Source organism: Lissotriton vulgaris, unplaced genomic scaffold (assembly GCF_964263255.1).
Source record: "Lissotriton vulgaris unplaced genomic scaffold, aLisVul1.2 SCAFFOLD_6502, whole genome shotgun sequence".
Classification (NCBI taxonomy): domain Eukaryota; kingdom Metazoa; phylum Chordata; class Amphibia; order Caudata; family Salamandridae; genus Lissotriton; species Lissotriton vulgaris.
The window spans coordinates 27350-98589 of NW_028254710.1; the positions used below are offsets into that span (position 1 = coordinate 27350).

Here is a 71240-nt window from a genome sequence, read left to right on the forward strand (position 1 = left end):
GAGTTTTAAACAGACTATATAATGGGGTGATTGATGTAAGAGATGGTGTATCAGGTGGAAGATCATAAGTGGCTAATTGAGTATTGTAAGGCAGTTGAGATTGCGGAATATTCAGTAAGACAAGAGTTAGGTAACTGAAATTGTATTTGTAAATCAGGAAAGGAAATAATGGAGTTGTGGTGAATCAATCGGTATACAAAAATTATTCCCTTCTCCTTCCAGTATTTGTAGTAGAATGATTTACCTTTATATTTGAGATATTTATTATACCATATCCGGGTGCTGCATCGTACGACCTCAAGGAGGTCTGCCTGAGCAAACTCGGAGAAAAAGGGCCATCGGCAAGGGGCAGAGAGGCAGGTGCGTACCCAGGCCCCTGGGGGCCCCGGCGGGCAGGCCCGGGTTCTGCCTTCCCCTGTTTCAGAATCGCTGGACCTCATGGAGGTCTGACTGACACTCTCCCTAGTAATCTGGGCACACAAAGTAACAGAGGGGACTCAAGGCGTGAAAGTACCTGACCTCCTGGAGCCCTCGCTGGGATCGGTAAGGCAAATGGACCCTCATCGGGGTCCGTTAAACTTTGGAACACCCTCCCCCTCTCACTCCGTTCCAACCCGGACCTGCTGTCATTCCGCAAAAAGCTGAAGACTTTACTATTCACCCAAGCCTCCGAGCTCTAATGTGTCACGTCACCTGTCCCTTCGATTCTTACCCCCAGTGCTTGGACGCCCCCGGGCAGCAATCGCGCTCAATAAATCTATTTCCAATCCAATTCCAATCCAATCGGGACTTCCAGGGAAGCTCGGCCAACCGGTCACCCCATAGGAAAGCATTGGGTGCGACCAGATGGCCAAGGGGATCGGTGCGACCAGATGGCCGAGGGGAAAGGTGAGACCAGATGGACGGGCACAAAAGGGAAGCCATTTCGTCACTCTGTGCCCCAACAAAAGAGTGAGCGGGTGCTGGGGCATGGGAGACCGGAGGCCCAAGGCCCCAGCTGGACCCAGCCATGGAGGCTGTGAGGGGGGACCCGACGGCGCCTCCGACCTGGGGCCTGCGGACACCTTCACAAGCAGGGGAGGCCGGCACAAGACTGATGGACCCCTGTCCAGGGCCCTTGGTGGAGCAGCAGGCCAGGGGACGGGGCCCAGGGCCGGAGCACCTGACCCGGGGCCCGACGGAGCCCCTAGACACAGCTGGGTCTCGCAACCCAGGAGGTGCAAAGGATGCCTCCCCAGGCTCTGCGGACCCCGTACCGGGCACCTCGCCATGCCGCAGGACGAGTACGGAGCCCGGGTGGGAAGGTCACACTCCCCGGGGTCCTCAGGGCCCCGGCTGTAGCGCCTGAAACCAGCAAAGCAAGGGGAGGCTCCCCGGGCACAAAGGAACCCCCGTCCTGGGCCTTTAGCAGTACAGCAGGCTGGGGGACGGGGCCAGGGTCGGAGCACCCGATCCAGCTCCCAGGCCCAGAGGTGCAGGGGAAGCATTCCTGGGCCTGACGGACACCATCCCGGGCACCCTGCCATGCGGCAGGACCAAGGACAGAGACCGGGGTGGGGAGGCCACCCTCCCCGAGCTCCTGAACCCAGCCAAGCAAGGGGGGGGCTCCCCGGGCACAACAAAACACCATTGTGGGCCTTTGGCTGTGTGGCAGACTGGGGGATGGGGCCCATGGCCGGAGCACCTGACCTGGAGCCCGGCGGGGCCCTTGGACCCAGCCGGGGCTCACAGGCCCTGGGGTGCAGGGGAAGCCTTTCCAGGCCCCGACGGAACCATCCTGTGCACCCTGCCACGCGGCAGGTCCGAGGACGGAGCCCGGGTGTGGAGGTCACCCTCCCCGGAACCCTTGGAGATCCTGAATCCATCCAAGCAAGGGGAGGCTCCCCTGGCACAATGGAACCAACCCGTCCCAGGCCTTTGGCAGGGCGGCAGACTGGGAGATGGGGCCCAGGGCCAGAGCACCCGACCTGGGGCCCTGTGGGACCCTTGGACCCAGCCGAGGCTCCCAGGCCCAAAGGCGCAGGGGAAGCCTTCCCGGACCCCGACGGACACCATCCCCTGCACCCTGCCACGCAGCAGGTCCGAGGACGGAACCCGGGTGTGGAAGCCACCCTCCCAGGAGCCCCTGGAGCTCAAGGGGAAGCTCCCCAGGCACAACTGAACCCCGTCCCGGGCCTTTGGCAGTGCGGCAGACTGGGGGACGGGCCCAGGCTCGGAACCCCCTATCCGGGGCCCGGCAAAACCCCTGGACCCAGCCACGGGACCTTGTTCGGGCACCCTGCCACACAGCAGGACCGAGGACAGAGCCTGGGTTGGGAAGGCCCCCCTCTCTGGGACCCCTGGACCCAGCTGAACAGGGGGAGGCTCCCCGGGCACGCCGGACCCCATCCAGAGCAGCCTGCCACATGGCAGGCCCCGGTATGGGCCCAAACCTGGGGCGGCATCCTGGCCAGTCCAGGTGCCGGCTGAGGACTGCTTGGTCGAGAGGGGTCCTGAGTACCTTGTCCCTAGTAATCCTGAGTAAGGCTACCCCCCTTTCTGGTAACCTGTGCACACTCAAGACAGAGGGGACATTAGGCGTGAACGCCTCCGACCTCCTGGAGCCCTGGCTGGGGTCCGGGAGGCAAATGGCCCCTCCTTAGGACTTCCAGGGAAGCCCGGCCATCTGGTCGCCTCATTGGAAAGCATTGCGTGCGACCAGATGGCTGAAGGGAAAGGTGCGACCAGATGGCCGGGACCAAAAGGACTCCCTTCGCGGTAGGGTTCCTGCCTGCCCACGCACTTCTCGGGGGGGCTATGCTTCCTGGGGACACGGGGACCCTGACTGGGCCTCAGGCATGGGGAAACCACCAGAGCTCTCGGGCCCCGGGGGCTGCAGGGCTCTGGTGCTGCAGGGCCACGGGCTGCAGGGCTTAGGGGGGCTCTGTAACCCCATCCTGGGACTCAGGCATGGGGAGGCTCGAAGGCGCTCCTGCTCCCAGCCGCCCGGGGAGGACTGCCCGGGATGCATGGAGCCTTGCAGGTCTCCAGGGCTCTGCACCAGGGACCCTTGTCCCGGGCAGAGGGACTCTTGGCCGGCCGCAGGACGGGGGCTCCCAAACCCCAAGCCCTGACCGAAACCCAGGCCCAGGCCCCGGCCTGTCCCTGCTTCCCAACCCAGCCAGGCCGGGGAGATCGGGGAGCCTGGACCCCTGTCCGGGGCACACGGACCCTCAGGACGTGCACTTGTTTTCCACACATTTTAATCCAAAATTCTGCGTAGTGTGCGTAGTGGCGCTACACAAACTACGCCCAGCCCTAGCCATAGTTAGAACTAAACTGTTCTATGCAACAATCTTTGACAACTTATATGTGACATGAATGGTTGATTGTATTCATTATGCCTGAGTTTAATTGCATATTTGTTTATGAATTAAGCTGCATTGCCTTTATATGCATTAAGTGGCCTTTTCCTTAGACTTGCACTTTTTTTATGGACTGGTGAAAAGAAATATTGCTACACTTCCCACTTGTGTATCTTTTTTGTGCTTTCCCGTAGACATTCCTGAATAAAAACAAAACTTTCTTGCAATCTCTAATGGACACTACAGTGTTGGACTTTTTTACATTAACACACGGAAAGCAACTTTTTGAATCTATCTTTGTGGTCTTATCTTTATGTCCGGAACAGAAAATCGATTCCCATTACCTCTTTGGGGAAAATATTCCAAAGTATTGACTATTGCACCTTGTGAGAGAATGATGTTCGGATGACAGTGGTGTGATCATATTGTGTGACATGATGGTTGTTACATCTGGAATAATGAACTACATATTACATTACAGCGCTTAGATGCCTCAGGGAAATAATGTGCTATACAAATACAGTTAACATAACATAACTAAAACTCCTTTTGGTAAAATAGCTGTTAGCTGTAAGCTGTGTGCTGACATCGCAGTTGCTCATTTTCCTGGCGGCTGAACAGACCCTATCATTCTTTCAGAGACTGGTCCTATCCCTGTTTGCAGACTTGATCAGAGTCCTTTCAGTCCTTTACCGTACACTAAGTAAATGGACTTCCTTTTGGCAGACTCTGTCTAGGCTATATGCCTATGCTGAGAGAACTTTCTTGAACTGTCTCTAACTTTAATGGTGGTAGTAACCCTTTGCTTGGAGAAGTTCCCAAGGACCTTATGGATGAACAATAATTGTTTCCGTCTGATTTTCTGCTAAGTCTGTGGTTTCATAGTACATTTTGTAACTGCTTATTGAGACTCATGGCCTCTTGCCTAAATGCTGATTATTGATATACAATCACATTTTCTTTAAAACAAATGACTATATTTACCCTCATTTGTCTGAGTCACCTTTAAATTGTATTTTGAAACGTTCTTTCTACAGAGACTGTAAATCAAATGTGTATTCTAATGCATAACGGAGATAGACACATGTTATTTTAAGAACAGACAATTCTTCTGTTATTGTCCTTCACAGCAACAGCGGAGTTATTGGTTTGTATGATCTTAGCCCAATTGAACTATTTCTGGTTTGGTCTTCCTGTTGTTATCCTATACATGTACTGTATGGTGTTGAGTAGTATCTTTGAATTTGAAGTCCAATTTATGAGTTGGTTACCATTTACTGGTCCTCATTGTGTGGCCAATGAGAGACATCCTAGTTCCTCAACCCCCAGTGTGATGAGCAAGGTTCATTGGAGAACCAAGGCATCAGTGGTCTAGAGAAGAGTTAGGTTGGTGTGGTTACTTTTCGTTGGCCCAGGTAATTTCCACTGCATCAGAACTTGGTAGCACATCGGATGGTTTTGTCCACTGACATGAGGTATTTAGGGTGCCCAAGACAGAGATTTCCCCTGTTCAGTCCAAAGTCCAAAATCCCATGAGTTGGCAGAAGGATTTACTGAGTATCGGAGGAGTGGAGATGACTTGTAACAGCAAAGGAGTGTGAGTAGTAATAGGGATGCACATTAATATTGCTTTTGCTGAAGGTTGCGGGTGGTTTGAAAATAGCTGCGTGATGTAATGCTAAGTTGAAAAGGTTAAAGTCTAAGAGTGAATGTGGCACTTAATGCAAATAAATTGTTGTAGTTATCAGGTCCATTGTTGGCCTAAGATCCTGGGATAAACAGAATAGACCCAAGTGGTGGTCTCAGTGTAGAAGAGTGTAATTGTCTGCTGTGTTCTGGTGTTAATTGAAAGACATCGCCGACAACATCTTATGGATAAAGACATTTTCTTTGTGTAATTGTGAGACGTGGATGGTATGGTTAGTCTCATGTGCATAGTGAGTTCCTGTATCAATCCAGGTTAAATCCTGCTGCTCAAGTTTTAATTTAGTTTAATTACCTTGTGAGTGAGATGAATCTATTTCTTTCTTTAATGGAGCAGACAAACTTAGTTGTTGAAATAGCTCACATTGGATTGTGTATGTGCTTAATAGAAAATGCAGAAGAAAAATTGTGGTGGGTGTGGTGCCTCAAGGAGTGAGGTTGATGTCACAGTGTGCGGTGCTGATGTTGGTCGGTTGGTGTAAAGTCGTGCTGGTATTGTTTAAATACGTCATGAGAGTCGCACTGGTGTTGGTTGAGATTCCCAAACAGGAAGATTTCCTGGTTTTACGGAAGGTAACTTGTGAAAACAAATTGTAACGGAAAATGCAATTTTTCAAAGCAATATGGAGATTAGTACAGGGAGATGTAACAATATCTGTTAGAGTAGGAGTGCCAACAGAGGGTACTCCAGGCTAAAGTGTAATAATGGATATGTGATTACATCCATGTACATAGCTAGCACAATTACTTAAATTTACAGAAAATGATGGCGCTTAACAATTTTCTCCTTATGGGACATTTACTTGAAGGATTATTTAACATTTCAGGAGGAAATTATATGAAAAGAGACAACCTCCTAGACCTGCTCAATTCGCAGCACTTAACATATGGGAATAAAAAGCCCACCAAACCGAGAAGGAAAAATACCAACTGAAATGTTGGGAGCCATAAGTACATATGCGAATGCTAAATGGGATGCAGAAAGCATGGAGAGCTGATATTATTGCCTGAATAAGAATGTAGCCAGTTATAGTAGTTGGGGAAAATGTTAGGGGGAAAAGAAAAGAAGAATTTAGAGAGAGACAAGAGTGAGGTTGTAGCTTAAGCTGAAGATAGTGACATAGACGTTTTTGAGTGATTTATTGATGAATTTCCACCACAATAAAATGAGTCACAACCCGAAGAACCAACATATGTAGATTCTGAGAAAATTCCAAATGCACCTACTGTACCTGTGATTCCAAATGAAAAAAACACTTGTTTCACCCGTAGCAGCAGATAACAGAATGAAACTGCCTCGAACCCAAGTGTTTTAAATGCTCCAGATGCGTTAAATGTTCCAGTTACTATTGGTCCTGTTGTACCTCTTTACAAACCTCTGTTATAGGGTAACCTTGGTTGTTCCTACTGGGCTATACCCTTTGTCTGGTGCTCCTATGCAAATGCTAATTTAAATCAGATGCACTTTAATCCGACTAGTAGAATGGCCCAGAGTTCACCACCATTTTACATATCTAGCATGAGTGAAACTCTGCGGCTAATTATTTGCTTCTGAGATAAAAGTACCAATGAGGATCTCAGATTTTGATGTGAAATTAGCAAATTCCTCATCTGAAGTAAATACAAATTTGAATGAAAGGGAAATGCATGCCAAAACTCCAATGGGGAAATTAGGTCCTACTGCTCAAAAATTCAACGATTGGCCTAAAGATTTGAATACTTCAGCTACAAATAAAAATCCAGTGGCTGCTCAAGTCCCAGAGAAAGAAAAGGAATTGGACGTGGCCAAGTTAAAGGTAGAATTAGCAGAAATGATAATTGGAACTCTCAGCTCATCTAAATTAAATACATGTGAGGATGAGGAACTATTGTTCTCTGCAAAATATTACAAGGCATGCTAGACAAACTCATGAAAGATTAACTGATATTGCTAGACAAACTCATGAAATATTAACTGATATTGCACAGAAATATGGAATTGATGTACAAAAGTGATACTGAGACTTAACCATTAGTCTTTAGTGATAAGGATTGCTAATATGAGATCGTCAGGAATTAAGTTGCAGATTAAAGAAACAATGCCATTCCTTAGAATATGGAGTACATTTGACAAATAGGAACATAAATGCTCAAAGAAGATAAAGAAAGTTGGGGTACATGCATCTTCTCTTGTGATTGATGAAGGCGAAGAATAAACATTAATGTTTCCTATGAGGGAAGACCTGAAGGAGGATAAGTACATGTGCCTTGGTCTAAACTGATATTTTATCTTTCACAAATGAATTCTTGAAAATGAGAGAAAATCCAGAAAAATGGTACACACAAATTGAGCGATTTGTGAAAATTTGGAAAGTCTTGTGGACAGATTTGAATACCCTGATTGGCATTGTAGTGTTTGGCGATATATGGAGAGATTGTAAAGTGCCGGTGGATTGCTCTGATGCAGAACGAGATAGGCTTCCTAAAACAGGTGCCACATCTCCAGTGGTACAGAAGAAATAGCAACAAATGATTAATTTCCAGAAAAATAAAACCTCTTTTAAAGAGATCAATTGGCTGAAAATAGATGGAACAACACAGGAACTCAAGGAAACAGTTCATGCATATTGTAAAATGTTGATACAGGTTTTTGGACATACAGTCGAATGGAACATGTGGCTGAGAAAGATATGATACATTTTGTTTAAATTACAATTATTTTTTTTTTTTTATATGGAACTCCAAGGGAGGTCCACCAAATGCACAAATAGATTACAAAGGAATACTTTATGTACAATACAAAAATTCTTCTGTATTCAACCAGTAGATATTACAGTGTACAAAATTAGTATTAGAAAAGTCCTAATAGGGGGCGTGGCCTGCGTCCGAAGAAGATGGTGGCGTAGTGCAAGAACTGTGCTAATGGCCTAAGTAAAACCCCACACATCCGGCATCATCCGTGCACCTGTGAGGCCGCGACGGAAACCCACCGTTGTGGGAGAGTGGCGGTGGCTCGAGGGGGTGACAAACAGAGACCTCGAGCGCCTGCTGGGAAAGCCTGGGGGTTGGCGGCTCCCGACCCGATCTGATAAAAATGTCAACCGCCCGTGTGCGGTGAGCGGTGACTCCCTGTGTCGGCGGGGCTTCCCTGGCCAGATCGGAGAGGAGGAGCGGATCCCTGATGTGCGCCCGGACCCGCCTTTAAAGTGTTGGTGGCCCGGGCGGTAATTGAGGAGTACTGCACGCGGTGGCTGCCGCGCGGGAGCAACCGCTGTCAGCATCGAGATGGTGAGCCGCTGCCGGGGGTCTACCGGCGCGCGGCGCCCTGCAGTCCGGTGTTCTGAGAATGGCTGCTCCCCCGTGAGCGGCTGCTGCCCCTACGTCACAGGGTGCAATGATTCTCAGAACCAAGCTATTATGCGTCGCTCCCCCGTGAGCGGCTGCTGCCCCCTACGTCACGGGGGAGGAGCTGTTCAGGTGCTTTAGTGTACAGTGCTCGCGGGCGCTATTGGTTTTTATGATTAATTAGGGCGGAGCGGCCCCCGCGCGGTGTAGTCCGCAGAGCGTTGCCTACATTGACAGTGCGGCCCCTTCGACCAGGTTTAACTCCCCCCATGGCCTGCTTGCGTGGTGGAGTGCTCCGGGGAAGCGGCGTACTGGTGTTGCGCCTTCTCCCGCTGCAGAGTCTGTGGAAGGCTCGGTGCGCGAGGCTTCATGGCGGAGCCAGACAAGGGCAGGCGTGCGTCGTCATAATTCAAGCACGCTTCAATAGCCCAGTTGGGAGAAGCGTTTGACTGCAGAGCTGGAGGACCCGGGTTCAATCCCGGTTTCGGCATAGTTGCAATTTCGGCATTTATTTTTATTTTATTTATGTATTTATTTATTTATGCGATTTTATATAGCGCGGACTGAAGGACTGGGTTCTCTAAGACCCAGCGGTGCCAGGGCACAACACCTGAAACCTTCGTGGGTAACCTGCTCCGGCGTACGAATCACAGAGACACGGGACACTTCCTTCGACGTCAAAGATTCAAGGTTTATTTGCTGCAGGGAACACAGAGATCACGGCAAGTACACCACGTGCAACTTGGGGAGACTGCTTCACATTGGTTCTGTGGATCGCTCCTTTTATACAGTTTTTACCCATAGAGTTACATTGAACACAACGGTTTACAACCCGGTTCCCATCATTATCCCCCAGAGGGGTCGCTTTGGTCACTTTGAAACACATGAGGTCCGGAACATAAGTGCGGAAACATTTGGCGGTTCCCAACTGTAAAAACCCATCTTCCCAACATTAGCAAATTCCAATCAGCAGTAAAACAGATCGAAATAGGAACAAAGACAGGTGCAGAGGAAGACGGAGACAGTGGGAAGATCGGAAAGGGTGTAAAAGGGGAGGTATCGGGAAACACGAGATACAGGCATCAAAGGGACGTGCCTAATGAGATGCACGGCTGAGACAATAAGCCCGTGCGGCAAGATGAGCCTCGAGCGGCGCCATCTGCCTTACAGTAGCAACCCCCTCGTCATAAAGACATTCACAAAGAACATGTGTCTTCCGCAAATATCTTGGGAGTCCCAGGGTCGCGAAGCGGACAACGTCCGTTCGCTGGCTACTTGAGGGCAAGAGACAAAATGGATGCCGTATCTAAGATGGAACCCGTGGGTACAGATGAAAAACCCATATAACAAACGAACGGTTTAAGTTAGCACAGCGAAACTGCGCATACTTACTAAACTCGTCATTTACGGTTCATAGATACCAGACTCGACCATATGCGTGCGAGTTAGAAACACCACTTATAATTGTCACAGAACCTCAGACGCTCCTTTTGCCCTCATGTAGGCAAGCACTAGTCAGAATCATATTCGATATTCATCAGACCATCGAGATGTTGCTGTAGCATAGCTCTGTCCAACCGAGTCCCCTTGGTAACAGGTGGTTGTCTCATACACGTTGCAGCACAGAGGCCACATAAGGCAGGACCACACTGCACACAAAGGCAACACGTGAACAGGAACACTACAACGACTCCGATGATCATCAGAATCTTCCAACCCCAAGTCGACATCAGGCCCCAAAACCACCCAAGTAGCGTCCAATCCCCTACATCCACGTGTATGGATTCGGAGATCTTATGCAACCTCGAGATGGCTTGATAGACAGTAGGAGCATTATCTGGAATGAAAATGCAGCAGCTCGAATGGATCACCTTACATACCCCACCTCGATCTGCTAAGATGACATCTAAAACCATACGGTTTTGTAACGTCATAAGTCTCTCCGCCTGAAGTTCTGTAGTGATATTACCAAGGGCACTGGCAGTAATATTAGCTGTCGATTCTACCACCCGAGTCAACTGTCTCAGGTTCCTACTATTAACCATAGGTCCCCAAAACGGGAGGAAACCCTTGAAAAAGTCTCCTGCCTCTTGACCGGCAGTATCCTCTTCGCTAATTACACCTCGTATAACTCTAGTCTTATGATAATCGGCATCTACAGTAAACGTCGGAGGCAACAGATTTGCAATGAAACATGAGCCCATGAAGTCAGCGGGCAACCATGTGTATGCACGATCATAGCAGATGAAGTATGTACCCTTGGCAGCCAGAAACACAGGGGACGAGAACATCGGCAGAATGTAATTTTCAGTGCAAGCACTTGCTCCAAGTCGGGCTTGCGATCTTCGGCCACGACCCATGAGACAAAAATTACCAGTGTGGGGTACGACCCATATCGGAGGCGAGCTTTTAAGCTGCTTTTCACTAGTGAACGCACTATATTCACCTCTACTTAGGACTCTATAGGCTTGTACCTCTTCTTCGGGAATAAGCGAGGGATCATAGATATCACTATCTAAATCCTCTATTGCTATCGACAAAGGTTTTTGATACGAGGTAGGACCAGAGTAGGGGGAACGTGGTTCTCGAATGGGGTGGAAACCCAGTGCGCTTCGAAACATTGTTTGAAATGCTCGAGCTGACCCTTGGGAACTATACGGTAACACCAGATATGGAATTCCCTTATCCGTAGTATGTGGCATCAACCCACACACCCAACAATTAGTAGTGTTAACCACTAACTGATGCTGATGGAGGAGCTGAATAAAGGAATTGTTGCGGAATTCTACACGTCTAGCCTGCTCGTGTTCCGGTAACATATGAAAGGAATGAGGAGAAACAGTAGAGGTAAGATTAGGGTAAGAAGTAGGAGTAGGTGTAGCAGGTAAGAAGTAAAACATCGTGTAATACACCCCACCCGCCAATAATGCAGAAGCAGTCAAGAACAATACAAACAGTTGGAATATGAAACATTTGGTACGACTGAGTTGCTGCAGCTTGAATCTGTGGACTTGAGCTCCCTCCAAATCATTCAGCTTCGAGAATGCCATTCCCTACGACCGTCCGCAACGTTTCTTGACGCACTTCGTTCTGTGCAGCAATAGTCAATCCCTAGGAGTTCCCAGGAACCGACGGCCTTTAACCTAGCGTCAAGACCTACTGTCCAGAAGGAAGTACGCGCGCGGCCCTACGGCCTTCAATGCACAATATGTATGTATGCAAAAACAAAGTCTCTCAGCTGTAAAAGAAAAAATACAAGGAATGAAGCTCAATATATATATACAAAATAATTACAGTAATATAAATGTTCAACACTGATCACGGAAAACGGGATAATGCAGTTGTCAATACAGAAAAGCAAAATCTTTTATTTGTCCTTAGCGCGAGATCGCAAAAAGTATCGGGTTTTCCCAGGACGTGTCTGCTTGTCAAACAAAGGATCCGTTGAAGAGACAGCGTCCTGCTGATCAGTTGAGTGTTCTGGTCTTGAGTCTTTTGATGCTAATTGTTCAACAGTGTCTTTCTGCTGCGCTGAGGGTTCTTCAACAAGCTGTGCGTCGCTAAAAGGCACAAACGCCGGCAATGTTTCTGTTTCAGATGACGCAATGCCTCTCCTTACCCACGGGTCTGCCGGCAAAGGGATGGGGACTCTTTTGGTGTGCGTGGCATGCACCCAATTCTTACGTCCCTCAAGACGAACGGCAGTCCTCGTGGCCAGGAGCACTTGGTAGGGTCCGGTGAACCTCGGGTCCAGGTTATTTTTGCGTGAAAAGTTCCTTGTCACCACCCAGTCTCCGGGCTGGAGCTGGTGGCCTGGACCCTCCGTCTGCGTCGGCAATGCGTCGTAAACCTGTTGGTGAATTAACCTCAGTTTAGCAGTCAAGTCATGTAGATAATCGATCAACATTGGGTACTCAAGATCAGAAAACATTCCTGGCCTAGGAACCCCCCACACATTTGCAGGACGACCGAACACTATTTCATAGGGACTAAGCCCTACTCGGGAGTTTACAGTCGCCCTAGTTGAAAGTAATGCTAAGGGTAAAGCGTCAGGCCACGAAAGACCAGTCGTAGCCTGAATCTTCGCTAACTTTAGTTTAAGGGTGCCATTGTACCCTTCAACCAATCCAGCTGACTGAGGATGATTGGCGCTGTGGAATTTCTGATTAATTCCAAGGCCCTTACACACACTCTTCATCACACTTCCAACAAACTCACTTCCGTTATCTGACCACACGACTCTAGGCATTCCATACCGAGGAAAGTATTCCTTCAGTAGGATTTTCGCAGTAGACAAAGCAGTTCTATCTTTGAGGGGATAGGCCTCAATCCATCGGGAGAATGCGAAACCACAACTAAAACGTATTTCAGGTTATTGCATCGCTCCATATGGATGAAGTCCAACTGAATCACCTCAAAGGGATATGAAGGGGGAGCAAAACTGCCAGGAGGAGTTGGGGTTCCTTTGCCAGGATTGTACATTATACACACCATACAATTCTTCACCAGACGTTCAGCACATTTCGTAATACCATCATTCTTCCACACAGGAGATAGCAACTTGCAAATACCTTTCGCGCTGATATGTGCTAACCCATGCGCCATTGTCACAACGGCCAGCACATACGCATCAGGCAACAACCATCTTTTCTGATCCGACAAATCAATCCAACAACCATTCGCATCCAACTTTCCCGTGCTTTCTTTCCACTTCATCTTTTCAGTCTCGGTAGCCTCATTCTGAATTGCTTTCACACTTTCGATAGTGTCTTCACACATACTCGATTCTGTAGGCCACCTAACCGAACTCGTCACATACATCCGAGTGCTAAGGTTCCGGGCAGTCTCCTTAGCAATCTCATCCGCAAACGCATTACCACGACCAACATCATCCGTCACCTTGCGATGCGCACTACATTTAACAATCGCAACTTGCGTAGGCAAAGTCAATGCGTCCAAAAGATCATTCACAAGCTGGCCATGCTGTATCTTCGTACCGTGCGACGTCAAGAAACCTCTCTCTCTCCACAATCGTCCAAAGCTGTGAGCAACTCCAAACGCGTATTGGCTATCAGTAAACACATTCACACGTTTCCCTTTCGCTAACACACACGCTCTAGTAAGAGCAATCAGCTCCGCAGCTTGGGCAGAATTCTGATTCAACCTTGCAGTCTCAACAACAGTATTCAATGTTACAACAGCATAAGCAGTAGTCACATCGCCATTCGGCAACTTAAAACATGACCCATCCACATACAAAGTACCATCCGGATCTTCCAATGGGGTGTTTTTAAGGTCCACTCGACCTTTTGTTTCCTCTTCAGTCCTCAAGTAGCAGTCATGTTCTGCTACTTCATTTGACTCTGTACTAATTGGTAACAGAGTTGCCGGGTTCAGAACGTTACAACGTTTTATCTGAATGTGGCTTGCCAAGAGCGTCAATTCGTACCCAGACAACCTCGCACTCGTCAGATGCTGAGTTTTCGTTCGATTCAAAAGAGTATCGACTGCATGCGGAACCATCACCGTAAGCATATTATCCATGACCAATCCTGCTGATTGTCGGATGGAGACCGCAGCTGCCGCTGTTGCTCGTAAACAACTCGGCAATGCTCTAGCTACTGGGTCCAAGGTCGAGGAAAAATATGCACATGGACGTTGCTTACCACCAAAAGGTTGCGTTAAGACACTCAAAGCACAACCTTCCCGCTCGTGCACATATAACGTAAACGGCTTACTGTAGTCAGGAGTACCCAACACAGGAGCCGAACACAATGAATCACGCAGTTCAGAAAAACTTTTCTGACATTCTTCCGTCAATGGTAAAGGAGTTGAAACATCCTTGCACGTAAGAGCCACCAATGGCTTCGCTAGCAATGAAAAATTAGGAATCCATTGCCTGCAGTACGACGTAATACCTAGAAAGGCACGCACATCTCTCTGGGTTTTTGGCACAGCCATTCGCGCAATCGCTGCAATTCTCTCTGGGGTCAATCTCCTTCCCTCCTTTGTCAATAAGTGACCTAGATAGGTTACTTCTTGACAACAATATTGGAGTTTAGAAGGTGACACCTTGTGATTTAACTCACAGAGATGTTGCAGCAACGACACCGTAGCAATTTTGCAAATGTCCTGAGTATCAGCAGCCACCAATAAGTCGTCGACGTATTGGATCAAGGCCGCACCGACCGGCAACCTAAACGCATCCAGTTGACCCTTCAAGGCTTGGCTGTAAATAGATGGACTTTCACAGTAGCCCGGAGGAGCACGTTTGAACCGGAAGCTACGTCCACCGAGAGAGAAACCGAAAAGGTCCCTGCTCTCCTCGGCAATCGGGATGCTGAAAAACGCATTTTTCAAGTCAATCACCGAAAACCATGATGCAGAAGCTGGAATCAGAGTCAGTAGCGCCGTGATGTCAGGCACAACGGGAAATTGAGGAACCACAATTTTATTTACCTCCCGTAAATCGATAACAAAGCGATAAACAGGCGGTTTTGAAGGATCAGTACGTTTAAGAATGGGCAGCACAGGGCTGTTGCACACGTTTCCCCGAGTCTCTTCAATAACATCTTTCTCGATCAAATCATAGATGATCGCCAACAGTGCTCGTTCACCATCAAGGGAGATACGATATTGGGGAATACGTGGCAGTCGCACATTAGATTTCAGCTGTACAACATAAGGGGAGATATCAAGTAGGCCCACGTCATTTGGACCTGTTGCCCACAAGACGCAGGAAGAGAACTCAATTCCGGTGGGAGCTTATCGAGGGACAAATACATAGGAGAGACAACCCTCTCTCCTAACGTAAGCTTTACACCCGCAGGAGAACAATACAAAGTTGCGTACAAACGTTTAAGCAAATCCAGGCCCAAAAGATTTTCACCACAACCCGTAGTCAAAATCAATGGAGCTTCTAGCTCACGTGGCCCAATTTTAAGGGGCAAAGGGCGCGAAACTGGATTGCTAATGGGGGCGCCAGAGAATCCAACGGAAACATTTGTTAAGCCAGACAAAGGTGCGCCAGGGAGTTTCGAATGCATGATAGAACTTTTCGCTGCACCAGTGTCCAACAGAAAAGGCTCAACGACGCCCGATGTAGCAACTGCGACGTAAGGCCCTCTCTGATCAACCGGAACTGATACCACTCCTTCTCCTTGTCTATGGCTGTCCTAGTAATTACTGTCGTCAGTTCCCTGATCGACGTAATAATCGTCTACATTGTACTGCGCAGATCGTCCTTGCGATGATCCACGTTGATCGAAACAATTATCAGAATTAGATGAGTTGTCTGAGCTATCATTCTGCGCACCACGACCTCTACCACGTGATGTTTGCTGCGAACCACCACGACCTCCTCTAGATGAGTTACCACTATTACGTTCATTCAAAACGGGGCAATTGAATTTAATGTGTCCCTCCTGTCTACAATAAGCACATTGATTGTACCCTAACGAGGATCTTTGGGAGGAGGAGTCATTACGAGTTTGGGATCTGTTCGATTGTGGCTGTGACCTATTCTGTTGCGAATTATTCTGATTTGACCGCGGAGGATACGCTTGTTGCAACAACACTTTAGTTTTGAGGTCTTTCGTCTTTTTATCAGCACGGTCGTTCTCTTCTTTCTCTCTATTCTCATAGTATTGTGCCGTAGCCAATATCTGAGCCGAAGTAGAAACGGCCCATGCACTTTCCGAATTCTTTAATTTATTGCTCAAATCGGGCAATAAATTCGAAACAAATTTATCCACAAACAATCTCTGACCACCCTCGGTACCCATATCCTGTCCACTATGGTCAATGAATGCTTCCTCAAACCTCGTAAAGAAGTCGGAAACACTCTCATCCTTCTTTTGCTTACAAGCTGACAATTTGTCCCAATTCACCTTCATAGCTGGCATAAGAGTTTTCATTAGCGTAATAATTCTTTGAGGAAGGTCAATAATCAACTGGTCGGGTTTAGTAGCAGCCGCTTGTCCGGCATCTGCCGCTACAATGGCAGCCCAAGCACCACCTAATTCAACCGGATGATTTTCCTGTCGAATCTTAGCCCATACCGGTTGCGGCACGACATTGCCGAACAACATATCGATATCGGCAAGATTCATTACCGTAGCATCTACGAGCTGCGATAATTCTTTGTAATACCCTGCAGGATTTTTGCGAGGGTCAGGCAAAGATTGCTTCACCTGTAACACTTCCGAGCGTTTCCATGGGAGATGTATCCATACTTTCTGGAAGTGTGCCAATACCGGAGGTTGAGCATTAGGATTTGCTGGTATCCAAACCGGTGGAACTTCACGCATAGGATATTGTCCAGACTCGTCTGGTTGTTTTTCAATATCCTCAACAAACAATGCATGAGGTATCGGAGCGGGACGAAGAGATAGCAACCGCTCAACAGCACGTCGAACATTAGTATCCACTATCAGTCCATTTGCGAACTGAAGCTGAAGATCAGACAGGGCGGTCAGCACCTCGTCAGGCGCATCGGCCGCTATTTGATCATAGAGGAACTTGCACATTTCATTAAACACATATCTCTGGGTTGGTATATTGAATTGACAAAATGTTTCGAGGACAACACGGGGTGGACACCTAAGAGGATTTACCATCCAACCCATCGCCATATTATATAACGCAACGCGTTCTCTGTTTCCAGGAAGCTGACTACGTCTCTGAGGACCATCAGAACCAGCGGACCCATGAACAGGTCCGAGCGAATGAAAGAAGCTAGCCGCAAGAGGAGAATTGCGACTACGAGTAGAGGGAGAAGCATACGATACAGGACTAACAAGAGAAGGGGTAGAAACAGTAGCAACAGCAGGGGTTAACAAAACAGGAGCAGTAGCAGGGGCAGTAGCGGGAACAGGAGTATGTGGAAGCGGAGGAGCAGTAGGAATAGAAACAGACAAAGGAGCAGGAACAGTCGGAAGAACGGGTGCAGGTTGAGGAACAGGCGGAGGAGGGATAGGCGGAAAAATAGGTACGGCAGGGACCACAGGAGCTGCGGTACCCTGTACGTACGGAGGTGGCGACTTCATAAGATAAGACATTAAGGGATCCTCAACTGGCTCTTCCTTCTTTTCCGACTCCGTAGGCAAAGCGGGGTAACATTTATCTACAGTCATACGCTGTAATCGGTCAAACACTTCCTTATCCTTAACCTCCTTATCATGCTGAAATTGCTCTGCTTTCTTCACTATGGTAGCAACATTATCTCGCTGATTACGTTTAGTCTGTCTGATTTCTTTCTGTCGGGCTTCTTTGCGCCACAACCGAAAGGCATCAAACATGGCCGGCCTTGACTTTCTTTCAAACAATTTAATCTCTAGATTATCTAAGATCGGAGCCTCGAAGCTACCATGAGGTGGCCAACGAAGGTCGCCGTCCTTTTTCGTATATTTAATCCAGTAATCGTTAAAGGTAATTGGGCCTAGCCCATGCTTGCTATAGAGCTCATACGTGGGAGTTCCAACCGGAGGTATCGGACACGAGTCCTCCAGTCGGGAATCCGTACCACAAGGTCTGAAACAACTAAACAAAGTACTGCGACCAGGCATCTTGCACACTAGCCGAGTTTCACAAAGTTCAAGGGTTACGGGATTTACCAAGTCCCAGCAAAGAACAAAACCCTCGGTTTTTGGCGGCTGCAGTCGTCAAACAACACAACAAAGTACGCTAGCAAAGTGTCACCGACAAAAACACTCACACAGCGCTAACAACAAAAACACTCGCTAAAGTGTCAACAACCAAGAACTATGGGAGCGACCCACAAATACTTAACTCAAAAAAATCGATGGCGTCACCAGGAAGGCCCGTCAATCGTCTCGCTATACCAAGGTCTACGCCAGGCGCCAAAACAGGTCTACAGTCAGGGCAGCAGTCCGTCGCAGCCGTCCGGAGGCGGGAATCTTCGCGGGAAAAGTCTTCGGGCCACTTATTTCGACAACAGGATCGATGAAGCGGAGTGCACCTTCCCTCGGAGATTTCACACGAAGTTCCTCACGATCGTCGGGCTTGGACCGGTACCACTGATGCAGCCCTACGTTGGGCGCCAACTGAAGGACTGGGTTTTCTAAGACCCAGCGGTGCCAGGGCACAACACCTGAAACCTTCGTGGGTAACCTGCTCCGGCGTACGAATCACAGAGACACGGGACACTTCCTTCGACGTCAAAGATTCAAGGTTTATTTGCTGCAGGGAACACAGAGATCACGGCAAGTACACCACGTGCAACTTGGGGAGACTGCTTCACATTGGTTCTGTGGATCGCTCCTTTTATACAGTTTTTACCCATAGAGTTACATTGAACACAACGGTTTACAACCCGGTTCCCATCATTATCCCCCAGAGGGGTCGCTTTGGTCACTTTGAAACACATGAGGTCCGGAACATAAGTGCGGAAACATTTGGCGGTTCCCAACTGTAAAAACCCATCTTCCCAACATTAGCAAATTCCAATCAGCAGTAAAACAGATCGAAATAGGAACAAAGACAGGTGCAGAGGAAGACGGAGACAGTGGGAAGATCGGAAAGGGTGTAAAAGGGGAGGTATCGGGAAACACGAGATACAGGCATCAAAGGGACGTGCCTAATGAGATGCACGGCTGAGACAATAAGCCCGTGCGGCAAGATGAGCCTCGAGCGGCGCCATCTGCCTTACAGTAGCAACCCCCTCGTCATAAAGACATTCACAAAGAACATGTGTCTTCCGCAAATATCTTGGGAGTCCCAGGGTCACGAAGCGGACAACGTCCGTTCGCTGGCTACTTGAGGGCAAGAGACAAAATGGATGCCGTATCTAAGATGGAACCCGTGGGTACAGATGAAAAACCCATATAACAAACGAACGGTTTAAGTTAGCACAGCGAAACTGCGCATACTTACTAAACTCGTCATTTACGGTTCATAGATACCAGACTCGACCATATGCGTGCGAGTTAGAAACACCACTTATAATTGTCACAGAACCTCAGGACTTTACCCGAAGGTGTCAGAGCTCTTCACTTTAGGACCAGTAATGATACAAGAGGAAACAATTGCAAATTAACAAATTACAAAAGCAAACGTTAAGTTACATGATAAAAAATGACAATAGTGAGCAACCAAAATACATGAGGTAGCAATCGGTACATTACAGGAGAAACAAGCACTGGCGTTGCCAATAGGTTTCGCCTTTGGAAAGTTGGAGCTATTGGTTTTGTAAATGACATTTTATATTTATATATTGTTATTGACAATGCCAATAACGATATATAAATATAAAATGTCATTTACAAAACCAATAGCTCCAAATTTCCAAATGCGAAACCTATTGGCAACGCCAGCGCTTGTTTTAAATGACGCGGCATTGCACAGCTAAATTGGCCGCAACACCCCGCTGCGCCATTTCCTTGTAATTATAGCCCCCTGTTCCTTCCTTCCCTCCCAGGTGAGGGTCGTCCCCTGCTGATCCTGGCGAGTGCGCAGGGTCAAAGGTTGCGTTTCACTCAGTGAAAGGCAGTAAATAAACTGGAACTGCCTCTAAATCAGCTCCCACCAAGAGGTGAGTGACGGGGGGGAGGCGCTCAGAAGGAGGGGGGCAGCCCCGGCAGGGGGCCCACGGAGCGCTGCAGGACAGGCCTTCCGGATGGAGGCCGGAGCCAGGTGAGCAGGGCGAAGATCGCGGTGTCAAGGTGCATTATGGTATATTTAATGGATTGCATTGTTTGGTTCATATTTTGTAAACGGCCAGTGAGATCCCCGGGGCCAGTGTGGCGGGAGGAAGCCAGGCAGGACTTGCAGTTAAAGTTCACCATCAGGCATCCGATCTCTAAACAGAAACAGCAGGAAAGCCCGTCGGCATAGCTCAGTGGGTTAATGCGCCTGAAAGTGAGATGTATCTGCAACCTGCAGCTTACACGCTGGAGGAGCCACTTGGGCCTTTCATCCTTCTGAGGCTAATAAAATGCTGCGCTCCGAGTTTGTATTATAAGATGACTCGCTCTTTGCAGCATTTCAAAGATAAAACTTGTAGCTGCGAGCACTACATACAAAACCTTCCATGCTGCACCCAATTACCCCACAGAGGCCAATGTACAAGCAACACGCTACGAATCCTGCACCACGAAAAGCGCCCAGGGGGTCAGTGAAAACGGTAGCGCTTCCGTGACCAGGACAGGGCCAGGAAGCGCTAGACATACACGGAGTAGCCACTTAAGAAGTGAGGAAGCGCTTCAGGCCACAAGGGGGTACGGGTAGCGCTATGTAAATAATATTAAAAATGCATCTGATGCTCTGACGAACGGGGCAGACTTGGGGGGCAGGTGGGGGATGACTCCGCCTCCTTAACGTGGCACTGGGGGCAGTCGGTAGGTAGGCGCCAAGGGATGTGCTGAGAGCCTCCCGGGCACTGTGGCCCTCACGTGGGCACCGGCTGCTGCATGGTGTTCGGGCACAACAGAACGGAAGCCACGCCAGTGCAGAGTCGACTCTAGTCTATTGTAGGCAGAAGGGGAGACTGGCCCTGCAGAGGGGGAGTGGGGGTACAGACAGGAGGATGCTCATGTACCGGCATGATGGGGGCGGGGTAAGAAGAGGGGTGACAGGCACGAGAGATGCAGGATAATCAAAATCAAAAGGAGCACCGCCAGCTGTACACAGGAGGAGAGGGTGACAACACCCGCAGACAGACAGCGGGACAGCCAGAGATAGGTGGGGTGAGAAGGGCACAGAGTAAAGCAGAGGGGTGAGAGGCACGGGCGCCCTCAGGGACCCAATCACTCACCACGTAGGAGGACCCGCCCTCCCCGCTGTGGGTCTCGGTCTCTGGGATGGAGAAGTGCATGTCCCCCGGTCTCGCGCACCACGCTCCTCTCTCCAGGCACGGCACGCGCCGTCTCGCGCCTGCCCCTCCCACACACCTTCCCCTCTCCTCACAGCATCACAGACAGTGGGTGGGAGGGCCTGAGGTGGCACGGACAGTGGGCGGGCGGGGGTGGCACGGACAGCGGGCGGGAGGGAGAAGGCAGGACAACGGGAGGGAGGGGGATTTTATTTATTTATTTTATTTATGAAGGCATCGGAAACAGACAGTGGGCGGGCGGGAGGGAGGAGGCACGGACAGTGGGCGGGCGGGAGGGAGAAGGCAGGACAACGGGAGGGAGGGGGATTTTATTTATTTATTTTATTTATGAAGGCATCGAACACGGACAGTGGGCGGGCGGGAGGGAGGAGGCACGGACAGTGGGCGGGCGGGAGAGAGACGGCTAAAAAAACAAGGCCAAGAGAGAGAGGAAAATCCCTGAACATCGTGAAAGAAACAGGAGCCAGTAGTTGATGTATCTAGGATGTTTCTGTTTTGCATGTACTACACTAAGGGGATACTCTCATCCATCACTCTGCCAGGTTTGTAGGAGGATATTGGGTCGTGGTGTATAAAACAACTGAGAGGGATAGGGAAGGTTCAAGGTTCTATAGATGAGTTATAGGGCCGAAGGGAATGGGATAATATGACTGGGAAACTACACAAAAAGTGCCTTTGAAAAATCATGTGCTGACTGGCTCAAAGTAGCGGGCAGAGCGGAGCAACAACGTAAGTGTGTACAGGAAACAATTCTCCAAAACGTAGTGTGCTGGCCGGCTCAGCTTGAGTACGTGAGCGGAGCAGCAAAACATACGATAAAAAGAAATGATGGGAACTCTGAGGAGTGACACCTATGACACGGCGTGCTGACCGGCTCAGGAATTAGGAGCGTAGCAGCAATGCGCGTGCAGGCAGAGCTCACGAGCAAAGAAATATGAGGCTGGGGGGGTCGCGTGCTGGCCGGCTCCAAGTTCACAGGAGCGGAGCAGCAACTCGAATAAAGGCGAAAGGGAGATGCCAAAATTAAAGGTGTGGTGCGCTGACCGGCTTAGAAGCGGGCGGAGCGGAACAGCGACGTGCACGCCAACAGGAATGTACCTCTCTTGAAAGGGGGCCAAGGAGGTCCGCAGGAGTCCGGGGCCAAGGAGGTCCGCAGGAGTCCGGGGCCAAGGCTGGATAAACCCATAATTAAAGACGGGACGGAGAGCTGGACAATACACCAAACGCGCAGCAACCAGGAACCAAAATGAAACAAGGGGGGCGTGGTCACGTGTCAAGAACAGTAAGCCAAGCAATGGCTTACGTAGGAGATGGCCTGTTACGAGCCTCAGGGGCCATCTCAAAAGTACTCGCATCAGTGGATTTCACAATCCCTGGCCATGCATTAATGTTCTACCAGTTTGTAGTCCTCTGGAGGCATGGCGCTAAACCTAGTTCCTAACACACTAGAGATGTGTCATAAGTGTAAGGTGGTCCTGCTTTGGTGAGGGGGCGAGATAATAAAACAAGTCAGGTCCCGGGCCGTGCTGTGATTGGCTGACGTCACGGGGGTGTCCCGGGCCGGCAGCCAATCACAGCGCGGCCCGGGACAAAGGGGTGGGACTTAAAAAAAGCCCGAGAAACGCCCCCGAATCGCGTTTTCCCGAGAAAGCGTGATTGACAGCCTCTGTCTCCCAATGGCTAGCCTCCATTTATGGAGCTAGCCAATGGGAAACAGAGGCGGTCCGAACATCCCTACTGTAGACGAAAGTTTTCGATCTGGGAGGGGCACTGTGTGCCCCTGGCCAGGTCAAAACCTAAAAAGTGATATGTGTGCAGGTTACAAAGCATACAAAGTACAAGTAGAGGTATAATACTGCAATAAATGGCAGACACTCCAGCACAAGAACAAACGTTACGTAGGCAATGGTGGCACTTGTGCAAGTATCTAAAGCAAACAAAATGTGAGAGGTAGCAAACAGTGTGTTACAAGAGAAAAGTGACATGTGCAAGTTACAAAAGGGTACCATACACCGGTACAAGGATAATACTGGAAAAAATGGTAAACATTCAAACTACCAGAACACACTCGGAAGGAACTTCCATAGTCCAGGACAATAGACTTTTCGATAATGGGAGGTCTTCCTTCAGAAGATAGCGAGGGTGTGAATTAGATTTGGAGGTGTCTTTGGAGGAGCAGTCAGTCTTAAGTCAAAATCAAAATCAAATTAAGATCAAAATACGGCGGTCTATCCTCAACGCGGGTGGCCTTATTAGACTTAGTTTTTATACCCGTTTTACACCCCTTTTACAATAAAGGCCTGACGGATCTCTGTTATATGTGTTCATATGTATTTCCACCTGTAATAGAAGGGACCTTGCAGCTTTTCTGTGTTATTTACTGTGCCTTGGTTTCTCACGCTTACTAAGTGTTCCCGACAGGAATTGTTTTCGCCCACGGGCGGGATACTTGAAATGTTCCTTGACCGGTGGGGTTTTACCAATGTGTGCTTCTAATTGCAATGCCTGTGCAATTTGCATTATAAGCTTCATGCCTCAACTGCCTAGACGATGTCTTTGTGTCATAACACGAAATGGTTAACACTTCCAGTCACGCAGCCTTAAGACGCTCACGTTGGTGTGGAGATGGCGTGCTCTCATGTTATAGATTGACTCTACATACGATGGCCCAACTGGACGCTAAATCCAGGCGGGGCTGGGAGAGCGTGGCCCCGCTCTGGGGTTCCAGCGTTACTACTACACCACTGTCGGGTGATAGTAAGGTATCTTACTAATGCCAAGGGTTACGTATTCAGTGCAGGTAGGTACTATATATTGTCCCAAACTAGTACCTTCACAATGTACTTCCATGAGTACATCGGGGACTACTTCCTATCATGGCGCAGTTTCTCGCTTATCCGCGACAGGCCTTCCCAAGTGGCTGAGTGCGGATTAGAGACGATTACGAGCCGGGGGGCGTAACCCAATCAGGTTCCACTTATACCAGTTTGGATTACGCCCTTCGCTTGTGTTCCCAAATTGCTCCTAGGCTCCTAATGCTTCAAGTTCAGACGGAGCAATTTTTTGACTTACGCCTTACCGGCTGTAACAACAGGAGGGCCCTCGGAGTGCGCACACGCTCCTTATAACTAGACATGGCTCTTACACCCTTGTGGGCTGCAATGATTTCGACTACAGCTCTGCTGAGGAGCCGGTTATATTATTAATTTCACTTCTGGTGTGCAAAGGGTTGGCTCCCCCTCTTACTCCTCCGTGATTGGTGCCTTGCACTACAATATTACATTCTGACACCCTTACACGGGCGTGATTGGTGCTTGGCACTACAATATTACATTCGGACACCCTTACAAGGCTGGGTGAGTTACAAGGAGGATGAAACGTACATTAAAGGAGCATTCGCCCCAGAATGCACTTGGTGCCAATCGGGATTTTTCCATCCCAGTGTCGGTCACCAGGGCCCCAGGTATACAGTCCTCAACACGGTGTGGTAAGCCCTATGACCGCCCATCATTATTATTTACGCATATCCTTTGGGCGTTGTTGTTTTGTCTTGTTTCTTATCCTTTTTCTTTTTTCCTATTTCATTTCTCCTACCTCCAAGGTCGGTCTTCTTCCTACCATTGACATCCACTCCCGCCTGATTCTAGATCTTAAATACGATGGATTTATCCAGCACTGTCGAACTAGATAGTTCGGTCTCTCTGGGGACTCCGCGGGTTGCAGGGTCCACGATACGGTTTTGGGTACGTTTTTCATCCCTTCTCCTCCAAGAGATGTAAATCCCTTTTCTGGGAAATGGATGATTTATCCATGCCACATGGGGGGTCGTTCACCATTAACTTTGTGGCAAGGTATCTGGAGTTTTTGGGGCAAGTTTAGCCTTCCCCTAGACCCCCGGGGATACGTCATAATAACGGTCCTTTACGTTTGCACCTTCTTATCGCCATTTTCGCCTATAACCCCTTATGCTTCAGGGTTTCTGCTTCCGGTCCCTTTTCGGGAATACACAATATCAGGGCCGGTTCCAGCTGCACTTCCGTTCCCCTATGCCTCAGGGGGTTCATCCATTATCTCGTTCTCTGGCATTGTCTGAGGGTGCAATCCTTCACATACTTCCCCTTGAAGCTCACTCTGGAGCTCTCCGTGCAAGGGTTCCTTCAGGCGCTTTGGTGTGCTGGTATTATTACCTTCGTTCTCATTAGCCTCTTTGGCTCTTTCCAATATATTGTAAACGGAGCTACCGCCAACTTAGGAGGTTCCTGTTCCTCCTACTAAAGGAGGGGTTGACTCCTTTTCCCTTAGACACCCTTCTAAGGCCTTATATTGGAAAGGGGTGTGGCGTTAAGGCGACTGACGCTGGAATCTGGGGATCACGGTTCGATCCTCGGCGCCAGATTAGCCTGGCACCATGTGACTCTGGCAATAGCTTGCTTAATCTTCCTGACGACCCCTACAGTGGAGGGGTGGAGTGGAGAAGCGTGGCTCAGTGGTTAGAGGCGGCAGACCTAGAAGCTGAGATCAGCCGTGGACCAGGGCTCGATTCCCCGCCTCGGCGGGTCTCGGGCTCAAAAAAAAAAATTCCACGGAGTCGACAATTCTCTAAGCATGGGCGGAAAATCTGTTTCGCTCGCGGATTTTGTGGATTTTCGGTAAATTCGCAATCCGCGAGATTCGCGAATCTCCCGCAAAATCCGCAAATCCGCGAGCAGCGGATTTTGCTCGCACTGTTCGCGTGAGTTCGCGGCTTCCCAGTACAACTTCGCGCCCCGCGAATAAGCGCTAAATTGCAGAAATACGATCTTAGCAAAACTGAAACTACTTACCAGGTTCAAAAGTTCAGGCTCATCATTAGTAGCCATTTCCTGTAGTGCTTCCTGAGGGGCCCCTCCAGGGTTCAGTTGCCTACTTGCAACTATTATGTGACCCTGCTCTGAACCTCAGAATAGTTACACATATGCCACAAAGGTCCTGAATTACAGCTAAGGGAGACAAGCAGGAGCCAGGCTGGAAGTTCAAATCCATTAATCAGCCCCTAATTCATTATTGTCAGTTGTGGCAGGGCAGGTGTTGTAACTAATTTTGCAACAATGAAAGCACTTAGCAAGTGCAAAAGATCACTAATCAGGAAGCACTAAGGAAACAGGTGCCAGCTAAAAAAATATTCTGTGACACATTAATCAGCCCCAAATTAATTCAGGTCACTTGAGGCAGGGAAGGTGTGCTTTGCTTTGCCACAATAATGTACAATGACTGGACAACCAGAGGGTGCTGTGATGAAACAGAGGGTGGCATGGGTGGGCCAGAGGGTGGCATGAGTAGTCAGAGAGTGGCAGTGATGAAGAAGAGTGTCCCAAACAGGCTGGACACGTAGAAACAACAAGTTCGCAAAACTTGCGAGCCGACAGGTAAGTTCGCGTTTGCGAAATTGTACAAAACCCTCGCGAACTGGCAGAAACCCGCGCGAACACACAAAAAAAAATCCGCAAATTCGCGAGAATTCGCGGATTTTGCGAATTGCGAGTTCTCAAATCCGCAAAATTCGCAAACGCGAGATTCGCAAAATTCGCCCGTGCTTACAATTCTCGCTCTGGTGCCTACTCGACTCACGGGGTCACACTCTGCGACTCTGGGTAATAGCTTGCTTAATCTCCACTACGGCCCCTCGCGGCGGGATGCCTGGCTTTCACCTTGTGGATACCCGGCTGGGGTATCTCACAGGGGAATACCAGGACGGGTTCCCTAAGCAAGCGCCTTGAGGCCCCTGGGTTAAAGTGCGCTATATAAATCGAAACACATTTACATTTACATTTACAGCTCGAGACCCTTACGGGTGAACGTTTGCGCTTTGCCAATGTGAATTATTATTACACCTTCACTGTCAGCAGAAACAGATCCTAGCATTTCTGATGTATGAAGACCTCCATGCCGACTTCAACACCCATGGCCAAGGGTTGTGTCCTGATTACCAAGGTTTCTGGCATGTCCGCCGTCAAGTAAGCAATCACCTTTTTTGGGTTCAGGGTTTCCGATAACAACTGAAAATTGTCAGGCGCTTAACTGCGTTGCTGGCGCTCCCCTATAACTCCGGGTTCTTCAGTCCCTTGCGATTCATTCAACGTGGGAGGGCCAGGTTAGCTGGTGGATATATGACACGGGACTCTGCTGTGGGGTTAATTTTCCCCACATGGCGGGCGCTATTATACCAAATGTGTGCATATTGATTTTTCGCTCGGTTTTTCCAATGGACCGGGTTTTAGACTATTATTTTCCAACAGAGGGTGAATGGATAGGCTTGAGCCAATATTTCTCGTTAGGTATTCCGTTCACTCCCTCCCAAATCAGAATATTCCTCAGGGGAAGGGTTTTTACGTACTTTCCCTTATTGATAATGGCCTTTTCATACATACTATCCAGTGATGATAGGCCTAATCTACTTTGCCAGTGTGCGTTGTGTACGGTTTGGCTGGCGTGGATGGGGAGCAGGTAGTATTTATGCTCCCCGTGGTTTTCTGTACCCCCTAAGTCAAAAGGGAGTTTATACATGCCTGTTTAAGTTGTTTGTTGTGCGTTGGCTAGGGTTCGGCTGGCGTTGATGGGGAGCAGGTAGTATTTCTGCTCCCCGTGGTTTTGTGTACCCCCTAACTCAAAAGGGAGCTTATACAGGCCTAATCTACTTTGCCAGTGTGTGTTGTCTAGGGTTTGGCTGGCGTAGTATTTCTGCTCACTGTTGTTTCCTGTACCCCCTAACTCAAAAGGGAGCTTATACAGGCCTGTTCTAGTTTGCCAGTGTGCGTTAACTAGGGTTTTGCTGGCGTTGATGGGTAGCAGGTAGTATTTCTGCTCCCCGTTGTTTTGTGTACTCCCTAAGTCAAAAGGGAACTTATACAGGCCTAATCTTGGTTGACAGTGTGTGTTGACTAGGGTGATGGTGTTTGTATACCCTCTTTGCAGCTCCTTAATCATTCTAACATATAATTTCTGCACTATCTTTTCAGTTTTGGACAAAAGAGTGTTACCCCAATGTCTTCTCATCAGGTACGATATCTTTTTCAACGAGAATCAAGAGAGAGAGAGAGGACCAGAAAGCTAGTCCAGATCCCCGGTTTATATGTATCGGTATCAATAGGAGACTAGCTCTAGAGTGGATTAATCTGACACGGATATGGTAGATTAATATTAGTAATGTAGCGACTCAGTATTTTGCCAGATGGCAATGGCACCTGTTGGGTGTCTTTAGAAAGCCCTCACCCACCAACCTAGTTGGTGGCATGCTTCATCATCGGGCCCACCCAGTGACACCTAGCGTGTCCCGGGTGTGCTTCGACGCCTGATTACAGCGGAGCAGGTATGTCACTGTGTGTGCAGTGTGAGGTGCTAAGGTAAGTGAAGTTAAAACGGCTTGGCAGACGGTCCCTGGGGTGAGGATACTTTATTAAAAGGGCCTCCGCCAGCGGTTAAAAATAAGGCTGTGGGACGTTAGAGGCGGGTTACGACCTCCTACGTCCTAGAGTAGTCAACATGTTTCAGCCAGTGCCTTATATTAATCTGGCTTTCATCAGGACAATAAATATGTGTGGGTTAAAATTAGGGGTTGTGTAGTGTAGTCTATGTGTCTACACGCCCTAAAGTGTATCTAACTGTGAGACGGGGGATTCCCTTCTCAAGATCACCTGTACATTTAACATTGAGGACAGGTACAAGACAGACATGGGAGAAAATAGAGTCACTAGAAAGTGTGGGTCATATAGTGTGACAGCCGACATAAATTGCGAAAGGTGCAGACTATGAGCGGCTCAAGTGTAATGATACTGGTGGTATCATTAATGTGGTATCGCACTAGAACTTCGAGGGTGAAGTGGTTAAAACAGCGGTAAAAATTACTACAGTGAAAGGTGAAGAATTGTGGCGCAATGAACATTTCTTACGCTTTCAATGCTTGTTGTTAGCTCCAAGGTTATTGAAGTGGCAGGGTGAGGCCCTAGTAGGGAGAGAGAGGTAGGACCATTGGGATTAGGGAACCTGTAGGAGGAAAATGGGGAGCGCTTACCCTTGGTGGTGATACTCAGCATACTCACAGGATTTCTGGCCAGCACCAGCGTGGGACCTGTTGTGCCTCCTTCGCAGAACCGGTAGAGAATGACTGCTGTGACCGGCTTTTATGCTGTCATAGATTGAGTAATTGGTCGCACCTGTTGGGAGAGTAATGGTAGAAAGACTCGCAGGAGGGTCTAGATAGCGCTCAGCTGTGTTAGTTATTGGCGCTCGGTAAAACCCGGGTGGAGCGCCTGTGTAGGCGTCTGTGGCTGCCGGGTGCCGGAGCGGCTGAGTATCGCGCATGCGCGGCCGGGAAGTGGTCCGCGCATGCGTAGAGAGCATGTGCGGCCGAGATGTGGTCCGCGCATGCGCCGGAAATAGTGTTTCTGATCGCGAACGGGAGAAAATCCCTGTTCGCGCTGGGGATTGATAGTTTGCCCTACGTGGTGTGGCGGGGGCAGTTATTCAAGGGGAGCAATATGTGATAGTGAAAATGGACTATGCACCAGAGAATTAAAATTAAAATTAAATAAGATTACTGGAAACAGCATAGACAAGGGGGAACTTCTCCTTTGCCTAATGCTAGAGTGAATATCTAATGGGGCTGGGTGTTTAGCGATAGTGCACAAGGGTGGCACAGCTAAATCTCGCTATTGGCACCAACTAGTCTCAAGTGCCAGGGTGGTACAGAGGCATTAGATGGGGCCTACCAGGGGGTGGTAGAGGCCGGGGGACGTAATGGATATTACGGCAGGTCCATTAGGGTAAGTGGCCTGGTGATTTGACTGGCATCATAAGGTTAAGGAGTTCCAGGGAATTGCGTCATTGAGCCCATCTGTAGCTGTGGATAGACGATATATCCATCTTTGTTCTTTGTTAAGAAGTTTTTTGTCATTGTTGATGGGGCTGACTGGTATTTGCTCAATGACTGTCCATGTAAAGTCATTGGGAGTGTGCCCATGCGTGATGAAATGGTTTGTCAGCTTGCTGATGTTTTTCTTGCATCGCATGGTACTGCGGTGTTCTGTGATCCTGGTTCTCACTTTGCGGATGGTTATGCCCACATATCTGAGTCCACATCTGCAGGTTATTAAATAGATCACATTCTGTGAATTGCAATTTGTGTGGCTCCTTTGGGACCACACTTTATTCGGTTCCAAGTTCAGGGTTTTTGTGTGGGATGTCAAATGACAGACACTACAGTCATTACATGGGTAGTGTCCGGTTACTTTAGGCATTCCCCATGCATTGAGGATGGTATTGTCAGGTTTGGGTGGTGGTTTGGGTCTGGTGCTGACCAATTGGTCTCTGAGATTGTGGCACCTTTTGTAGGCGAACCTCGGGGGTTCCCATTTCCTTTGTCCTGAATTTATGATTCTCCAGTGTTTTTTTATTATTTTGGCCACGTCATTAGAGGCAGTGTTGAAAGTAGTCACACATGTGGTGGGTTGTGTGTCGCTTTCTTTGGTGGCGTCTTCGAGCAGTGCGTCACGGTTCTGGTTTCTTGCCCTTTTCTTGGTTTTCCTGATGATTGCCTTGGGGTAACCTCGGTTCTCTAGCTTTTGGGCTAGGTCCGCTGATTGAGTTTTGAAGTCGTTTACATCCGAGCAGTTTCTTCTGATGCGGAGAAACTGACCAAAGGGTAAGTTCTCTTTCAGTGGTCGGGGATGAAAACTGTTAAAATGCAGCAGTGAGTTTCTCGCCGTGGGTTTATAGTATGTGGTAGTTGTTAGGGTTCCGCCTTTAGCTGTTATTTGTAGGTCCAGGAAGGCGAGTTGTTGGTTACTGGCCGTGCAGGTAAACTTGAGATAAGGGTCCCTGAGATTGAGCCATTGTAGGAAGTTATCCAGTTCAGTTTGTTGTCCGTTCCAGATGACCAATATATCATCGATATATCGGTGCCATTTTTGTATGTGAGTTTTGAACGGGTTGGCTTCCGTATTAATGTGTGTGCTCTCAAAGTGGTGGACGTAGAGTCCAGCTACACTCGGTGCGAAAACACTGCCCATTGAGGTTCCGTTGGTTTGTAAGTAAAAAGTGCCCTCATATTCAAAGTAGTTTTCTTTGAGGGCAAAGGCCGCGCAATTCATGACAAAACTTCTGGGTGTCGGGTAAGGCCAAGGGGAATCTTCCAAGATGTCATGTAGGACCTGTAGGGTGGCGTCTTGTGGGAGGCTGGTGTATAAGCTTTCCACATCCAGCCCTACCAATAGTTGAGTTTCGGGGTCAAAGGGGAAGTTGTCAATGACCTGCAGAAGGTGTTTCGTGTCCTTGATGTATGTGGGGGTTTTCTGTACCAGGGGGTTTAGGTAGAAGTCACAGTATCTTGAAAGTGGCTCTAGAATGGAGTTGATGCCTGATACTATGGGCCTGCCTGGTGGCGGGATTACCCCTTTATGTACCTTGGGTACTGTATAGAAGTATGGGGTTCTGGTGTTGTCCGGGCAAAGGTATTCGGCCTCCTGTTTGGAGATGTGTTCGTCTTCTGCTGCCCTTTTGACAAGGTTGTGTACTGAGTTGCGTAGTTGTTCTGAGGGATCCTGCTCCAGTCTACGGTAGTTCCTTCCGTCGCTGAGTAATCTCCGACATTCCGCATCGTAGTCTGTCTTGTCCAGCAGCACGATGCCTCCCCCTTTGTCTGCTGGTTTGATTACCAAAGTGGGGTTGTTTTGCAGGCGTTGTATCGTCTGCCTTTCTTCCCATGACATGTTGTTGTAGTGGTTGGTCGGGTTGAGTTTTTCGATGTCATGGTAAACCGCTTGCTCGAAGGTCGTTATTTCTGCTGGTACAGTGGAGGGTGGAGGGACAAAGGTGGATTTCACTCTGAATCCGGTGGTGTTTGGGTTCTCATCTGGTTGGGGAGCGTCTTGGTTTGCCTTCTCAAAGAAGGACTTTAGTTTCAGTTTCCTGAAGAATTGGGCTAATTCCGCTTGTAGTTTGAATTTGTCTAATCGTGTGGTTGGGACGAACGACAGGCCTTTCTCCAGTACAGCGACTTCTTTGCCTGTTAATGGGGTGCTGGATAGGTTGAATGCCAGTGAGGGCTGGTTAGTAGAGCTGTCTACCTGCTTGTTCCCGGAGTTGCTTCCTTCGCCTTCTGGCGTGTGTTGGAGCTCACGGGGTTTTCGTCTTCCCAGTGTACCTGGGCGTTGTTTTGTTGTGTTGTTCTTCTGCGGCCGCGGGGTCTCTGGCCCCGTCCTAAAAAAGGAAAGGTATTACCCTGATTGCCTCCGAAGAACGGCATTGGCCCCTGGGGGTACATGTTTGGGAAACCAAAGTAGGGGTTTGGCATATGGCCTAAGTTAGGTGGGAAACCAAAGTAATGGTTCGGCTGACCTCCTTGCCAGTGGTTGGGCCATCGTTGTCCTCTTCGTCCTCTGCCACCTCGTTTTTGTGATCCGCCACTGGAGTCACTTGAAACTGAGCTATCGTCTCCTGAAGAGTTCGGTGTATTGGTTTCCTTGGTTGGGGGGGTGTAGTTTTCTTCTGAATATGGGTATACTTTGGCGTAGGAGAATTTTTTGAGATCTTTCTCAAATTTTTTAAGTTTCGCCTGGGTCAGGTAATCTTTATATTCGTTTATCTCCCGGTTCTGGTCATCGAGTTTCTTTTTGAAGGATGTGATAGTGGCTTTGAAATGTCTTTCAGTCTCTTCTATCTCGATCGATAGAATGTCTGACAAGCGTTTAGCGGTTTTTAGGATGAGAATCATCCAGTCTCTGGTGCAGTGCCATGCGATCTGTGCCCAGTCCCTCCTGAACGTGGCGTCGTCAAGGAAGATCCTGGGTGCATTCGATACCAGTAGTCCCCTTGGTGCAGAGTTGGTTCGTAGATATTGGGCTAGTATGGTGCCGTGGAGGATGGTGCGTATCCTGTTGCGCTTTTTTTCGGTTAAGGTTTCCCAATCCGTGGTCTGTGCGATTGTGTTGGAGATGTTAAAATCAGTTTGGAATGACGGGTCAGGCAGTATGTCTGTCAAGTCACTCTCAGAGAAAGTCAGTCCATGGTTTTCAGCCATGGTCGTGTATTCTCTCACAGCTGCGCGCTGTCAATAATAACGAGAATCAAGAGAGAGAGAGAGGACCAGAAAGCTAGTCCAGATCCCCGGTTTATATGTATCGGTATCAATAGGAGACTAGCTCTAGAGTGGATTAATCTGACACGGATATGGTAGATTAATATTAGTAATGTAGCGACTCAGTATTTTGCCAGATGGCAATGGCACCTGTTGGGTGTCTTTAGAAAGCCCTCACCCACCAACCTAGTTGGTGGCATGCTTCATCATCGGGCCCACCCAGTGACACCTAGCGTGTCCCGGGTGTGCTTCGACGCCTGATTACAGCGGAGCAGGTATGTCACTGTGTGTGCAGTGTGAGGTGCTAAGGTAAGTGAAGTTAAAACGGCTTGGCAGACGGTCCCTGGGGTGAGGATACTTTATTAAAAGGGCCTCCGCCAGCGGTTAAAAATAAGGCTGTGGGACGTTAGAGGCGGGTTACGACCTCCTACGTCCTAGAGTAGTCAACATGTTTCAGCCAGTGCCTTATATTAATCTGGCTTTCATCAGGACAATAAATATGTGTGGGTTAAAATTAGGGGTTGTGTAGTGTAGTCTATGTGTCTACACGCCCTAAAGTGTATCTAACTGTGAGACGGGGGATTCCCTTCTCAAGATCACCTGTACATTTAACATTGAGGACAGGTACAAGACAGACATGGGAGAAAATAGAGTCACTAGAAAGTGTGGGTCATATAGTGTGACAGCCGACATAAATTGCGAAAGGTGCAGACTATGAGCGGCTCAAGTGTAATGATACTGGTGGTATCATTAATGTGGTATCGCACTAGAACTTCGAGGGTGAAGTGGTTAAAACAGCGGTAAAAATTACTACAGTGAAAGGTGAAGAATTGTGGCGCAATGAACATCCTTCAAAAAGAAACTCGATGACCAGAACCGGGAGATAAACGAATATAAAGATTACCTGACCCAGGCGAAACTCAAAAAATTTGAGAAAGATCTCAAAAAATTCTCCTACGCCAAAGTATACCCATATTCAGAAGAAAACTACACCCCCCCAACCAAGGAAACCAATACACCGAACTCTTCAGGAGACGATAGCTCAGTTTCAAGTGACTCCAGTGGCGGATCACAAAAACGAGGTGGCAGAGGACGAAGAGGACAACGATGGCCCAACCACTGGCAAGGAGGTCAGCCGAACCATTACTTTGGTTTCCCACCTAACTTAGGCCATATGCCAAACCCCTACTTTGGTTTCCCAAACATGTACCCCCAGGGGCCAATGCCGTTCTTCGGAGGCAATCAGGGTAATACCTTTCCTTTTTTAGGACGGGGCCAGAGACCCCGCGGCCGCAGAAGAACAACACAACAAAACAACGCCCAGGTACACTGGGAAGACGAAAACCCCGTGAGCTCCAACACACGCCAGAAGGCGAAGGAAGCAACTCCGGGAACAAGCAGGTAGACAGCTCTACTAACCAGCCCTCACTGGCATTCAACCTATCCAGCACCCCATTAACAGGCAAAGAAGTTGCTGTACTGGAGAAAGGCCTGTCGTTCGTCCCAACCACACGATTAGACAAATTCAAACTACAAGCGGAATTAGCCCAATTCTTCAGGAAACTGAAACTAAAGTCCTTCTTTGAGAAGGCAAACCAAGACGCTCCCCAACCAGATGAGAACCCAAACACCACCGGATTCAGAGTGAAATCCACCTTTGTCCCTCCACCCTCCACTGTACCAGCAGAAATAACGACCTTCGAGCAAGCGGTTTACCATGACATCGAAAAACTCAACCCGACCAACCACTACAACAACATGTCATGGGAAGAAAGGCAGACGATACAACGCCTGCAAAACAACCCCACTTTGGTAATCAAACCAGCAGACAAAGGGGGAGGCATCGTGCTGCTGGACAAGACAGACTACGATGCGGAATGTCGGAGATTACTCAGCGACGGAAGGAACTACCGTAGACTGGAGCAGGATCCCTCAGAACAACTACGCAACTCAGTACACAACCTTGTCAAAAGGGCAGCAGAAGACGAACACATCTCCAAACAGGAGGCCGAATACCTTTGCCCGGACAACACCAGAACCCCATACTTCTATACAGTACCCAAGGTACATAAAGGGGTAATCCCGCCACCAGGCAGGCCCATAGTATCAGGCATCAACTCCATTCTAGAGCCACTTTCAAGATACTGTGACTTCTACCTAAACCCCCTGGTACAGAAAACCCCCACATACATCAAGGACACGAAACACCTTCTGCAGGTCATTGACAACTTCCCCTTTGACCCCGAAACTCAACTATTGGTAGGGCTGGATGTGGAAAGCTTATACACCAGCCTCCCACAAGACGCCACCCTACAGGTCCTACATGACATCTTGGAAGATTCCCCTTGGCCTTACCCGACACCCAGAAGTTTTGTCATGAATTGCGCGGCCTTTGCCCTCAAAGAAAACTACTTTGAATATGAGGGCACTTTTTACTTACAAACCAACGGAACCTCAATGGGCAGTGTTTTCGCACCGAGTGCAGCTGGACTCTACGTCCACCACTTTGAGAGCACACACATTAATACGGAAGCCAACCCTTTCAAAACTCACATACAAAAATGGCACCGATATATCGATGATATATTGGTCATCTGGAACGGACAACAAACTGAACTGGATAACTTCCTACAATGGCTCAATCTCAGGGACCCTTATCTCAAGTTTACCTGCACGGCCAGTAACCAACAACTCGCCTTCCTGGACCTACAAATAACAGCTAAAGGCGGAACCCTAACAACTACCACATACTATAAACCCACAGCGAGAAACTCACTGCTGCATTTTAACAGTTTTCATCCCCGACCACTGAAAGAGAACTTACCCTTTGGTCAGTTTCTCCGCATCAGAAGAAACTGCTCGGATGTAAACGACTTCAAAACTCAATCAGCGGACCTAGCCCAAAAGCTAGAGAACCGAGGTTACCCCAAGGCAATCATCAGGAAAACCAAGAAAAGGGCAAGAAACCAGAACCGTGACGCACTGCTCGAAGACGCCACCAAAGAAAGCGACACACAACCCACCACATGTGTGACTACTTTCAACACTGCCTCTAATGACGTGGCCAAAATAATAAAAAAACACTGGAGAATCATAAATTCAGGACAAAGGAAATGGGAACCCCCGAGGTTCGCCTACAAAAGGTGCCACAATCTCAGAGACCAATTGGTCAGCACCAGACCCAAACCACCACCCAAACCTGACAATACCATCCTCAATGCATGGGGAATGCCTAAAGTAACCGGACACTACCCATGTAATGACTGTAGTGTCTGTCATTTGACATCCCACACAAAAACCCTGAACTTGGAACCGAATAAAGTGTGGTCCCAAAGGAGCCACACAAATTGCAATTCACAGAATGTGATCTATTTAATAACCTGCAGATGTGGACTCAGATATGTGGGCATGACCACCCGCAAAGTGAGAACCAGGATCACAGAACACCGCAGTACCATGCGATGCAAGAAAAACATCAGCAAGCTGACAAACCATTTCATCACGCATGGGCACACTCCCAATGACTTTACATGGACAGTCATTGAGCAAATACCAGTCAGCCCCATCAACAATGACAAAAAACTTCTTAACAAAGAACAAAGATGGATATATCGTCTATCCACAGCTACAGATGGGCTCAATGACGCAATTCCCTGGAACTCCTTAACCTTATGATGCCAGTCAAATCACCAGGCCACTTACCCTAATGGACCTGCCGTAATATCCATTACGTCCCCCGGCCTCTACCACCCCCTGGTAGGCCCCATCTAATGCCTCTGTACCACCCTGGCACTTGAGACTAGTTGGTGCCAATAGCGAGATTTAGCTGTGCCACCCTTGTGCACTATCGCTAAACACCCAGCCCCACTAGATATTCACTCTAGCATTAGGCAAAGGAGAAGTTCCCCCTTGTCTATGCTGTTTCCAGTAATCTTATTTAATTTTAATTTTAATTCTCTGGTGCATAGTCCATTTTCACTATCACATATTGCTCCCCTTGAATAACTGCCCCCGCCACACCACGTAGGGCAAACTATCAATCCCCAGCGCGAACAGGGATTTTCTCCCGTTCGCGATCAGAAACACTATTTCCGGCGCATGCGCGGACCACATCTCGGCCGCACATGCTCTCTACGCATGCGCGGACCACTTCCCGGCCGCGCATGCGCGATACTCAGCCGCTCCGGCACCCGGCAGCCACAGACGCCTACACAGGCGCTCCACCCGGGTTTTACCGAGCGCCAATAACTAACACAGCTGAGCGCTATCTAGACCCTCCTGCGAGTCTTTCTACCATTACTCTCCCAACAGGTGCGACCAATTACTCAATCTATGACAGCATAAAAGCCGGTCACAGCAGTCATTCTCTACCGGTTCTGCGAAGGAGGCACAACAGGTCCCACGCTGGTGCTGGCCAGAAATCCTGTGAGTATGCTGAGTATCACCACCAAGGGTAAGCGCTCCCCATTTTCCTCCTACAGGTTCCCTAATCCCAATGGTCCTACCTCTCTCTCCCTACTAGGGCCTCACCCTGCCACTTCAATAACCTTGGAGCTAACAACAAGCATTGAAAGCGTAAGAAATGTTCATTGCGCCACAATTCTTCACCTTTCACTGTAGTAATTTTTACCGCTGTTTTAACCACTTCACCCTCGAAGTTCTAGTGCGATACCACATTAATGATACCACCAGTATCATTACACTTGAGCCGCTCATAGTCTGCACCTTTCGCAATTTATGTCGGCTGTCACACTATATGACCCACACTTTCTAGTGACTCTATTTTCTCCCATGTCTGTCTTGTACCTGTCCTCAATGTTAAATGTACAGGTGATCTTGAGAAGGGAATCCCCCGTCTCACAGTTAGATACACTTTAGGGCGTGTAGACACATAGACTACACTACACAACCCCTAATTTTAACCCACACATATTTATTGTCCTGATGAAAGCCAGATTAATATAAGGCACTGGCTGAAACATGTTGACTACTCTAGGACGTAGGAGGTCGTAACCCGCCTCTAACGTCCCACAGCCTTATTTTTAACCGCTGGCGGAGGCCCTTTTAATAAAGTATCCTCACCCCAGGGACCGTCTGCCAAGCCGTTTTAACTTCACTTACCTTAGCACCTCACACTGCACACACAGTGACATACCTGCTCCGCTGTAATCAGGCGTCGAAGCACACCCGGGACACGCTAGGTGTCACTGGGTGGGCCCGATGATGAAGCATGCCACCAACTAGGTTGGTGGGTGAGGGCTTTCTAAAGACACCCAACAGGTGCCATTGCCATCTGGCAAAATACTGAGTCGCTACATTACTAATATTAATCTACCATATCCGTGTCAGATTAATCCACTCTAGAGCTAGTCTCCTATTGATACCGATACGATATCTTTTTCACCTTTTTAGGGCTTGCAAGCGAAGCGAGCGAAAAGCACTTTTACTCGGGTTTCAAAAATGGACCTTGAAATTCCACATAGGTCGTGCATGTGCATTTCAAGGTCCATTGTGATTGGGCTTTGCATGCGTGCTGTTATATAACAAAACACGCAATAGGCCATAGGCGGTCGCTTAACTCCGCCTACGGCCTATTGGTGTTTGTTATGCGCACCAAAGCCCATGTGTCTTCAATTATGGCAGCCAGACACGGGGCCACTCAGGAGCTTATTTTTCTTGTTTGGGATCCATTTCACTGTCGAAGCAACTAAACGCTGGATTGTGCCTGGTTGCCCAGGGTGGTCACTCCTTGGCCACAAGGGAGAGTCTTCAGTCTTCAGCTCAGGTGAATGTCGAAGGGCAAGGGACTGAAGGGCAAGGGACTGTGGGAAGTAGTGCTGTCAGAACCATTCGGGAACATGAAATGCCCCGTGTAGATAATCCAACCCTCTACAGTGCGTGGGCACAAGATAACATTTTACCTGGTAGTACTCATGCCCACGTTCTGATACCCACAGATCAGCCTGATCCGATTTCAATATCTTCTGCCTCACATAATCAGGAACTAACACAATCACAAGGCTCCTCTGTTGCGCAAGTGGTCACTCATCACGCTAAAATTAGGTCATTGGCCTCCAAATCTAAAACTCTACCCGTAATTTTGAAGGTTCTGTCCTGGAACGTTGCGGGCATTGCAAACAAAATACATACTGATGACTGGGATGTCCTAGTAGCTAATAGTGATGTTTGTCTCTTTCAAGAGACTTGGGCTAGGGAACCCCTGTACAGAATGGGATATGCTACCTTTGAAATCAAGGCCAGTTGGAGTGGCAAGGGGAGACCCTCGGGCGGCTTGGCGGTGTGGGTAGCCAGCCACATTGGATGCACTGTGGAGAATGTAGTTACGTCCTCCCAGGACATACAGTGTGTCTTGCTCGAATGGCCCAATGCCCCTAAGTTAGCAATCATAAATGTGTACTTTCGTCCAGTTGGTCCCACCATGGAGTCACCTACACTTGATGATCTCTCGTCCTTTCTGGGCCAACTACCCAAAGACTGTAAGATACTGATGGGTGGAGACTTCAATAGTCACTTTGAACCACTGGAAGGGTTGAGGGAAGGCGCACTCACAGCAGAAGATGACTTTTGGGGTGTTCCGGTGTGTCAATCTCCACATCCCAAATCTTGGTCTCCTCTTGCAGTGCAAATTATGTCTTTGACACTTAATTTTGCTCTAAGGGCTTGCAATGGGCGAACAATCTCAGACACCCCTTCAATATGTACTTTTAACAGGAAGGATCAGGAATCGCGGCTGGACTACATTTTCGTAGATATTAGCCTGTGGTCCAAGGTTAAAGATTTTAAAGTAGTTGCACGAACGGACAGTGACCACAATTCACTTTTATTAGACATGGTGTATCCTGTAGCTGCAGTTGGACCGCAGCCCGCTGAGACCAGGGAGGACCCAAGTAACCTGGTTCTCACCTCCAACAGGCGTAGGGTAAAATGGGAGAAACTGGTAAATTTGCAAGAAAGCATTAGGAAATTGTATGAGCTAGCACTCCCCAAGTTAGAGGACTTGGATAATTTAATTAACCAACCCAGACTTCAAAACTTTAATAATAAATTAGCTTTAATCCACGAAGAGTTAGTGGGCGTTCTGGGTGAGGTTCTTTTCCCGGAAGTAGTGCAGCGCAAGCAAAAGACTCGAACCTCTACCTGGTATAACTCAGACTGTAAAAAGGCCAAGTCTGAGTTAATAACAGCAATAAAAGCAGGAACAGACAGGGGCAAGGTCGCTGAGCTTAGGCGGGAATATAAGGACATAATGGCGCAGGCAAGGTCAGAGTGGGACTGGGACAGATGGCAGGATCTCTCTCTCGCCCTAGAGACGAGGGATTCTAGGAGATTCTGGTCTTTGGTAAACATTGGTACCGGCGAACCAAAAACTGCAGTGGAGCCCAACATTGCAGCCTCTGTGTGGGAAGACCACTTTGGTAAGCTCTACGAAGATATCTTCGAAGGTTCCAATGATGTGGCTGCTGCCATCCTATCCCAATCTGGCGACGGATTGGAATTTAGCCTTGGAGAGGTGGTCAGCGCAATAGAGAGACTGGCACTGGGTAAAGCACCGGGGCTGGATAGATTGCCTGGTGACCTCTTTAGGTCCCATCCTGAGATCTGGGCCCCGTATTTCCTTATTCTTTTCAATTCTATTGCGGGCGGCATGGAGATCCCCTGTACTTGGCTGGGGGGGGAGATAGTACCCATCTTCAAGAAGGGCTGTCCTCTTCTCCCAGCCAACTACAGGCCGATCAGCCTTATAGATGTGCCTCAAAAAAAATGTTCCCGCCTTATACTGGACCATCTCTTGGACTGGATGGAGGACAATGACATTCTAAGCCCACTCCAGGCTGGCTTAAGGAAAAACACGTCCACCATGGACCAGATCTTCCGCCTCGTACTCCTCTATTGGAAAACTGTGAGAATCTCTGGGAGGTTTTAAGTAAGATGGGGGTCCCTATACACCTTCTACAGGTCATAATCCGGCTCCATGATGGTAACTTTGCTCAGGTCAGGTGTGGGAGGGGTGGAGCATTGTCAAAAAGGTTCCCAGTCCTTAGGGGGATAAGGCAGGGTTGCGTTTTGGCGCCAACCCTGTTTTGCCTTTATGTTAATAATGTTATATCCCATCTTGGTAATGTAAGGGATAATGATGCTCCAGTTCTGGCAGGCAGGAGGGTGCCGGCCATTATGTTTGCCGACGACACCCTCCTGCTCTCCAAATCCCCGATGGGGATTTAGCGGATCTTGGATGGATTTGGTCTTTTCTGTAGACAATATGGTCTAGAGATCAATACAGGGAAGACCAAATTCATGATATTTAACCCCTCACCCAAGACAAGACCTAACCCTTCACTGAGCTCTGTAACTCTGGAGAGGGTAAAAACATTCCAGTACCTGGGGGTAACTCTTCACGAGAACTTATCCTGGAAACCACAAATAGCAAGATCTCGGATAAGGCTGTCTCAACTATCTGGGGCAATTCTGAAGGTTACGAACACTTCCACCTATAAACCTATTGCCCCGCCAGTTGAAATGTACAAAACACAAGCTAAAGCGGCTGCATCATATGGTAGCGAGCTATGGGAGCACAAAGCAGGGTCATCATTGGCGAGTGTAGAAAACAACTTTCTGAGACGCCTCCTGGCCCTTCCCCGTGGCACGCCTCTGCTTCCCCTAAGATTAGACGTGGGTCTCCCACCCATAGGTGAGGATCTGGAATCAAAGCCACTTAGATTCTGGCACAGGCTCTGGACCACCACTGAGCTTGTACACTATAGGCAAGATCTTACCCACGTAATGAATCTGAACCAATGTGACAAAATTCCGTGGTTGGCTTTTGTGAAGAAAGAACTGTACCGGTGGAGTCTACACGAGCTCTGGGAGGCCCCTGAGATAGGCTGCCAAAAAGTTTCCCGGAAGAGACTTGTGCAGATATATAAGGAGAGAAGTCTTGATTCCCTCGTGCTCGCACCTCATAATGGGATTTTAACTGAACGATTCCAGGAATCCAAAAATTCTTACTACTTTGAAAGTTTTATGGATATCATCTTCCCGATACTGGCAAGAAAATTATTCATCCAATGGAGGTTTGGTACCCTGCCCATTAGATCTTTTACATGTAAATGGGCTAGGGGGGAAAACAAAATATTCCCCGGCTGCAGCAAGTATAAGGAGGAGGAAATTCATGTTCTGTTCTTTTGCCCAGCCTACAATAGACCTAGGAAACACTGGCTAGTGCCTCTATGTAGGAATTTGGGCGTAAGGAGCTTTGTGATCTTACACAGAATATTGAAAAAAAATACTTCCCCTCATATAGTATTTGCAGTTGCAAAATTTCTAATGGCAATGTGGCACATCAGGAGGAAATTATTAAAATCCTGACTACCAAAGGATGGAACTTCTCCATAAATTGTATTGCCAATGTATTTTTTAACATCCATACTGGGATTGATTTTTGTTTTTATCTACTTTTCCAAAGTATGTTTTAACACAATGTTTTAATATAATATGTATTTTCTGTAATAATGTTTTATATGTATCTTTTATGGCCTAAACGGCCGAAATAAAGAATTTTTGGATTGGATTGGATTGGAATGTCGAAGGGTCCAGAGTTTCGTCTCGAATCGATTCCAGGAGTAATCTAAAGTCTCCTGGGTCAGCTCCTACCTCTATACAACTAAAGGGGCTGGTTCACTAACTAGGACACACTGAAGACAATGAAGTCAATCCACTCAGGGGCCCCCACGGACCCCTGCCCCCACCACATCTTCAACAGAGCCGCCAACACCATCGCACCCATGCTCCGCCAAACCATCAACCGCTCCCTGGCGACCGTCTCGTTCCCCGACGACTGGAAACACGCCGAGGTCAACCCCCTCCTAAAGAAACCCTCAGCGGACCCCTCCGACCTCAAAAACTACAGACCCATCTCCCTGCTCCCGTTCCCAGCGAAAGTCATCGAGAAAGCCATCAACAGCCAACTTGCCACATTCATTGAAGAACACAACATCCTCGACTCCTCCCAATCCGGCTTCAGAAAAAACCACAGTACGGAAACCGCCCTCCTCGCCGCAACAGACGACATCCGCACCTTACTGGACAAAGGAGAAACAGTAGCCCTCATCCTCCTCGACCTATCAGCGGCGTTCGACACAGTCTCCCACTGCACCCTAATACGCAGACTCTACGTTGCAGGAATCCAGGACAAGGCCCTCGACTGGATCTGCTCCTTCCTCTCCGGCAGGACGCAGCGGGTCAGACTCCCCCCTTTCCTCTCGGACCCCACACCGATCACCTGCAGAGTCCCCCAGGGCTCCTCCCTCAGCCCGACGCTCTTCAACGTCTACATGGCTCCACTTGAGCCCCATCGTCAGAACCTACGAACTCAACATCGTGTCATATGCAGACTACACCCAGCTCATCCTCTCCCTATCCAACGAGCCCAACACCGCCAGACGCAACTTTCGAGAAGGCATGGAAGCCGTCGCCAAATGGATGAAAAACAGCTGCCTTCAACTAAACACCAACAAAACAGAAGTACTCATCATGGGCCCAAACCCCGACGCCTGGAGCGACACCTGGTGGCCCACCGCCCTCGGAAACCCGCCAACCCCCACAGACCACGCACGCAACCTGGGAATCATCCTGGACTCCGAGCTCAAAATGGACCACCAGATCAACTTTGTCTCATCTTCCTGCTTCCACACCCTCCGTAAGACCTTCAAATGGATCCCCCTCGAACACCGAAAGACAGTCACTCACGCCCTGGTCACCAGCAGACTCGACTATGGCAACGCACTCTACGCCGGAATAAACAAAAACCTCATCCGCAAGCTACAGAACATCCAGAACGCCGCCGCAAGACTGGTCCTCAACCTGCCAAAACACTGCCACATCTCCCAGCACCTGCGCACACTCCACTGGCTCCCCGTCGAGGCGAGAATCACCTTTAAGATGCTCACCCACGCACACAAGGCCCTCCACGGCACCGGACCAGCATACCTGAACAGCAGACTCAAATTCCACGCACCACAAAGGACCCTACGATCAGCCCAGCTTTCCTACGCCGCGGACCCCCGCACCAGAAAGACCAGATCGGGAGGCCGCTCCTTCTCCTTCCTCGCGGCCAAAGCATGGAACGCCCTTCGCTCCACCTCAGACAGACAACATCGCTCCCCATCTTCGCAAGAAACCTCAAAACCTGGCTCTTCGACAGACCCCCTCCTTGATGGAATGGAACCTGCACCCCCCCCCACCCACCCCATGCGCCTTGAGACCCTTACGGGTGAGTAGTCGCGCTTTAACAAACTCCTGATTGATTGATATGGGTGGGACCAGGAAGGGCGGTGGTTACACCCCCTTTCCTTCGTCCAGTTTTGGCGCCAGAGCTGGGGCTATGCATGGAGCACCTAGTTTGCTCCAGGTAGTGTCTGTTTCTTGTCAACCCTCCTTGTCCCAATACAGAAAGTCCAGTCTGGGGTGGTGCTCCCACCTCTCCAGGCAGGAATCCTATTGTCCAGGCCTCCCTTGCACTCACCCCCTCACTTTGTTTCTCTCTGCCTCTCCCTAACGCTTATCTCTCTTGCTCTACTCCACTTTTCAGTTTCTCTGTCTTTGCTTATCTGGCTGTCTCTCTGCCTTCTCTCATGTTCTTGTTCTTTCTCTGCCCCTATCCCTCTACCTCGGTTATTGGCTACTTGACTTGATTTGTTCTGTATTGCAGAATTAATGTAGCACTTTATACCACTAGCGATGATGTAAGATGCCCTCTGATTGCCAACACGGTCTAGGGAGGCTCTTTCTGTGTGCATGGCTGAAAGAATGTGGGATGTAATCTGGCTTTTACGGGAAGTACTGAGCGTGATTTGTGTGAGAATCAGAGACATTGTAAAATCATTGTGCAGCAAATATGTACCTGCCCTTAAATCTGAAATTCTGGAGAAAGATGTGAGTACAGATAGGGTCGTGCAAGCAACTGCACAGGGACGTACCTTCAGGAGGAGGGGTGTTTGTGGTGCTACAGCGCCCTAATAAATGCATTTTCTGGTAAATAGTTGGGTACAGATGCTTTAAGTCGGGTATGGTGAGGTGTCGGTCGGATTTCACCAGGAATGTTTGCATACATGCAGACAAACAATACACTGTCTCCCTCTCTGTTTTAAAAGTCTTCATAAATGTTGGTTATTTTACAAAATATTGTGTTTTCTCTCACTTAGTACCGCTACCCATCCTCATTTGTCTCCCTTTCCACTGCCACTTTAGCCCCTCTCATGCACCCTGCTTGTTGTATAATGTATTATAACATTAAATGCCAGCGCAATTGTTGGGAAATCTGAAGCTCACACCCCCAATCTTACTGACCAAACTACACCTCTGTGACTGAAAACCCGTGCCCCCTGTGCTTCAGCAGCATGCTGTCTCACAGCTTCAAGGAACTATAAACAGCCAGGTTTGAAGGCTTTCACAATTTGAGGTGGTTGTCAATTCTTCTTGCAAGAATTGAGTTTCAGAGGTGCCGCCCTGGACTGAGGAGCTTGCAGCAGTGCAGGACATCCTGAAGGAAGTCATCCTGTGTGAAGTTTATACATTTGTGGGTGGGGGGGGCGTGAACTAGACCTGAAGGCATCAGAGCGCTTTACATGAGCACCAGTTGTGTTACAGACGAACACATTAATTGTTAGGTCTCGCTAAACCAATGCGTAAGCATTGTTCGGCGAGATTATAGTAAGGCTTCCGAGAAGTCTCCCCAAACTGCGGATTCAATTCAGTTCATGTGAGCCAGGCGCGTGCGCATCGCCAGCCACATCCCACACCATGCCTCGGCATCAGACTTGAAAGGAAGCCGCTCCCCCGCCCCACTCCGCGCAATGCCAGAGCTAGTTTTTCTCGCTTTTTTTTTGGTGTTCTTTGCGGCCCATGCTTCATTCCACCTACCACTTTACACCGACTTGTTCACTTTCCTCCCATTTCTATCTCCTTCTCTCAGTCTCCTCCTTCATGTATTCCTCTGTCAATCTCCCTGTCTCCCATTCTTCATCTTCGATGCATCTCTTATTTTCTTACATGCTTTGGTGTACTTTCTCCTTTCTTCCCCTTCCTCCATATTTTCTACAACTTCATCACCTGTATTCTCATATCTTCTTTATTACTGCCTTCCTTATTTGATTTCCTCTTCTTCATTCCACCTTCCTTGTTCTCGCTCCGGTTTTCTCTTTCTTACCTCATTCCTCGTTCTTTCCAACATTGCCCCATCCTCTTCAGTCTCTTTCTCCGTCTCTACTTCTGCTCATTATTTCTTCTGTCCCCAATGTGCAGCTTCCAGTCTTTATTCCTTCCATTCTCTTCGTTCTATCCTGTTGATCTTTCCCCTCTACTCCTTCCACCCTGCATGCCCGCCTCTACTGCTTCCTTCGTTTTCGCGCTTTACTTCCGTAGTCTTTATTCTGTCAATCCACTTCTGTTCTCCTCCCTCATAACCCCCTCCTTCGTTTATCCCTGTCTTCGCCCCTCTTCCTTCTTCCTTATCATATTATTTTCTTCCTCCTCTCCTTTCCTCCCTCGTCTTCCCCGCTCTTTCTTGCTTCCTTGGTTCCTCCGTTCCTGTGTGTCCAGCCCCCTCTCCCTGGCACCTCTGACCTTTCCTGCTGCTTCCGGACCACCCTGACAGTCGGGAGCTGGTGCCTGTGGGTGCAGAGTCTGGCTCGGCGTGATTTATGCCATTGGTATAACAGCAGACACACTGCAGTCCATCACTGCAGTCCCCCCCTGATTAAAATTCAGCTCCGGCCCCGACTGCAGCACTCCACAAATGGAATATTCTACATAATTTCCGAAAATGCTTGTTTTTCTTGTTTAAAAAGTGACCTTGTGTGATGTAAGTAGTGTTCATTTAAAGCGCTGTAATACCTTCCGATAGAGTTCGCGCTAAATAAAAGTGCAGAAAAAACACAAGACAAATCGAACGCTTTAAAGCAAGAAAGGAACACCTCGGTGGGTGAATCACCCAGCTGGTGTCACAAGGCCCCCATAGGCAGAGCGGATGTTTCTTGCCATTCCCACCTCTGCTGATTATCTAGAGGCTACCAGGCCTTACAGTGACACCTCGTCACCCAGAATACCCTCGGCACCCTCTCCAATCTCACACCTCAGCAAAGAGCCTTTGATCAGCATTAAACAGGCGAGTGCTCCCCCCTGGGGCGCTACCTCCGGGCATAAAACACCACCTTGAGTGTACCCGTTCTTTGAGGTAGACAGTACCATATAGGAGAGGTGCAAAATAAGTGTATAATCTTGTTGTAAGCCTTTATTACTGCAGGACATAATCAGGGTTTCTTTGCTACAACAGCTTGAATTATATACAACACTACATTGGGCGCTAAAAACTGGAAAAATTCACATTGGAATGTTTAGAACTCCAACTGCTCAAAATTACTCAAAACGTAACCATGAACAAATCAATTTACACTGGAAGAATACTGAAGCATTTGCTGTGCGTAATATACTAAAAAAACAAAACATAAAACCGGTTTGCCCATAGGCAATTAAAACAGAAGTGGAATGCATGCAGGGTGAAAGAACTGCTCAACTTTGCGGAAAATTGTTCTTTAAGTCCACCAATGCAGTGTGCTAAAGTGTCTGGTCTTTCAGGGCAGTTTCTCAACTAGTTTTCATCAGTGGTGGTTAAGTCCCCAGAGTAATCATTTGGGTCAGCAGCATCATCCGCATCTGCACTTTCTGCCTCCACATTATCTGCTCCTCATTTTCATCGTTTTCACCATCAATGTCCTCCTTTTCGTTTTGCTCATTGTCTTCATCAGTTGTTTCCTCAACTACCGATTCTCCTGTTTGTTCAACGATTTCAAAGGGATTCTCACCCTAAAAGTAAACACAAGTTTTAAACCATCTTTAGCAAAATTTTGCAGAACAAATGCACACTAACTATTACAAAAGTAACAGCAAAAGTCTTGTGTACAGTGCAAGTAAAGAACTCAGATTTCAGATCACAAAAAAGCAGAAAGAATGTATTATTAGAAAAGGCATCTTACAACGGGGAGAACATATGCAGGACTTCTAAATTTTAGAGTATGTCCAGACAGGCCATAGGATGGAAAAATCCATGCCAGGTCTATGAACGCCCATGAGCTCCGAGGAGTCCTTGTACAGAGGGGGCGATGACTGGAATATTGAGGGTGGGCATCACATTTCCAAGAAATTAATTTCCTGCAAAACTACAATTTTTTGGGTGAAACTCAGTACGGAAGAAGTGTTATTTGCAAAGCTGAGTTAGGAGTAAACAGATCTGAACATTCAATATGCAGTGTGAGCCCTGGAGGCAGGAAGGGTGGAAGTGCATCCACAGCATTACAGGCTGCAAGCTAATTGTTGATGGTAATTAACTTATCAGTTTGCAGCATGTGTACCTGTTTGATTTAATTAATGATTTTATTTAATTTGTATAGCTCTTGAATCACCCCCAGGGGGGTATCTCAGCGCTTGGAAGCACAGCATAGGTCATGGGTACTCACAAACGTTCTCTCAGGGGCCAAATTTACACTGTGGTTTGTGTCCGAGGGCCGCACCAGTGGGGGCGGGGTCAGTGGGGGAGGTGGCAGGGCTAGAGCAACAAAAAAAACAACTGACCATGAGGTTGATCACTGGTCCCTGCAGCGGACACCTTCGTCCACTGAGCCACCAGACCCCGGATACACACATCTCTTGCTCTCTCTTTGTCTCCCTCCCTCACTCTCCCTACCTCTCCCATACTCTGTTCCCCTCCCTCTGTCTTCCTCCCCCTGTCTCCCTTTCCCTCTCTCACTCCCTCCCCCCTTTCCCTCTCACTCCCTCACTCTGTCTCCCTTTCCCTCTCTCACTCCCTCACTCTGTCTCCCTTTCCCTCACTCACTTTCCCTCCCTTCCTTTCCCTCTCACTGTCTCCCTTTCCCCCTGTCACTCCCTCACTCTGTCACACCTTTTCCCTCCTTTCCCTCCCTTTCCCTCTCACTACCTCACTGTCTCCCTTTCCCACTCTCACTCCCTCACTCTGTCAGGGCAGTTTTCAGGAGTCTTCCGAATTTAAGATGGTCCAGACACTGTCTTAGGGCCAGCTGTAGTTGATTCCAGATGAAGGGTGCGAGAAGGACTTGCCTCCGGGTCTAGCCTTTTTTATGTTGGGGCTTTTGAGGAGCGATTGGGAGCTGGCGTGCAGAGTCCGAGCCGGGTAATAGCGGCGAAGTTTCTCTACTACATCGGGAGGGCCATTGCCCCAGATAGCTTTGTGTGTGAGACAGCAGATCTAGAATTTCACGCGCTGTCGTATGGGCAGCCAGTGTAGCTGATGAGGGAGGGGAGAGGAAGCTGATCTGGGGGGAGCATTCAGAACCGTGCAGGCGGCTGTGTTTGGCATCATTTGCAATTGGTTTAAGGAGGACTCATTTGCTGCGATCAATAGGGCGTTGCAATAGTCCAGCTTGCTTGGTATCAGGGCCTGTGTTAGGGTTTTCCTTGTTGTGTCGGGACATAAGTAAAAGCTTTCCTTAGTAAGCCATGGGTGTGGAAGCAGGATCAGACTGTGTGAGTAACGTGTTTCTTCATGTTTAGGGACTGTTGAAGGTGAACACAGAGGTTTTTGACTGTGGTTGCCGGGGTCGGGGGTGTGCCTAGTTCTGGGGGCCACCAGGAAGGTGACCAGAGGAGGGGGCATCTCCAAAGAGCAGAACCTCAGTGTTTGCAGCGTTCAGCTGGAGGAAATTGCTTTCCATCCAGTGAGATTTCCAGCATTCCTAAAGAGAAGGTAGATTTGGCAGATTGAGAAGTTTTATTGAAAGAGAAGGTAAGCTGTTGATGCTTTTATGCCTGTGGCTGAAGGGTTACCCATGTGTGGTGTGAAATTCGCTTTTAAGTAGAACTGCAGAATGGCCATATTTCTGGTTGAATACAAGACTGCAACAGAAATATACTTACTAGAAATACCAATAAAGAATTTGCTGGATTACATTTATATTTAAAGCAGACATCTCCAACGGATAGCTCTGAATCTACTGGCAGCTCACCAATACCCTGGAAGATTGGGGGTTTGACAGTGTGAAAACACGAGTCAGGATACAGGTATCCTGAACCTATAGGACACATGGAGGGACCCCCTCATGGGCAATTGCTTTTTTTTAAAAACCTATTAAAATTTTAAGTGCTGACTTTTCTATGGTTGTGTGGGTAAAAATGAAACTAACGTCCCTGGAACCTTTGGCATTTTCAGTGGGTTGTAAAACTTTAATTGTGACAGACATCTGAGTAGTCAGAACAATAATTCTGGAAGGCATGGTCACTCACCATTGTGGTAACTCTCATAGAAAAAGTTGGACTGCCGATTTAACTGGCCAAGCAATTATTCAACTTGAGTCAATAGGTTCAATGTCTTCAGATATGGCTCCTAAAAATCTTACCGTTGCATACTGTTCGTACCGGGACTTGACTGTTGGGTTGTTTAGGATACTTGTAGCAGTGAGTACGCTCTCCCTTTTTATTTGTTCCTTGTAAGCCTGGAATTTTTTTTAGATAAATAAACGTTAATTTATACACATACTGCTAGTTCAACTACAATAACTTGGTTGGAACCTAGAAGAGAAGGCATTCAATGTGGACAGAAACCCTGTAGAAACTACTCTGGCACCAGGGTGTGCCAGATAAGCGTTTAAAAAACACCAGGGACTCTTATTAGGGAATGACCCGCAATCTCGCTCCCTCCACAAGCAAGCAATCAAACCCCACCAAGCAGGCCGTGACCTGAAACCCCCAAGGGGAAAAGAGCACAGCCAAGAGACCAGGCGAGCAGATAATGTGCTTTAATGTAAGCTGGGACTCCGATGTCTGTGCTCTTTTCAGGACATGCCCTTTGAAGGACACAGATTGGTCAATGAGAGAGCCCAAGGATTTGGAAAAAAATGAAATAGGGAGAAGAGGCCATCCAATTTCAAAGACATGCCCTTCACATTGACAAAGCCTTTATTTGAGAAACCCATAATTAATATTATAACCACCACACTGCCCAATTATTTCAACTATCAAACCAATGCCAAGGTGTTGGCGATGTGAAGGTCTGTAATTGTTAATGACGTGATGGGTTGCACTGACATTCATATAGAGCCACTCTCACACAGACAGAGCCACCCACACACAGAGCCGACAAAAGAAGCTATCCACACAGAGCGCTACACACAGAGCGCTATGCGCCACACACAGACAGAGAGCCACACACAGACAGACAGAGCGCCACACACACACAGACAGACAGAGCGCCACACACACACAGACAGAGCGCCACACACACAGAGACAGAGCCACACACACAGACAGAGCCACACACACAGACAGAGCCACACACACAGACAGAGCCACACACACAGACAGAGCCACACACACAGACAGATCTTCTCACCTGCACAAAGGAAAGGACAAAAATGCACACAGGCTTCGATCAAACACCTTCCAGATTAACTGCCAAGAATGCAGCAGCACGCACAGCTTCAGACCCAGCACTTACCCACCAAATACACTTCCGCCACAGAAGCAGCACTGGCTGGTGAGACTAGCCAGCCACCAGGGTAAAACCAGACAGAGCAGATGTTCTGAAGAGGCCGCTACCCACAAGACAAGGGCGCCACCAATTTCCAGGACATGGCTCACCAAGACTAACTATTAGTCAGTCAAAGCTCTAGCCTGTAGAATGGGCAATCCAAAAACCACTTGTAACCCAACCATGTCCCCGTCCTCCCTCGCCCCAAAAGAATGTACAGTTAAATGAGATTGATAGGACACTTTGTAAGGCTGAAACAGGGCACATTAACTGTAATATTCAGACGCGGGTAGAAATCTAAGCTCGGAATCAGAAAGGGGGGCCCTGAATACTGCAGGGGGGCTGGGGAGTTCAGCAGTCAATTACTCTCTGCCTTGAAAATAGTACTGTGCCAAAATGGCCTCTTACCCAGAGTGACTAGTACATGTCGCAGCTCAGCGCCCATCACAGAGCCATTGGCTTCTTTGTCGAAGACCCTCAGCCCCTCCACAAAGTCATCGTAGGTACCCTGGTCCTTGTTCTTCGCAATTGTCTGCAGCATGGGCAAGAACTTGTCAAAGCCAAGCTTCTTGGTGTTAAGCTCTGGGAAGGAGAGAAGAGTTCAGAGGAGCAGTCACCGGCTGCAGCAGCGTGCCAGGCTGGAGAGTACACATTAACAGTGACAATGTGATCGTCCAAGTTCCCCAAAAAACCCTACCACCTCCAGTCAGGTTTTTGTCCCATCCCAGACTGCCAATGAATATTACTGATATGGTCCATCTAGCAACTGTGAACGAGGCAGAGATCTCCAATTCAATGTGTGGCACAGGGCAGGGTCAGAGCTGAGGGCACAGGTGTAAGAGCTGAGGGCACAGGTGTAAGAGCTGAGGGCACAGGTGTAAGAGCTGAGGGCAAAGGGGTAAGAGCTGAGGGCAAAGGGGTAAGAGCTGAGGGTGAAAGGTGAGTAGAAATCTGGCGTGTTGGGAATGAGTAGAGCACAGGATACAGATTGCTTAGTGGGTGTGTGTGTGTATTCAAAGGATAAGAAGTATGTGCGGACTTCTGTGAGCTCCCCATTCCTATCGCAATACATAATGCCTTACATACTAGAGTCACATTTTCTACAGCGTGTTCCTCCTGTCACAAATCAATATTTCAACTATTTATTAAACAATTATTGCTTGAAATAGCCTGGAGGTAGGACAGCAAATGCGCATATATACCTAATTTACGAGACGGTTTCCAGTTTCCCTTTGCTGCTGGGGGGAAGAGTTGCATCATAAATACCAGAAATCATGTTTCCACAATTTAATCTCCAGTAACTCCTGAAATATTTAACAATGTTAATACCAGATCTGCCACGATTGTCACATTTTATGTAATATCCTAAATCAGATACAAGCAACACGTCGCGTCCAAGTGAAAGAGGCCCATTAGACTCTAATGCAAGCCTAAGGTTTAGTAATAATAGCCAACGAGGATATAGTGAGCACTTCTGACTTGCCCCCTAGGTTCAATGCACCACAGACATAATGAGCCCCTGGGTCTCATCGTAACAGACTGTGCACTCTGAAATACACCTTAAAATGTAGCTCCTTCAGATTCACCCAAGGTAATTTTCAACTGGGGGGTGCTCTGGTCCATGGATGAGTGGCGTATGCTCAGATCCAGGGGTGAGTGGCGGGTGCTCTGGTCCAGGGGTGAGTAGCGGGTGCTCAGATCTAGGGGTGAGTAGGGGTACTCTGGTCCAGGGGTGAGAGGCAGTTGCTCTGGTTTAGGGGTGAGTGGCGGGTGCTCTGGTCCAGGGGTGAGTAGCGGGTGCTCAGATCTAGGGGTGAGTAGGGGTACTCTGGTCCAGGGGTGAGAGGCAGGTGCTCTGGTCCAGGGGTGAGTGGCGGGTGCTCAGATCTAGGGGTGAGTAGGGGTACTCTGGTCCAGGGGTGAGAGGCAGGTGCTCTGGTCCAGGGGGTGAGTGGCGGGTGCTCTGGTCCAGGGGTAAGTGGTGGGTGTTCTGGTCCAGGGGTGAGTGGCGGGTGCTCTGGTCCAGGGGTGAGTAGCAGGTGCTCAGATCCAGGGGTGAGTGGGGGTGTTCAGATCCAGTGTTTAGTGGCGGGAGGCAGACACGGTGTAGTTGTGAGTGATTCCTGCAGAGGTCCTGTGGTGATGGCAATGTCCAGTGTAGGGGTGAATGACTGGTGCCGAGGACCAGTGTGGGGGTGAATAACATGCGCGGGGGTGCATAACGTGTGCGGGGGTGCATAACGTGTGCGGGGGTGAATGAGGGGTGCTCGGGTCCAGTGTGAGTGATGGGTGCCGTTATCCAGTGTGAGTGACGGGTGTGGAGGTCCAGTGCAGGGTGAGAGATTCAGGTTCATCCCAGCCACTCATTCGTCTAAACCTCGCTCTCATCCAGCACCGACTCCGCATCTCACCCGCCCAGTATTACAAAATAATCCAGCGCCCACCTGTTCGTGAGCCGAAGGGGTGGCAGCGAGGGGGTGAGCTCTCCGTCCGCCATATCCCGGCTCAGGACGCCTCCGACAGACAAACACTCACTGAGTAATTACAACACCTGGCTGCTGCGCTCCATCACAACAAACTTCGCCCAACCGGAAGTTGCATTCTGAAGGAATCCGAGCTCGGAGCCGGCCCGGCCGGGTCTGGATCCTCTGGAATGCGGCTCCACCGGCGCAGCCTCGGCCCAGGCCTCGGGGGGATGGATGCGGGCGGGCCACGGGCGCCTGCTCTGGGCACCAGGTTCAGGCAGAAAAGGGAATGGCTGGTTCCGTCTGAACTCAACAGGAGGCAGTTCAGAGAGCAGCCGCTGGGCGGCGTGCCTGGCGTTTACAAGAGAGCGCCAACCTGCCAACCACTCCCAAAAGACAATGAGGCATTGCCCTGGCTGCCGTAGCCTGCCAGGGAGAAGAGCGCAGAAGAGCATGGCAGGCAGGGGGTGCACAATAATCGAGTGAAAGCCACAGACGTATGCCAGCTGCACCCTGGCCATCAGACCCCATCTCTGCCCGCCAGCGACATAATCTTCGAACGTCGCCCTCTGGTAGCAGCGCACACACCCGGTCTACCCAGCCCGTCATCATCCCAGGCTGTGCGCCTCACCCATCGGTGCCAGCTAAACGAAAACTGTTTAACCGGACCCCACATACCCTGTCGTCGGACCTACCCTCTGGTGCCAGCCACACAGCGGCGGCTGAACGGCACCGGCTAGACTTGGAACCGCATTCTCCCTTACGAGCCAATCTCTAGAGATAGATAGAGGTAGGGCGATAGATAGAGGGAGGGAGGGCGATAGATAGATAGAGGGCGATAGATAGATAGAGGCGATAGATAGATAGAGGGAGGGCGATGGATAGAGGGAGGGCGATGGATAGAGGGAGGGCGATGGATAGATAGAGGGAGGGCGATAGATAGAGGGAGGGCGATAGATAGATAGGAGGGCGATAGATAGAAGGAGGGCGATAGATAGAAGGAGGGCAATAACAGACAGATGTCCCTTCCAATGGCTAGCCTCCATTTATGGAGCTAGCCAATGGAAGAGCAGGCGGGACAAAGCACCCATACTGCTAAACAGAAGGTTTCGCCTGCGCGAACGCTGCTGCGCAGCAGATCGCCAGGCGAAACCTAAAAAACAGAAGCTGTCTATCTAGAAACATACCTTTTTTTGACCGCATTGCCATTTGATCCAGGTTTTCTCAATTTAGGTTTTTTGCCGACAAACGCCCCTCCAATGGGTTTATTAAGCGATTGCATCATCTTTCTTTTCATCCACCTTCCAGCAGGCCCACCAAATACCAGACTTTTCTGGTAGTCAACAACAATTCCAGGTCTCTGCATACCGCCATAATCCTGCAAATTGATAACATAAAATTAGCAGAGAGTATGCAGATAAGGCAAGTTACATGGTGTGCAAAAATGTGTTAACAGTTTTATAATAATGGCAGGCATAATCCAAGAACCAATGTTGGGTGGTCAAGGAATTCGTAGGCTAAGCAGCAGTTGTTGCCATTCTGGTAGGTGTAGATACTTCTTGGCTACAATTATGAAAACTGCAGTAAGGACACTGCTGTACAGGTTTTCATTTGCATTAGTGAGTTGAGAAATAAAGAAGATAAAATGCTTATAAACATGTGTGTGGTTGGGTCTGGTAGCGCGTGTGGTTTGGTTGTGTGTGGTGTGGTTGTGTGTGAGAGAACAGGGAGTTAGAGAAGGAGGCGGAGTGAAAGAACAGCAGATCAGCACAGTAAAAGAACAGGGAGTTAAAGAAGGAGGTGGGGTGGAGGAGAGCAGAAGATCAGCACGTGAGAAGAGAAGACAACAGGGAGTTAGAGGAGGAGGCGGGGTGGAAGAGAGCAGCAGTTCAGCACGTGAGAAGACAAGAGAACAGGGAGTTAGAGAAGGAGGCAGGGTGGAAGAGAGCAGCAGATCAGCACGTGAGAAGAGAAGAGAACAGGGCGATAAATAGAGGGAGGGCGATAGATAGAGGGAGGGAAGGCGATAGAATGAGGGCGATAGATAAGAAAGGGAAGGAGGGCGATAGAGTAAGGGAGGGCGATAGAGAGGAAGGGAGGGCGATAGAGAGTAAGGGAGGGCGATAGAGAGTAAGGGAGGGCGATAGAGAGTAAGGGAGGGGCGATAGAGAGTAAGGGAGGGGCGATAGAGAGTAAGGGAGGGGCGATAGAGTAAGGGAGGGGCGATAGAGTAAGGGAGGGGCGATAGAGTAAGGGAGGGGCGATAGAGTAAGGGAGGGGCGATAGAGTAAGGGAGGGGCGATAGAGTAAGGGAGGGGCAATAGAGTAAGGGAGGGGCGATAGAGTAAGGGAGGGGCGATAGAGTAAGGGAGGGGCGATAGAGTATGGGAGGGGCGATAGAGTAAGGGAGGGGCAATAGAGTAAGGGAGGGCAATAGAGTAAGGGAGGGCAATAGAGTAAGGGAGGGCAATAGAGTAAGGGAGGGCAATAGAGTAAGGGAGGGCAATAGATAGACAGATAGATAGATAGATAGAGGGAGGGTGATAGATAGAGAGGGAGGGCGATAGATAGATAGATAGATAGAGAGGGAGGGCGATATATAGATACAGAGGGAGGGCGATAGATAGATAGAGTGAAGGAGGGCGATAGAGGGAGTGCGATAGAGGGAGTGCGATAGATAGAGGGAGTGCGATAGATAGAGGGAGTGCGACAGATAGAGAGAGGGAGTGTGATAGATAGAGAGAGGGAGGGCGATAGATAGAGGGAGGGCGATAGATAGAGGGAGGGAGGGCGATAGATAGAGGGAGGGAGGGCGATAGATAGAGGAGGGGAATGCGAGAGATAGAGGGAGTGCGAGAGTTAGAGGGAGGGAGTGCGAGAGTTAGAGGGAGGGAGTGCGAGAGTTAGAGGGAGGGAGTGCGAGAAATAGAGGGAGGGAGTGCGAGAGATAGAGGGAGGGAGGGCGATAGATAGAGTGCGATAGATAGATAGAGGGCGATAGATAGATAGATAGAGGGCGATAGATAGATAGATAGATAGATAGATAGATAGATAGATAGATAGATAGATAGATAGATAGATAGATAGATAGATAGATAGATTGATAGATAGAGGGCGATAGATAGATAGAGGGCGATAGATAGATAGATAGATAGATAGATAGATAGATAGATAGATAGATAGATAGATAGATAGATAGATAGATAGATAGATAGATAGATAGATAGATAGATAGATAGATAGATAGATAGATAGATGGCGATAGATAGAGGGAGGGCGATAGATAGATAGAGGGAGGGCGATAGATAGATAGAGGGAGGGCGATAGATAGATAGAGGGAGGGCGATAGATAGATAGAGGGAGGGCGATAGATAGATAGAGGGAGGGCGATAGATAGATTGAGGGAGGGAGTGCGATAGATAGATTGAGGGAGGGAGTGCGATAGATTGATTGAGGGAGTGCGATAGATAGATTGAGGGAGGGAGTGCGATAGATAGATTGAGGGAGGGAGTGCGAGAGATAGAGGGAGGGAGTGCGAGAGATAGAGGGAGGGAGTGCGAGAGATAGAGGGAGGGAAGGCGATAGATAGAGGGAGGGTGATAGATAGATTGAGGGAGTGCGATAGATAGATTGAGGGAGTGAGTGCGAGAGATTGAGGGAGGGAGTGCGAGAGATTGAGGGAGGGAGTGCGAGAGATAGAGGGAGGGAGTGCGAGAGATGGAGGGAGTGCGAGAGATAGAGGGAGGGAAGGCGATAGATAGAGGGAGGGTGATAGATAGATTGAGGGAGTGCGATAGATAGATTGAGGGAGGGAGTGCGAGAGATTGAGGGAGGGAGTGCGAGAGATTGAGGGAGGGAGTGCGAGAGATAGAGGGAGGGAGTGCGATAGAGGGAGGGAGTGCGAGAGATAGAGGGAGGGAGTGCGAGAGATAGAGGGAGGGAGTGCGAGAGATAGAGGGAGGGAGTGCGAGAGATAGAGGGAGGGAAGGCGATAGATAGAGGGAGGGAAGGCGATAGATAGAGGGAGGGAGGGCGATAGATAGATAGAGGGAGGGCGAGGGAGGGAGTGCGAGAGATAGAGGGAGGGAAGGCGATAGATAGAGGGAGGGTGATAGATAGATTGAGGGAGTGCGATAGATAGATTGAGGGAGTGAGTGCGAGAGATTGAGGGAGGGAGTGCGAGAGATTGAGGGAGGGAGTGCGAGAGATAGAGGGAGGGAGTGCGAGAGATAGAGGGAGGGAGTGCGAGAGATAGAGGGAGGGAGTGCGAGAGATAGAGGGAGGGAGTGCGAGAGATAGAGGGAGGGAAGGCGATAGATAGAGGGAGGGAAGGCGATAGATAGAGGGAGGGCGATAGATAGATAGAGGAAGGGCGATAGATAGAGGGAGGGCGATAGATAGAGGGAGGGCGATAGATAGAGGGAGGGAAGGCGATAGATAGAGGGAGGGAGTGCGATAGATAGAGGGAGTGCGATAGATAGAGGGAGTGCGATAGATAGAGGGAGTGCGATAGATAGAGGGAGTGCAATAGATAGAGGGAGGGAGGGCGATAGATAGAGGGAGGGAGGGCGATAGATAGAGAGAGGGAGGGCGATAGATAGAGAGAGGGAGGGCGATAGATAGAGAGAGGGAGGGCGATAGATAGATAGAGGGAGGGCGATAGATAGAGGGAGGGCGATAGATAGAGGGAGGGCGATAGATAGAGGGAGGGCGATAGATAGAGGGAGGGCGATAGATTGAGGGAGTGCGAGAGATAGAGGGAGGGAGTGCGAGAGATAGAGGGAGGGAGTGCGAGAGATAGAGGGAGGGAGTGCGAGAGATAGAGGGAGGGAAGGCGATAGATAGATAGGAGGGCAATAACAGACAGATGTCCCTTTCAATGGCTAGCCTCCATTTATGGAGCTAGCCAATGGAAGAGCAGGCGGGACAAAGCACCCATACTGCTAAACAAAAGTTTTCGCCTGCGCGAACACTGCTATGCAGCGGATCGCCAGGCGAAACCTAAAAAACAGAAGCTGTCTATCTAGAAACATACCTTCTTTGACCGCATTGCCATTTGATCCAGGTGTTCTCAATTTAGGTTTTTTGCCGACAAACGCCCCTCCAATGGGTTTATTAAGCGATTGCATCATCTTTCTTTTCATCCACCTTCCAGCAGGCCCACCAAATACCAGACTTTTCTGGTAGTCGACAACAATTCCAGGTCTCTGCATACCGCCATAATCCTGCAAATTGATAACATAAAATTAGCAGAGAGTATGCAGATAAGGCAAGTTACATGGTGTCCAAAAATGTGTTAACAGTTTTATAATAATGGCAGGCATAATCCAAGAACCAATGTTGGGTGGTCAAGGAATTCGTAGGCTAAGCAGCAGTTGTTGCCATTCTGGTAGGTGTAGATACTTCTTGGGTACAATTATGAAAACTGCAGTAAGGACACTGCTGTACAGGTTTTCATTTGCATTAGTGAGTTGAGAAATAAAGAAGATAAAATGCTTATAAACATGTGTGTGGTTGGGTCTGGTTGCGCGTGTGGTTTGGTTGTGTGTGGTGTGGTTGTGTGTGAGAGAACAGGGAGTTAGAGAAGGAGGCGGAGTGAAAGAACAGCAGATCAGCACAGTAAAAGAACAGGGAGTTAAAGAAGGAGGCGGGGTGGAAGAGAGCAGCATATCAGCACGTGAGAAGAGAACAGGGAGTTGGAGAAGGAGGCGGGGTGGAAGAGAGCAGCAGATCAGCACGTGAGAAGAGAAGAGAAGAGAACAGGGCGATAAATAGAGTGAGGGGGATAGATAGAGGGAGGGCGATAGATAGAGGGAGGGCGATAGATAGAGGGAGGGCGATAGATAGATTGAGGGAGTGCGAGAGATAGATTGAGGGAGTGCGAGAGATAGATTGAGGGAGTGCGAGAGATAGAGGGAGGGAGTGCGAGAGATAGAGGGAGGGAGTGCGAGAGATAGAGGGAGGGAAGGCGATAGATAGATAGGAGGGCAATAACAGACAGATGTCCCTTTCAATGGCTAGCCTCCATTTATGGAGCTAGCCAATGGAAGAGCAGGCGGGACAAAGCACCCATACTGCTAAACAAAAGTTTTCGCCTGCGCGAACACTGCTATGCAGCGGATCGCCAGGCGAAACCTAAAAAACAGAAGCTGTCTATCTAGAAACATACCTTCTTTGACCGCATTGCCATTTGATCCAGGTTTTCTCAATTTAGGTTTTTTGCCGACAAACGCCCCTCCAATGGGTTTATTAAGCGATTGCATCATCTTTCTTTTCATCCACCTTCCAGCAGGCCCACCAAATACCAGACTTTTCTGGTAGTCGACAACAATTCCAGGTCTCTGCATACCGCCATAATCCTGCAAATTGATAACATAAAATTAGCAGAGAGTATGCAGACAAGGCAAGTTACATGGTGTCCAAAAATGTGTTAACAGTTTTATAATAATGGCAGGCATAATCCAAGAACCAATGTTGGGTGGTCAAGGAATTCGTAGGCTAAGCAGCAGTTGTTGCCATTCTGGTAGGTGTAGATACTTCTTGGGTACAATTATGAAAACTGCAGTAAGGACACTGCTGTACAGGTTTTCATTTGCATTAGTGAGTTGAGAAATAAAGAAGATAAAATGCTTATAAACATGTGTGTGGTTGGGTCTGGTTGCGCGTGTGGTTTGGTTGTGTGTGGTGTGGTTGTGTGTGAGAGAACAGGGAGTTAGAGAAGGAGGCGGGGTGAAAGAACAGCAGATCAGCACAGTAAAAGAACAGGGAGTTAAAGAAGGAGGTGGGGTGGAAGAGAGCAGCAGATCAGCACGTGAGAAGAGAACAGGGAGTTAGAGAAGGAGGCGGGGTGGAAGAGAGCAGCAGATCAGCACGTGAGAAGAGAAGAGAAGAGAACAGGGCGATAAATAGAGGGAGGGCGATAGATAAGAAAGGGAAGGAGGGCGATAGAGTAAGGGAGGACTTTATTTTTCTGACACCGAATCCGACATTGAATTTCCTGCCACCCCTGGGGACGGGAGCGATTAAGGTACACATGAAAACACCCAGCCAGCGGACCGTTCTGTTCCTTCATCCAGACCTGCAGGCGCAAGGCGCAGACTACCTGTCGTTCCAACCCATGACGGGGCGAGACCGGTGGACATTAGCAGGACCGGCAGACTGTTAGGACCGCCAGCTAAACTTAAGGACTACATTTGTGGATAGTGGAACCTTATGTTCTCTATCTGTTTCTACTGTTCCCATCACCCCCAAAGGAGGGGGATGTGTTGTGTTTATAATACTTGTGTCCCTCCTAGGACACCTTACTAGACGTGCTTCCCAGTGTCCCTGCGAGGACACCGTTCAGCAGTGAGGTCACCAGCTGATAACTGTCACATATGACAGTTACCAGCTGATCGCCGAGCTGACTGCCGCTTCGCTCCATGTTAGGAGCAAACGTGTTGGTCGGAATAAAGAAGTTAAGAACACTCAATAGTTTTGTATTCTTAACACACTTTGCCAGGGCTGGTTCTGGTTCCCAGTCCGGCCCTGCAAGAGCATCGCCAATACCTGCTTAAAATATGCACTAGATGCAGTGGAAACATCAGACCGACATTATGATAGGAATCACTGAGAGAGCTATGCCTCGTTAAGAATTTCAGGTTTTAAGTTCTTAGGCGCTAGGTGGTACACTGGTGAATGGCCGCCATTACGTGAGGCTCTCACCGTCCGGAGATCTAAATCCAGCATTTATCCTTTCAAATCGGCACCCCGGAGGCCCCCAGCAGCAGCGATCCCTGCCTTGAGCCCACGGAACGTGATGTGAGAGTTACAACGCAATCGGAGCTGCGGAGTTTTTCAAAAGGAAACCAGTTGAATTAAAGAAATAACTTTTTGTTGGGGGCATGCAGGTATAAGCATGAACAAAATCCTACGCTTTACAATGCAGTTCAAAGAAGAGAAAAGGGAAAAAAGTCAAAGAGAATTCAAAATTGATCAAAAACACGCCCTTACTTCTGAATAATATTGTAACGAGGAAGTAATGGTAAGCATCAGCAACGACCGCAGCATTTGAACATTTTACTGAATAGCCTGTTCCATCGAACAGCTCTAGATAGCCACATTTTTTTATATGGCCTCAGGCAGCAGAGTATTAAAGCATTCCTTAGCAAACAATCATTGCACATCCCAGATTGAGCATATGGTGTCCCCCACCACAGAGAAGGAGAAAGTATGTTTTCTGTGCTGTACTCATGGGCCCTGAAACCACATAAGAACGTTCAGCCTCTGGAAGTAAATATATAATAGTTTCTGTACTATCGAATTAATTTTTTCACAAATTTGAGAATGATTGCTAAGATTTTGCTAATATGCACTTCTAATATGGCATTCTCTTCTTAAAGAGAGCGTGCTGCCACTTTGTCAATTCTTACGAACCTCAGTCTACCAAAGAAATGATGTGCTCTTAATTCTCGGAATCGAACCAAAGGAGAACCCTGAATCCGTCCTAACACATCGGACCAGTGGCGTCACTAGGGTGGTGTCACCCGGTGCGGGTAACTCATGGTGTCACCCCCTCACGACTTACCGCATGGACCTCCTCCGTTCCGAGTCCGCCAGTGGACACAGATGGCAAATAACGGGCCCATACAGAATCCTTAGTAACGTTACAGTGTGTTACACTAAGAAAAAAGTGACGTGTGCATGTTACAAAGGAGTACCAAACGCAGGTAGAAGGATAATACTGCAATGGACACTCAAACACAAGAACAAACGTTACGTTCGTAGGCAATGGTGGCACTTGTGCAATGATGTGCAACTATCAAAGCAAACAAAATGCCATTACCGCGCAGTTCAGGCCTATCATGCTGACTGCCCAACCCAATGAAGGAAGAAAGCTTTGCCTGGTGCACCTGCCCGAAGAGGGCCATGTTTTCGTTTGAGCCAGTAAAAAAAAGCATGTCCTGTGCACTGAATCTGATCACATTTGTGTGCCACATTTTTAACTTAGTTCATGCAGTAATATGATCTTATTAATCAATAAATGTAAACAGTCAGGTCGTGAAGTGCGATGCTACAGCAGACTTGTGTCTCACAGCTGAGGTAATGCAGCCCTCCTGATTTACCTTTGTGAGGAGCGATACTATTTATGTATTAAAACTGGGGGTGGGTGACGATGATGCGAAACCTGGTGGCTGCTCTTTTCTGAGCTCTGCCACTTTTCTTCCACTTGTTAAACCCTACATGCACCGCAAAGGCTCCTGGCTGGCTGGTTGTTTTGCTGCTGACCCACTACGTAACATCCCAGTGTCTGCCCGGGAAGCGATCCAGCGAAGTAGAGGCCATGCTGAGATAGAGCCCTGCAGCAGAGACGCAATGGGACAACATAAGGATGACATGGCCTTGGAGAAGGGGTCTGTTTAAAAGTGGCGCTGCTGGAGAGTGCGGTGAGTGATCCCTCTTCATCATCCTAGCTGGCCTGGCCACTGTCTGAAGCCCGCCACCTGTGGGTTGTGAGTCAAGTACCAGAAGAGATGAAACCCTTTGGTGGGGCGCAGCACTGTAAAATTGTCCGCCGTGAGGAAAGGCGGAAAAAGCACCCGGCCTGGGCCATGTTAAGGACAAGGTAAAGGAGAACTCCAAATACACATCTGTTTAAGAACCCCTATTCTTTCTGCTACAATTTGTGAAGAATTAGGCCTAGTAGTTCCATCCTTATCAGAAAAGTAATGCAGACCGTGTAATTCTAAAGGGAAGAAGTCCTAACAAAATTGTTGACCTGCCTGCACTGCCTGTCTTTATCAGCACTGATCAAATCAACGCTAAATGTTCATGAGATCGCGCAGAATGTCTTTTCCATTGTGTATCTGGACACAGCACTTAGCAAGACCATGCCGCCTATTTCAGTGTCTCCAGTGTATTTCAAGGGGTTTAAGCGACAGTCTTTGACTTGCCCATCAGTTGAAACAAGCCTACTTTCATCTCCAACGGATGAAGAAGCAGCTGCCTGTGTATAGTCTAGCCGTACTAGTAAGGCATTTAAAATGTAAATATCAGCCAGATCGAATCCTGTCTCTTCTGGAAAGAAAAGAGGAGAATTTGTAACAGATCAGAACATTCCCTGCTATGTGCCACAGTGGCAAGCAGGGCTTCTACAAAGACAGTGGGACTCTGACCCTCCTGGCTACCAAAGAGTATGCTTGCTTTGTCATGGGCAGGAGAGCATCAGAGCAGTACCACCGTTGAGGAGTATGTATCCTCCTGGGCGCGAGAATGTCTGGGCAATAGTACTATCGAAGAGTATGCAGCCTGCTAGTGGGAGAACATCTGGTACTACTGCTATTGACGAGTGTGCAATTTAATGGGCAGGGGCATGTTCCCGCAGTACCACCATTGAAGAGTATACATCTGTTAAGGTGGGACAGCATCTGAGCAGTATGAATCCTCATGGACACGAGAGCAGTAACAGGGTACCACGGGTGGTTATGCGTGTGTCCCTCCCCAATCCCACTTGCATCGCTACTATTTTCTTGAATGTCTCCCCAATTCCTAGGTATTATAAGTTGAGAGCAGTAGAGGTGGGATCAAATGCCTCCTTTAAAAAACAGAGCAAATGCTCATTAACCACATCAGATGAGACTTGCCTTTTTAATACGTAAATCTTTACCCATGTGGACAGCAGACTCCTTAATCCAAGTATATGCAGGGACAGATGGACAGTGACCTGGGCATGACCTGGGCAGCCCTCTGGGCCTGGTAGATGGACCAAGGGCTGAGTGGAGCATTATCGGGGAGTGTTTATATCAGGGAGGGATGTAAGAAATGGCGACAGGCTCAGTGGTTCTCGCAAGGTACTAAAATGGACGGCCTTGCAACCGACCGAGCAAAGAGACTTATGATTGACTGAGGAGCAGAGTGTGGACCCTAATACCCTGGTCTTCATTGCTTGAATTTGCTCGCGAGAAAGAGTGGCTGAATCGTGTCACTCATAATTACACTGAAATTAAAAAAATTCACACATAAGCATTCTGAAACTTGGCATCTATCTGATGTAAATATTATTTCTCTCTAGTCTCACCGTCGTCCCTGGCATCCCAAATTCGAAGGCGAATTGCGACGCGATATCACAGAGAAGAAGGTGGTGGCCTCTGTCTGATGTCGTCGTAGGTATTGTGTTTCACCACTGCGGCGCACGCACGGTCTCCGCGACCTCAGTCCACTCCCTGGAGGGCGCGTGACCGCGCTGTGATGAGTCAGAGAGCAGGTGCGCTGCGCACAGCGCGTGGGGGCTGTCCCATGGCCGTCATTGGTAGTAGTGCTAAGATTGACGGCCCTGGGACCAAACTGCTGGGTACATAAGCCGCGGCCCGCGCGCATCCGCATCGCACCACCAGTGACGATCACAACAACATACATCTGCATAGCTGCCAAAGTTTCAGATTGCTATGAGTGACGTTTTCATAATTTTAGGGAAATTATGAGTGACATTTCAACGACTATGAGTGACACTTTTTTGCGAGTAAAATCAAGCAATAAAAATGAAGGAAACATAAATATCAGAAATTACACCCCTTTGAGCAACGCGCCTGTGCCACCAAAAACAATTTTTTCATAGCATTGCAAGTCAGTGCAACAGTAGGAGATCATGACGTACATCATAACAAACACGTTTTCAGGTTATCCTCATATGCTATACGTGTTTTGCATGTCCGATTCCGTTCATTTAAGCTTACTGCAGGATTTAATTTTCTTCAGAAAAAATCAGCAGTCCAGCCTGACAAGCCCACAAACAGACAAAAACAAGCATTTACAATGCAATGGTCTCGGCATTATTAAAGGTAGAGCTATTAGCATTGCTCATGAAATTTTTTTTTTAAATCATAAATAAATGGCATTGTCATTTACAATGCCAATAGCTTAATCGTTAAATCACGACGGAACAGGGGGCAGCAAGCACGACGGAACAGGGGGCAGCAAGCACGACGGAACAGGGAGCAGCAAGCACGACGGAACAGGGGGCAGCAAGCACGACGGAACAGGGAGCAGCAAGCACAACGGAACAGGGAGCAGCAAGCACGACGGAACAGGGGGCAGCAAGCACGACGGAACAGGGGGCAGCAAGCACAATGGAACAGGAGGCAGCAAGCACAACGGAACAGGGGGCAGCAAGCACAACGGAACAGGGGGCAGCAAGCATAACGTAACAGGGGGCAGCAAGCACAAGCAAGCGCAACGTAACAGGGGGCAGCAAGCACAAGCAAGCACAACGTAACAGGGGACAGCAAGCACAACGTAACAGGGGGCAGCAAGCACAAGCAAGTACAACGTAACAGGGGACAGCAAGCACAACGTAACAGGGGGCAGCAAGCACAACGTAACAGGGGGCAGCAAGCACAAGCAAGTACAACGTAACGGGACAGCAAGCACAACGTAACAGAGGACAGCAAGCACAACGTAACAGGGGGCAGCAAGCACAACGGAACAGGGGGCAGCAAGCACGACGGAACAGGGGGTAGCAAGCACAACGGAACAGGAGGCAGCAAGCACAACGGAACAGGGGGCAGCAAGCACGACGGGACAGGGGCAGCAAGCACAAAGGAACAGGGGGCAGCAAGCACAAAGGAACAGGGGACAGCAAGCACGACGAATCATGACACTACTATCATGCTAATGACAGCAGGGTTGCTATTGGCTCAGGTTAGTCTGCTTCCTGCATCGCCCGAAGAGGACGGGGAGAAGCAGCAGCCGGCTGTTGAGTGAAATTCTCTCTTTTTTTTTTTAAATACTCCTTTTCCTTAATGGCCTAAGAGAATCACTGTTTACTAAACTGTTAATTTCCCCAGGGTCTCTAAAATGGCGGGGTTCCCTTCTTCTGTAATGTATGTGGGGGTGTTGTGGCACATTAGCTCTGTTGTGAGACGCTTTCCAAATCTATCAGTACACACATTAGGAAGGCGCGTCGTCCACATTTTTCCATGCTGTGCTGAAGGGTGACGCCAGGGGCGGGCGAAAGCACTAAACATAAAATACATAATTAAATAACTGAAATCCTTCAAAGTGCAGAATTCCCCGTGGCTCGTGAGCCGGCAGACTCTGCAACGCACATCTGAGGCCAACCACCGGAGCTTCCCGTCTGCTTAAAAGTAAAACCATAAAGTGGTTGTAGGCGGCAAGACTGCTGAGTGGGTTAATGCGCTTGCTGAAGAGGATTGTGTGTAAGCAGCAAGTCCCCGGTGGGCCTGGTCTGTCTGCACTTCGAGCCCTGACAGAACCGGCTCATCCTTTCAGCCTCTGCACCTCGAGGTAGAGAAAACGAGCACCTTTGAAAAGGTTACGTGACTTCTGGTGTGTGCAAAGTATTGCAGCACACAGGCACAACCTCCAACCCAGCGCATACATGTATAAAATGTGTAAATATATATTTCCACTAAATGACGCATTTTGTAAGCCAAAGGTTGATACCCAACACTGTGAAAAAGAAAGCCATTGTAAAATGAAGGGGAGCACAGGTGGGATCAGACTTTTATTTGGGTGTCATAAGAAAGCGCTATTTTGTAATCCAACGCTTTCTGCATTGGCAGGAAGCTTTTTTCAGATCAGATCATATTATAGTGTTTCATCCCATATCTATCACATCATACGATATAGGGTACGGAGGCATAGCGGGTTGTGGTCCTGCTGATGAGAGGTTCCCGCTCAGCCTCTCATTCTCTGCGGTTGATAAAATAAGTGTCCGTGAGCAGGGCAGGTGCACTGATTGATAGAAGTACTTTGAGCCTTCAGTGAGTTGCTATCATTAACAGGGATTCTGCACCAAAATGGCTGCTGCCGACACCGCTGCCACTGAGACCTGCTCGTGTATGGAGTAGGACACAGGAAGACAGTGGTATCTCCGCGCCTCAGAGCACAGTGGTGCCGTTGTACTCATTGCCTTCTGCCACTGCCGAATCCCACTGCGATCTCTCACACGGTATGCGGCCTCCCCCCACCCACTTCACGACCCCAGTCACTACATTCCCGACACACAGTACTCACCTTGTAATTGTTCCTCACCCTCGCTGAAATGGCGGCGCTGCAGTGGTAGTGCTTCTCGCCGTGCATGCTCTCGGGAGGGAGGGCACACTCGAGCCGCAGCGGTAAGGGCAGAAGGGAACTTGGAAGGGGGATCGCAGGGAACCGACGTGAGCCAGGGGCATGGATGTACTCATTGCCTTCTGCCACTGCCGAATCCCACTGCGATCTCTCACACGGTATGCGGCCTCCCCCCACCCACTTCACGACCCCAGTCACTACATTCCCGACACACAGTACTCACCTTGTAATTGTTCCTCACCCTCGCTGAAATGGCGGCGCTGCAGTGCTAGTGCTTCTCGCCGTGCATGCTCTCGGGAGGGAGGGCACACTCGAGCCGCAGCGGTAAGGGCAGAAGGGAACTTGGAAGGGGGATCGCAGGGAACCGACGTGAGCCAGGGGCATGGATGTACTCATTGCCTTCTGCCACTGCCGAATCCCACTGCGATCTCTCACACGGTATGCGGCCTCCCCCCACCCACTTCACGACCCCAGTCACTACATTCCCGACACACTCAGTGCTCATGGAAATTGTTGAGCATACACTATGCACAGTTTCACTAACCACGAGGTGATTGTACGCCCAGGGGCACCCGAGGTGCATGCAGCTGCACTTTTCTCCATTGGCTGCTCGCCCCATAGTCTCCTTAACATCGGCCAGTCAGGAGTGGGGGTCGCGTTCCTAACACACGTGTGTCTTCGGAAATACACGGATAGCAAAGTGCGTGCAGCAGCGCTGTTCATTCATCCTCAGCAGCCCCCGAGATTCCTACTGAAACAGCAGAGCCAACCATGACAAGAACTCACCTTGTAATTGTTCCTCACCCTCGCTGAAATGGCGGGGCTGCAGTACTTGTGCTTCTCGCCGTGCATGCTCTCGGGTTGGGCAGAAGGGAAGTTGGAAGGGGGATCGCAGGGAACCGAAGTGAGCCAGGGGCATGCTCTCGGGTTGTGCAGAAGGGAACTTGGAAGGGGGATCGCAGGGAACCGAAGTGAGCCAGGGGCATGGAAATATGACCCCGAACTACACCGGATTGACCGGGGAGGGAAGGAAAGCAGAGATGCGGACTCCTCAACCGGTGAACCAAAATGGCGGCAGCAACTCCGAATTTTTTTTCGGATTTGGGGGCGTGGTTTTGATGTTCTGAGTGACAGGCAACGTCACTGTCTAAAGAACATCAAAAATTACGCCCCCAAATCCGAAAAGGACGGGGCTTGTTTGGAGTGACGCATCTCTCCTCCAATGGCTGGCCTCCGTTTAGGAAGCCAGCCAATGAAGGAGAGATGGGGCACGGAGGCGGGACCTTCGGCGCTACTCAGACTCATTAAATCTCCGGCCTAAGACTGCGCAAGCGCAGCCTTTTAGGCCTTCGACCTAAAAACACCCCACACACTGTGACCTGACCTGCCATCTGGAGATCGGACTGCACTGGTGGCAGAACGTCAACTAAATAGATAGCTGCAAACTCATCTCAGGGGGCAAATCGTCATGGTCTCAGCTGTACCCTGCATGCGCTGACAAAAGCTCGCGTCCAGTTTAGGCTTCATTGAAGCTCCGGGGCTGCCCGTCGGTCCAGCTCCAAATTATCTATGGATTCTCTCACTGTGGCCAGGCCGGACACAACCCTCTTCCTCCCTTTTCCCTCCAGGGCATAGGCTTCCCCACTGTGCAGTTCCAGGGCCAGGAGCTGCGACCTGCTGCTGTGCTACCAGTGCTTGAATATATGTTGCATTTTGGAAGTGCACATGCACTTTGCAGCTGCAAACTGACTTTGTTCTGCACCAGGCAACCTAAGGAAGCTCTGGCCTGTGTCACCCTAGATCCGCGTTGGACAGGCAGAATCCGGCTGGCATGGGTTAGTCCCCCACCACTTCCCGATGTTATCCTGACGTGGTCCTTTCTGCCTGGGAGTCCCGGTCAGAACCGAAATGAACGGCTACCGGGCACTGATGCAGGGCCTAGTCAGGTGCACTGTATCCATTAAATCACAGAGGAGACAGCCACGCAATGAGAGCTGTTGGAGGCACACGCAGTGATTATTTACGCTCAAAAATGAATAAAAGAGTATCAAATTACCTGCGTGAGACTTCTGGCACAGCGACGATCAAAGGAGTATTGTTGGGCCCAGCGCAATGAGAGGCAGTATGCAGGCAAAATGTTCTCTGGCAGCCGCATCTGGGTGCGGTGCGGTGCATGCGTGCGTGGCGCCTTGGCGGCGTGTGCTTCAAGTTGCAGTCAGTTGCACTAACACTAAGCAGCACCCACACTAGTGGCCAGGCAGGCATTTAGGACATCTAAGTAACTAGGTCCGCACCCCCGCACCACCCTAGTGACGCCACTGTGGCGTCTTCCCACGGAGCGCGACCTGCGAGCCTGTCGGATCTGCCACCCACGAGAGGCCGCGGCACTGCCTAGGGAAACGGGCCGCGCAAGTACAGGGCCTGGAGGGGAGACCATCCTTTACCTAGGGGGACTGATCGGAGGCGCGTGGCTGCCGCATTCACGGAGGAGCGTCCCCCCCTGGCAACGTAGAATTGGCCCCAGTCCCTGATGGGCGGGGTAGTGAAACGTCATTAAAATGAATGTGCGCATGCGCATGTGCGCACAAACCTTAATGTGCGCATGCGCATGTGCGCACAAACCGGGGATGCAGTCCCTGATGGGCGGGGTATTGAAACGTCATAAAAATTAATGTGCGCATGCGCACCATTGGTGCGCATGCGCACAATGACAGGGGGTGCGCTCAATCATGGGAGCAGCGGATCATAGAACATCATAGGCAATGATTGGTGCGGCTCCGAGGCCTTGAGCGTTGCGGTG

General features: G+C 49.0%; 1 protein-coding gene across 3 annotated transcripts; it reads right to left on the bottom strand.

Annotated features, from left to right (window-relative positions):
- Nucleotides 1–48147: 48147 nt before the first annotated feature.
- Nucleotides 48148–60726, bottom strand: LOC147659456 (myosin light polypeptide 6-like). Of its 3 annotated transcripts, none has more exons than XM_086951741.1 (4): nt 60540–60726; nt 52314–52487; nt 50776–50871; nt 48148–48211 (listed from the first exon to the last, which is right to left on the bottom strand). In XM_086951741.1, exons 1-4 carry the CDS (start codon nt 60715–60717, stop codon nt 48207–48209), a joined length of 453 nt encoding a protein of 150 aa, XP_086807867.1. In that variant the 5' UTR covers nt 60718–60726; the 3' UTR covers nt 48148–48206. The 3 variants fall into 3 exon arrangements, with proteins under 3 accessions (XP_086807867.1, XP_086807869.1, XP_086807868.1); XM_086951743.1 differs by lacking the exon at nt 60540–60726 and adding an exon at nt 55558–56086; XM_086951742.1 differs by lacking the exon at nt 50776–50871.
- Nucleotides 60727–71240: the final 10514 nt, after the last annotated feature.

Bases quoted from the DNA above. Each gene is read 5' to 3' on its own strand.
- LOC147659456 (XM_086951741.1), bottom strand. From the start codon at position 60,717: ATGCAGAGACCTGGAATTGTTGTCGACTACCAGAAAAGTCTGGTATTT. The intron at 52,488-60,539 runs GTATGTTTCTAG...TCTCCTTCCCAG, and splicing joins TGGCAATGCGGTCAAAGAAG to AGCTTAACACCAAGAAGCTT. The intron at 50,872-52,313 runs GTAAGAGGCCAT...AAAAAATTCCAG, and splicing joins ACATGTACTAGTCACTCTGG to GCTTACAAGGAACAAATAAA.